Source organism: Xenopus laevis, chromosome 1L, assembly GCF_017654675.1.
Source record: "Xenopus laevis strain J_2021 chromosome 1L, Xenopus_laevis_v10.1, whole genome shotgun sequence".
Lineage (NCBI taxonomy): Eukaryota > Metazoa > Chordata > Amphibia > Anura > Pipidae > Xenopus > Xenopus laevis.
In genome coordinates this window covers 65,122,089-65,194,177 of record NC_054371.1, presented here as the reverse complement: position 1 = coordinate 65,194,177, position 72,089 = coordinate 65,122,089, and positions in this window count along the sequence as shown.

The window sequence follows — 72,089 nt, the reverse complement described above, 5'->3', positions numbered from 1 at the left end:
TATGTAATGAGGATTAGATGTTAGAAAACCATAGTTCTGTCTTTTACTTCTCAAGTACCTCAACTTGGTTTGTAGTCCAAGCAATTCCTAAAGAATCTGGTCATACACAAGTCCATATAAGCTGCTGACTCTGTCCCTCCAGATCAAGTCAATAGCTTATAGTATAGGCCGAAATCTGGCTAAAATAATTACTAAATGTTATTGCTATCACAAGGTTTGTAGCATGGCTGGAACTACATGATGCGTCTTCATCAGATCTGACGCGATAGGAGGAAAAGGATGCGACAAGGCGGATGCAGCGAAAATAAGGTAAGTGATAGAAATGTCGGACCTTGTTGCTACATGCATCCAACACGACAACACTATCGGATGAAGACACAACGTGCATCGTTCACACTCGACAGTCGTGTCATGTCAGATGCATGCAGTAAGGTTTGACATTTCTTTTACTTAACTTATTTTCGTCGCATCTGTTTCCTCTCACCGCATCGGATCTGATGAAGACGCATTACGTAGTTCCAGCCCTATATATAGAATTTAAAGTCGGATGGTGTAATTTGTTAATGTGTCTACATCTGACAGTCGATGTATATCAATGGGAAAAAAGTAGAACACCATCAGTTTTTATCTGGTCAGATGCCGTGTTCCCATCTGAAATTTGTGTCAGATGGATAATTTCCCATGTAGTTTACACATCAGATTTTTGTATCAGTCCCTTTATATTTTGACCCATGTGACTTGAAGGATGCAGTCTTTAAATAAGACACCATCTACAAAATCTCGAGTGGAGTTAAAGCCTAGCTCTTTCAGTACCTATTACCTATCTATCCCTAGCTTAGTCATGATTTCCCTAAAACAATCTCTCAACTAGAAGCCATTGTGACTGTGCAAAAGAAATAGGAACCAGTATGTGTTACTGGACATCAAAGGTGGCTGTAACCTGTAAATAAAGTGCAGCATATGGTTTTCATATGTCCAGTCTGTGATAAGAATTGAAACCAGATGCGTCATAGTGACCTAATTTGTACAAAATAGCAACTCTCTGAACAAAGTGCTGTATACTTCAGTAAAACATTTGATCATTCATCAGAGGCAATGCGGCAGTGGATGATCCAAGTGCATAACAAACAAGAAGATCAATTAAAGGAATGCAAAGCGCAGCCCAAGGGAAATTTCTGCAATAGCACAATATGAATTCTCACAGGTGTGAAGCTGAATTGTGTTTTTGCATACAGTTTATTAAAATTTGTTTACAACTCTGGTTCAAGGTCTGTGCGCCCCCAATGTGCCCACTGCTCCCACCAAAACAAATGCACTATCAATTCTTTCTTACATAGCGGATATACTTCCAGAGCATATGCTGCAAAGAAGCGGTTGTATATTCTACTTAGTGTATTTATTTATGTCTCGCACTGTATCATTATCTAGCTTTACTATCAACTGGAGCATTGGAGTGAATATAAAAGTTTTGTTTTGCAGTGCAACCATGTGCAAAAAGCCCATTTTAACAGTGCAGAGCTCCCATCTGGCTTGTGGTTTTCTTACATGCTCATTTGTAGATCTCACATCAGGCATCTGAGGCAACAAGCAATTCTCTTCACTTCTGACTGCTGTGTTATGCCATTTATCCTTCAAAGTAAAGGGAACAATAAACAATTATACATCGTTCCATTTCTTAACAAAATTGACCCCGGAATAAGGAGCAGTTTCTGGAGTTTTGTCATCTGCAGGAAGAACTATTAAATGAATGGTACACAGGGCTCATTTTGGCAGCACCTTCACATTTCTAGGCAACTATCCCCTGAGAAGCACTATGAAAGTATATATATTTTCTGGAGCTTTGGAACCATAATTTCAGATACCTGTAGCAACCAATAGTATAATTGCTTTTAAACATGGGACCAATATATTTGACTTTCTTGATAATGGGGTTTAGCACATTTTCTTACATAATCCTATAAAAGTCAGATGCAAGTTACTGTACTTCAGTTTGCCCAGTAAATTAACATTTATATGGATTTAAGACTGTTCTGTATTTCAATAATGAGCATGGGTTTCTGCAGCTAGGCTAACGTAGTGTCTTCTATTACATAACCCCATGTCTAATTTTTAGCAGCTAATACTGTATATGTTTAGTCATTTCCCGTTCCTTCCATTGCAAACTAAATAAGTAAGCAACATTGTAATAATTAGTAATGCTCAATTATGGATTAAAATACACTCATAAAAGAGATAGTTCACTTTTAGTATATGATACAATGACCCAGCTTTTTAATCAGTGTTAAATGTTTATTTTGCACATATACGGTATAAACATATACTATGGGAAAATGATCCCCCACTTTCTGTTTATAATGTTCTTGTATAGCATAATCATGTTCCCTCTCAAGCCCCTTTGATAGTCTGCCTATAGTCTAGGGATGCAACGAATCCAGGATTCGGTTCAGGATTCGGTTCAGAATTCGGCCTTTTTCAGCAGGATTCGGATTCGGCCAAATCCTTCTGCCCGGCCGAACTGAATCCGAATCCTAATTTGCATATGCAAATTAGAGGCAGGGAGGGAATTCTCGTGACTTTTTGTCATAAAACAAGGAAGTAAAAATTGTTTTCCCCTTTCCACCCCTAATTTGCATATGCAAATTAGGATTCGGATTAGGTATTCGGCCAAATCTTGCCAGATTCGGTGCTTAGTGAATTTGCCCCCATGTTACAATGACAGTTACAGTTATACAAATTGTTATCTACAAAAATCCCCACATCCTTCTCAATTTAAGGAAAACCCAACAAATTAACATTTTGTGTATAATGCTTTTAGGTTATTTCTACAAAATGCGTAACCTTACACTTATCAACACTGAACCTCATTTTCCAGTTTTCCCTTTTTATCAAAAAACATCGGCAAAGTGGCAGCATCCCACGTGAAACTTATATTTCTGCACAAGTTAGTATCATCGGAAAAATAGAAACAGTACTTTCAATGCTCACCTTCAGGTCATAAAAAAACAAGTTAAAAAGCTAAAGGGCCAAGGACAGAACCCTGCGGTACTTCACTGGTCCGATTAGAAAATGTTCCATCTACCACGACTCTTTGTAATCTATCCTGTAGCCAGTTCTCAATCAAGTTCTCAAGGACAAAAATTATGTTCTAGGCCAAAACTCTTTAAAGGGTTGATTCGCCTTAGAGTTAACTTTAAGTATGTTATAGAACAGCCAATTCTAAGCAACGTTTTCAATTGGCCTTCATTTTTAATTTTTTATCGTTTTTGGATTATTTGCCTTCTTCTACTGGCTCTTTTCAGCTTTCAAATGGGTTTCACTGACTCCATCTTAAAATAAATGCTCTGTAAGGCTACAAATGTATTGCTATTGCTGCTTTTCTCATTTTTCTATCCAGGCCCTCTCCTATTCGTTTTCCAGTCTCTCATTCAAACTACCTAGTTGCTAGCTTGGCCTAGTTGAACCCTAGCAACCATCTAGCTTTTAGTTGAGTTAGTAAGGATACTTAGCAAGCAATACAGCATAATTTGCAAATGCACATATTTGGTCTTGGTAAATATAAAAACACCCTCTTCATTCTATGTCAACAGCCAAAGTGAGGAGCCAATTGTTCTGACAATGATGAGGTATCAGCAAAGTGGTGAAAACAGGCCAACCTCATTATTATGTGCTCTAACTGAGCATGCTACCGCTACATTAACATTTGAGACATGAAGTCTTGTATAGCCAATTAATAATTAGTTTTGCATGGAAAAAAGCTAAAAGGAGTCCCTAGCTGTCCCTACATCAATAAATCATGACTTTCCAATTATCATTACATTTGGAACATCGGGAGAAAAGCTAGTTAATCAAATAGATGCACCAAATCCAATATTGTCGAATTAAGTCAAACACCAACATTTTCACAAAAGATATGCCTGCATACTGAATTGAATCAGATCAGAATTGGCAAATTTAAGTGATTCTGTGGGTTCAGATTTGGTTTCATTGAACACTGCAGATTTGGTCAAATTTCAACCCTGCAAAAAGTATTAGAATATGGCTGAATCCTGAATCAAACCCCGGATTGGTTGCATTACAATGTTAATAGTAGGCAGGCAAGCATGATCTAGAAAATCTACAGATTCATTGGGTAATGAAGCTGTACATCCGTCAGGAGCCTAAAGACCCATCTATAAATCTGTGCCACCCAGTAGATGATTTGTCTGCTTCCCCTGCTGCAGTGATTTCCAATTGTATTCATGTTTTAGAGCAATTATCCAATATGCCATCTATTTATTATAGATTTATATTTATTTATTTATATATTTCCAGAAAAATTTAATGTTTAAGTGTGTTCTATGCTGAGGCTGTGTGAACTAATTGAGGCTTCCCTTGGGTCTTAATAATGTAACAAGTACAGCGCTTCCTTATTTTGAAAGGGTATAAATGTAACTGCATAGTAGCATATGTGATGCCCTACAAGTAACAAGCAATGAAGAATGTAATAGAAAACCAAATCACCAATTATATATTTTAAAGGCATGACACATAAACGTGAAATGAATGTTATAATGAAGGCACTGAAATAGGGCTTACACTGAATATAGTTCATTACATACTAATGTAAAGTGTGTATCATCCATTATAGATGTTTAGTTATTGTTACCTTCCCTATAATACTGGAATATGCAGAGAGACACAAGCTGGAGATGAATGTAGTTCAGCAACAGTTGGAAAGTAACACATTAGGGGGCAAATTTACTGACCTGCAAAAATCCGCCGGCGCTGGCTTCGCGCACATTGCAACACTTCGCCAGGTGTAAATTTGCCTGGACAACGCTAATTCACGAAGATCCAAAGTTGCGCACAGGGTACCGAATGCGCCAGCGAAAATACGATCAGCAGTACAAAGTTACGCTAGCGTTAGCTAATTTGCATACGGCGTGCAGTTAAAATACAATGGATGTATATGCTGCAGCAAATACATTACATTACACAAGGCCAGGGAACCTTAATAAAATTATATAGAGTTGTTATAATGCCCTACACATGTGCCCAGTGTATAGTTTAGGTGCCATATGTTATCAAATGTAGGGGGGAAGGAGGGTACCCCAAAAAGACACCAGCATTTTTTTTCAACTTTTTTTTGACAATCTCCTATCTACTGTATTGCACTTTGCCTGGTCTGAGCTGGCGAAGTAAACTCTGGCGTTCAGTAAAATCAAAAACTTATTGAATTTCCGGAGTAATGCTCTTTGTGTGAGTGTGAGTGTGAAGTTGAGCCATCTCCTTCGCTAGCGAAATCACGCCCGTTAGTAAATCGGCGAAGTGCCGAAATTACGTCACGCTGGCAATTTTCACCAGCGTTAGCCACTTTGCCCTCTATTAAATTTGCCCCTAGGGTTCATTTATAACTCTGACTGAAGTTGCAACTGCTCAAAATTGGAACGGTCATTGTACGAATTTACAAAATTCCCAAGGCACTGCTTTGGCTCTAGTGCATCAGTCCCATCTCCTGTTTTAAATACATTGTTGCAGTTGGTGTAATAGATTCATAAAAATATGCATAAACAATTGCAACAATTTCATCATGCAACTCCCCCCCCTGCTGGAATAATGGAAAAAACGTTGTATTCTGGGTAAAAATGCATGGCTAATTGCATCTGCAACTGAACTTTGCACACTGCACTTTTGTAAGTAAATGACCCTTATTACCTAAGAATGCCCCAAAATGATTACTGTATGTCTATAAATCATAGCCCAGTGTCGGATTGGCATAGTCTGCTAATGTCATGAAAATGCTTGAAATGAAATGAATTTGTACAAAATAAAAAGAACAGAATGTACTGAAAATATGTACCTTAACAGCAGAAAAAGAAAACACAAACTTCCTCCAAGAATCTGTGTTCAGACTATTTTTACAACAATAGATGTAGTCTGTCTTTCTCTAGACAATGGATAGTTTACTGTTATATTTCCTTGGGGAATTGATTTTTTTGCACACAGAGGTTGGTCGCGGTGTTAAATTTGTGACCTACAAGAAGTTTACAAAAATTACAGATATATAGTAAGTTTCTCAGCAGGGAATATTTTTACAGCACCTATTTCTGTAGCCGCTGCCCTTCTTGTTCAATCACTAAATGAAACAGTAATTTCTCAAACTGTGTCACCAAGGGACCCATCTGTCTCAAATAAACGGTCCCCCAAGGGGGGGAGGAATCATTTAGTAATTTGTATATGCACCAGCAAAGATTTTTGCATCATTGCAGATAGAGTACAATAGGCTATTAAATATAGTGGCCTAATTAAAGACACATAGGTTTATTAGCAACTGGGGAGCAATGTCGTTTTTTAGATTTTCAGTCTAGCCGTGTATGTACAAGAAGAACATAGCCATGAGCATATTAAAAAGAAGTGCTCCAGCAATCTGCACTTATAAACAGAGCGGGGTTTATGGTTGGTCTGAGGGGGCCCTTGGGGCCAAGCAAAGATGGATAAAAGTTCAAAAAGGCAAATTATATTGTGTCAGTTGTTGGATATATTCAGTATCTATGTCTAGAAGGAGGCAGATTAGACATTCCTGATTTGTAAACATTTCCCAGCACTGTACATAGAGCTGGTTAACTTGCAGATTTTACTGCTAAAATGCACAGGCCGTCACCTGCTACCTGACTGCACACAGAAGGTCACAAGCTGTGCCATGTTTATTGAGAAAAACACCCTGCCAACATTGGCAGCTATTTATAGTGGTACACGTCGCTGAATATTTGCAGACGAACGACTTTGATAAACAGTTACTAAAAGCTGGATAAAACAACGACACAAGACTGAGCATTTTAAATATATATATTTTACACACATGGGGATTTTTCTTTTCATTTCCGTACAAAGAGCCTACTGAGATGAGAGGCACAAATAAATGGCAGCTGCATGAAATAGGAGGATATGTGGGGTTTTGTTTCACTGCAAAAGCTTTAATGGCACTGCCGTTCTCACTTGTTCTCTCATGTCACTTTTGTAAAGAGAGAAGAAAATTGACACTTTTCTGTAGTAGTTTATCCAGACAAATATTGGGTAAAATTGGTGCTTTATATTTCTGATCAAAAGATAAGCAGTGAGGGTCAGTTACTGTCAGGCTCACAGTAAGGTACAGGAGAGGGAAAAGTACCCACAGATGACCATACCCATAGCCTTCATCCTTAACCCATGCACATTAGTATTGCTAATTTGGGGAGATTTGTAAATTTTAGGGTTCTCTAACCCTAAGAATGCAGGTGTGGCACAGTGCATAGCATTGTTCTGACACAACTAAATGGTATCTGATTAAGCCCTGCTTATCATCTAATAAAAATTAGATGATTCTGCACACTTCATGGATTTCCTCCCACAGCTAAAAAAATAATAATACATTAAAGCAGATCTAAAGCCTTTTTTAAAACTATGGAACCCAGCTAGATACTTGTACTTGTTCCTAAAAAGCAAAGTAGCCCTGTGGGGTTGGTCTACAAACTGTGAGAATGGGCATTAAGAAGCATGAGGTGTCACCCATCAAACCCACTGTGGTATTCTGCTTTATGGCAAACAGGTCATTATTTGGGGGTCTGCAGTGGTGGAAACATAATAAGAAAGAGGATAAGAAAGGTCTCTGGAGGGAAATCAGTTTTATATTAATTTCATCAGGAACTGCCTCTGAAGCTTATGGTGCTCTGGTAGAGAAATTAGATGGCAAGTTCCACTTGTGTAGGAACTAGTGATGGGCGAATAAATTCAGCAAATTTTTGCTTTTCGCCACAAGCAAATGAATTCACGAAAATGCAGCGACAATTCGCCGGCGAAGAATCCGATGCCTCAAAATTGGCGTGTGCCTAAAAACTGTTACTCTAAATTATTTTGATGCCCATTGACTTTAATGCGTTTGGACCAAATGGTATCGCGTATAAAAATTGTCGATTGCGTCAAAATAATTTTGACGCCCATTGAATTCAATGTGTTTTGCAAATTTTTTGTTGTTTCGCCACAGATTCCATCACTAGTAGGGAGATCAAGTATTATATATATATATATATATATATATATATATATATAGACAATTACAAGAGTCCTCAGCACTCAACCCATTATCAATATATTTAAGACAGAGACATTTTGTGCATACTGCTACTGAAAAATGCCTTACCCTTTAAACAAAATAGGGATTGTTTGTCCATATATTGCAATATATTTAAGCTCGCCAACTACGTCAAAGTCATCCCATATCTGGCCAGTCCTATGCTCTCTTTATATATATATATATATATATATATATATATATATATATATATATATATATATATATATATATAAATATGAAAAAGCTCGCACTCTCAGGTCTTATCACATCAAAAAAGTGTTTATTCAGAAAGTAGAATAACTGACGTTTCGGCTTGCACTCAAGCCTTTCTCAAAGTGAAACAGCACACAAACACCAACCTATTTAAATATATATATATATATATATATTTATTTATTTATTTTTTTTATTTAGATTTATAAATGCCCATTGTTACTGAGCAGGCTTGCTTGGCCCAACTTGTCATGTGTACTTAATCTTGGGTCTCATTGTAAGAATTGCTTAGAATAACTGCATCTGTTAAGCACTAAAAGTTTATTTAGAGGAGACTTCAACTTTTAGAGGGGATATAGCTATTGTAGAATGTTGTCTTAGAAATGGAAACCTTCACCTACTGGAGTCCTCAAACTTGATAAACATTTTCAGAATTGCAAAAATATATTGAGATTGCACATTGAACTCTGCAGTGGGCCATCTGACTTTATGAACAAGCATTTGCCTCCATACTTGCACCCCTTGCACCCACCTAGTCTGATCTGTCCATGACCCACAATGGAAAGTATTTCTCTTGGGTCTCCAAGCAGCCACTATCATTTCGTCTTTGACACTTTCTTCCAGTTATTATCCCAGCTTTCCATAAAATCCCCTGGTTTCTCAAAAGTTTTTGAGCATTGTAGTTCACCGACAATCAGATTTCTAATGCCTGCATCCAATGGGTGAATGCGGTATTTTACTACAAGTATACATGTTTTGGACAGCATACATGAAGTGCATAGGCAGAATGCTCTGGATGCAGACGATTTCCCATTGGGAATAAAGATTTCTTATATCAAGAGTGGAACTTTATTTGCAGATAAGAAATAATAATCGGACATGTAGTTGGTGGGAAGCATTATGAACCCGTTATTGCACATGGGATTTATGATCAAGGTCTCACTTTTTCTCTCACCTACAAGTATCCCTGATCGACAGTGGAAGAATTAGTGAAAGGCTTGAGCAAACATCTTCCAAAGAGTTCTACTGCCATCTTTTGACCACAAGCTGCCATCGCTTCCCTTAAACAGCATCAATGAAGAAAAAGAAAATTCTCTTTCTGAAACCATTACGCCCTCCATCTTGAGAGAAATCACTCTCATTTTGATTTGCATCCCTTACCCTTCTGTTCCCTGTAGGTTGCAAGAGGCATTTCCATATAACAACTCACCTAAAATGAGAGGTCTTATTCATAAGTAAATCATGTCCTGCTTAGAATTTCATGCCGGCATAATTTCTCTCTCTTCTCTTACTGGTTCTGATTCCACACACAAGTATTTCTGCTAAAATGGAAAATATATTCAGTTATAAATGGATTAGCAAAGGATTTCTTTTACCTCAAGCACTCTGCAGTCAGGATTTGTGCTGTGTGTCTGAGCCTCTTCTATGGGGAACAAACCACGTCAGGGTTTACAGATGGTTAATGTATCAATAGGAATGTGTGTATGCGATATTATATATATATGATTTGTTGCTCATTGGGCAAAAACGATGTCATTTGGGGGGATGAGTAGAAAATTGCACCACAGGACCAGCAGTACAAGAAACTGCACATTTCTGTGAACGTGAGCATCTGAAATAACAGACAGAGCTGTATATGAAAGATAACAATCAGTTGCATTATCTAGCATGCGCATTTCTAGCTAAATGGTTCAGACCCAAGGCACTGCTGATTCCATTGCAATAGGCCTACTGGAAAACTATTTCACAGGCTCCATTTATTTCAAACATGGCAAAGGTATTTTTGAATCATCATAGCCCACGGTAATCAGCTCAAGTCTGGGAATGTTGGATCTTCTGTTATATAAATCATCTCAATAAAGGAACAGTAATGACAAAAAATTAAAGTGTTTTTAAGTAATGCTGATCTGTTTGCTTCAGAAATACTAACATATAAACAAGCTGCTGTGTAGCAATGGCAGAAATTGAAACAAAAGCTAAATGGCACAGGTTAAATAGCGGATAACATATAACAACATTATGTTCTACAGAGCTTATCTGCTATCTGCTGTGTAACCTGAGCCTTTTCTCCCCATTGAATGGCTGCCCTCATTGCTACACGGCAGGTTATTTATATACACAATAGTAGTGTTTCTAAAGCAAACACAGCCATTTTTTTCCAGTGCAGGGCAACACTGCATTATATTTTTATTACTTTAAAACACTTTTATTTTTTGATGTTACTGTTCCTTTAAGGTGTGTGCTGGGGGTCAGAATACCTTGTATATGGTATACATGAAAGGAGCTGGGCATAACAAGAGAGACAAGGGGTCTGGGGGAGTATGAAAGGTCCAGTGGGGGTCTAGAGCACACATGAATTTGATCTGATAGACGGGTCACTTCCCATGAGATCAGGCTGCTGAGGGCTCCCAAGAAAATTTGTGAGGGGTCCAGCACCATCTACTTACACACTATTAAGCAATTCCAGAGCCTCTCCACGTATAAAACATGCCAGAAGGGAGTAGTGAGAACAAAACTAATTTTGACTTGTTTTTATTCAGCATTACTCCATATTTTTTTTAATGATCTTGATTTTTTAATGATCTTATAAAATGTTTTTACTCCAGACAGTCTTACCCTATGTATCTGTCTTGTCTGGTCTCTGTATTTATTGGATGCATAACCTAAGGCACTTATATGTTTGATTTTTACAGCACATTCTCAAAATACCAGAAGTCATCCTTGGAATTAGAGGACCCTAGAATTCCATCACCTGCAGCTGGCATTCAAATGGCAACACATTCTTTAAATCTAGTCCTTATGCTCTAAACTAAAATAATATAATATAAGATAGATGATAGATAGATAGATAGATAGATAGATAGATAGATAGATAGATAGATAGATAGATAGATAGATAGATAGATAGATAGATAGATAGATAGATAGATAGATAGATAGATGGTGGATAGATGATAGACAGAAAGTTAAATCCCTATCTGATCAAAAGAGAGGGATTGCTCATATTGTTCTGTTCAGAGTAGCAGGTAACAGTGCTGAGGGTCCAGAGGCCTCACTGTTGAATTAATTGGGGGATTAGGAACCCCTAAATGAGAATTTCGGCACTGACCTTGTTGTATTGAGTAAGGACAGTTCTAAGCCCCACCTAGGAGAGTGAGTTGGGTTAATACTTCCCATGCAGTACTCAACTAGTGTAGGGACAGCAGTTCAAAGGGACCCTGGTTCACTCCATCTGCTCCTGGATGGCATTAACTGTAGGCACCTCAGTATTTGATAATGTTTCAACCAGTAGGAGAGACTCTACACTCTTTTGATGTGTTTTACCTCATTTGTGCTCCATCAAAGTAAGTATGTTGCTTTTAGTTTGTTACTGAAATGCAACACTATAAGCTACATAAGGCATCATTGTTCTACGTTTAGATGTTCATTACATTACCTGTTTAATAACCACTGGTGCCTAATCTCTTCTGTAATTCTACAGTTACATTTCGGCTACAACATCCTTCCTCCACTACTCTAGCGAGGGCCCATCTGGGTAAATGAATTGCAAGTAGCAAATGCTTTGCTGGGAACTGCCCATTACCAGGTTGTGGCATGTAGAGGTTAAAAGCTAGCATGTTAAGTCAGAGTAATTGCATACTTTGATTATGTTACATATACAGGTATGGGACCTGTTATCCAAAATGCTCAGGACCTGGAGTTTTCTTGATCTTCGGTATAATAATTTGGATCTTCATACCTTGAGTCTACTAGAAAATCATATAAACATTAAATACATCCAGTAGGCTGGTTTTTCTTCCAATAAGGTTTAATTATATCTTAGTTAAAATCAAGTACAAGCTACTGTTTTATTATTACAGAGAAAAGGGAAATCATTTCTAAAAATGTGGGTTATTTGGATAAAATGGAGTCTTTGGGAGACGGTCTTTCCATAATTGGGAGCCTTCTGGATAACAGGTTTCCAGATAACGGATCCCAAACCAGTATATAAAAACAAACAGTGTTTTCCAACATTTACACACAACCATTTTAAAAGGCATTTCCAGGGCTGTGTGCTTCTAAGCAAATGACCATACAGCAATGTGTGTGCTAACTGATCTCATTTCCCAGTAACTATGAACTGAGGGGAACTGAGCAAGTCCTGCCTTTATTGCATTTTAGGGTTGATCTCTGTTACAGTTGGTAGAGACCCACTGGAAAACATGAGATAAGTTACAGCAAGGTGAACTAAACCACGAAGTAATGTCATATTGTTTTCCATACTGAAGAACTTTTCAAAGTGTCCTGTGTCATTCCCAAAGCTTGAAGCCCAAGGTGAATTTTTTCCAGTTATTCATCTACTCGGAAAGATGATGTATGTATGTCCTTAGGTGGAACATCTCACAGAAGGCTTTGTTCTATCATTTTTAATGCCTAAATAAACTACTCTTCTGTCACATTCGCATTTAAGTTTGATACCACCCACATGCTGGTGCCCACGACGCAATAAAGCTTGGATCAGCTAGCTGCTGTTGCAAAGTCATATGTGCAGACATTATGAAAGTTGTTTTATATAAATCTGGGTAGACACTGTAAAAACACATTTTTATATATCTTTTTGAGAATGTGTTTCATTTTGGTTAATTATTGAAATTATAAACTAATTAGAATCAGTTGGGTTTGTAGCTAATTCTTCTGCCCACATGATAACTGCCCACCTATCACAACGAAAGAAAGACAACACAACCTAGATCATTAGAGAAACCTTATGCAAGAAACAATTTGGATGTATTAGAAATAATCAGTCCCTAATATTTTCTATTCTAACGAGCACTGCTATTAATTGTGATTAAAAAATACAAAATACATGGGGAAGGGACAAACTGGGACAGAAGACATTTTAGGGTTTGAAACCACAGCACTGAACTGAACATTCACAGAACAGAAAAAATGCTTGATAGGAAAGAAAAGTCCTACTATAGAAAATCCTAATGTAGAAACTCCTAGTCAATACTTCATTATTGCTACGCATGCACGTGACATATGATACAGCAATATGTAAAAATTACACTAAGTTTGCCCAGGTGCAGTAACCTTTAACAACCAATCAGCAGGTAGCAATTATAGGTCACCTGTTGAAAGCAATCTTCTTATTGGTTGTTATGGGCAAACTAAGGGGGTTATGTAATAATAGGCACTAAGTTTGCCCAGGAGCAGGAACCCACAGCAACCAGTCAGCAGGTAGCATTTACTGGTCACCTGTTTAAAAGTAATCATCTTATTGTTGCTATGGGTTACTGCCACTGGGCAAACGTAGTGCCATTTATTACACAGGGGTTGATGTCTTATAATAGTAATGGGAGAATGTATACGCCTACCTCATAATAACTAAATTGTTGGAAAACTCACACTGTATGAAATGTGCAAATTGACCGCAGATAACATGCAGTTAGCAAAGCACAAAACAAATTTACAACGATTTATTGGAACTATGGGTGATTCTGGCCCCTATGCTGCCCTGAAGTGCCTGTCTCAATACCTTTTACCGTCACCCTCTGCACAAAGGGTCCTATGTTTGCCCTTCATGCTCCTTTAATTGTCTGCCTTTATAGATTCAGGTCTTCTTAACACATATGTCTATTGCTTACAGACTGCAGGTACAGGTCACCATTAATTATATTATAGTCTTCTTCTGACATGGTTTACTTAATCTCAAAAATGGAGGTTTATTTATAAAGAATGGAGTAGCATAGGACAGTTATACACTGACTTTGGCTTGGATAACTAATGCAATATGCCATTCAAGGCAGGGCAGTTCAAATTCAAACAGGGTAGGGGGTGCACCGATTCCTAAATAAATACCCTAAAAATAGAAAGTGGAAGATCCTCGACCAATAGTAATACCCCAAAGATATAAACATTTAGGGCAGTTACTTATAGATACCTTTGGGGCAGTTTATATATTGGACATAAAAAGTATGTGAATAAAAATCTTTTGCTTATCCGGAGTGTGCTGTCCTGCCTGTAAAACTATATATATATATCTATAAATTTATAAATTTATTGGCACTGCACCCAGGCAAATTCAAGTAACTTTATCTAGAGTGCTGGCAACCCTTGGACTTGCCATATATATAGTTTTATATTTATATATTTATATTTATATTTATATATATATATATATATATATATATATATATATATATATATATATATATATATATATATATTTATTTATTTATTTATATAAAGTAATAAAAGGCTTGCAAAAAAAATGACCTATTGTACTTTACAGTATACACAATGACTTATTGAAAAAACATTTTAGCAGTTTTAATTATGTTTGACTGCCTCAAAAAAAAATGACCACAAAGTGTCTGAAATAGTTGCATGAAATTGATCCACTTAATCGATCATCTACTGAGAGTATGAATGGAAACACTTTATGCAAAAAAAAAGGCTGCAGCTTTCTGTTTTCCAGGTTTGCTCATGGGATGAATACCGAGGTGAAACACGTACAGAAATATCTTTATTCGGCTGTGTCGTGCATAAATTTAGTACAGGGAAGCAGCCACAGAAACCTGATTCTGCTCAGACGTGTTACTCTCGCTGGTTATGGGGAGATGCAGCCCAAATATGCTAATAGAATTAAATTGACCAGAACAATTTCCGTTCAAAGCAGAGAAAGCTGAGTTGATAATAATCCCCCTGGGTATTGGCAGCTTGAACAACACAGATTTTATTACATCTGCTGAATTCTTGCAGTTCCAGCTAAGGGTCACACATTAAAAATGCATTGCAGAGAACATGGGTAGTTGGTACATATGGCTGGTGGTTAGATCCTGGAACACAATTTTACTTTGCAGTCGGATTTCTCTCCCACAAGTAATCAGTGGCTTTGTGTTAATGGCTTTTATTCAACAATCAATGTTAGCAACAATAGATATCAAGAACTTAGTGGACCTAGTGCAGTCCCTGGAGTATGTAAGGCTTGCAAGCAGCACACTGTGGCTATTTAGCCATTCCCACTAACAGATGCTGTTAACGTCCCCGCAGTTACTGCCTGCTCCTCTCCTCTCACCTCCATAACCACAATCCACAGACACACACAGAAATGAAGAGGTTTATTTCTAGCAAAAAAGCAGCTTGTGATCTGATATTCAGGTTTGCCCATCTCTCCGGGTTCTGCTTGTTTTGTGTTTTTCAAGCAGCTATAGGGATTGTACTGAATCTTCACAGCAAACAGCAGTGGGTGGACAGCTGATAAGGATTACAGCCAAGGCTGAAGCAGAAGGTCATATCACCCTCTTCTGTCTCCAGTATTCGCAGAGATTAATTGTTATGCTTGCAAGAGGTTCAGTCAAGTAACTGTCTATTATTTCACAGGGGAAGCTGCTGCAAGCAAAGCACATCCGAGCGGCTTGCTGCTCCTTTGCCACCATACCCCTCATCTCTATTACCTGAGCAGACATTTTCCTGAGGCAAAGGGACTGCAAAGGGCGGAAAAACCAGTACACTCTTTTAATAAATGTACTTAACAAACCTAGCTGGGATTATGCAGTAGGTGGCATGCAGAGCAACAGAGAGAAAATGACGGCAGTTACCATTTCCCTGAGTGGAAATATAAAGTGCCTTATGTTTAAAATCTTCCTTTGTCATGCTAATGAGCTAAAGGGATATGGAATGATGAGTCAAAGCATGAAGAGATGCAAAATGCCTACAAGCTAATTCAAATCTATGCACAGCATACCTGCTACCGTATAGCTCAATTCATATTAAAGTCTGCTTATTTTCCTTAAAATATAGGTCTACTCACAAAAAGCTAATTCATTTTAAGTACTCGTGAGATTTAATAATGCTTCCCAATTGGTCAGGATACAGAGGGACACTATCATTTTGGCACTAACTGAATTCCCAGTTAAACTGGTTCCTGACTGGAAATTCTGATTAACTGACACTTTGTTATGACTTCTAACCAATAAAAATAAGTGGCCCCTTAGTGTGGCACATTCTCTTCTGCCCATTGGACGAGGCATGGTTATTTCACCTATACAAAGAAAAAACATTGCCAAGTGTGTACGTGCATGTGTGTGGACAAGTACGTGATTTGGGAATTTGTGTATTTAAACATCATTTTCTACATGTGTTTAAGTCAACATTGGTTGTATGATTGTGTTTGTGCCCTGTTATTGCAGTTTTCAATAAATTGCCCTTCCAACTGTATTTTAACCTGTCCCTCGGTTACCTTGTTATTTAAGAACTTCATGATAGTGTCACCTCACTTTTCTGGCTCCCACAAAACAAAAACTTTTTCAGGCTGCTCAAAAACTTCAGGAAGACAAGTATACTAAAGTTACATATCAGACGAGGACCCGCTAGCCCCTTTATATTTCTAGGTTCCCCAGCTGTCACAGGAGTTGCACATTCAGCAGTGTTCCTATCATATGATAAATTCATATATGCAGATCAATTACAATGATGACAGCCTTTTTGGGTAATTCCATACCTAGTGGGTGCAAGCAGCATTAGACTGAGTTAAAGTGGACTATTACATTTGTATACATTACTACAAAAAATCATTGACAAGGGGACTCCTCAATTGACCCTTCGCTTTCAGCCTACCCATTGAACCCCATTGTTACATACTGGAATGAAACAGCAGGAGCCAGAAATGGTGAAAATGGCCACAGCATTTATTAACATTTTATCCAATAAACAGGACCTTGCCAGCCTCACCTCAAGGCAATATTCAAAGCCAGAATTCCATATGGGATCACTACTATGCTCTGCTGCTCCTCACTTGAGATCAGCACTATGTCATTATATCTACCACTGAGTATTAAAATACCTCTACTTACAGAGAGGATGGTCCCAAACTCTGCTACGAGCAGGAGCTGCATCTCCAACCATTAATGAGGTTCAGCAGCCCTGCTGTTGGCCCTGAATCTGCAGTGTGTTAATGATAGGAAATCCAAGCACAAGCAGTAGTAGAGTCTGTATCAATCAACCCACTGTGCAGTCACAGGAGAGAACCTCCTTTCACCCTCTTCTCAATTTACCTGTGCAGTACTCCGGCAAGGTCCTACCGCTGCTGTGACAAATAAAACATAAAATATATTATCATATATCCACTGTTTTGATCCAGAGGAAGGCAAAAAAACCCAGTCTGAAACCAATACCAATTATGCCTCAAGAGGGAAAAAATTCCTTCCTGACCCCAATGGCGATCGGAAACATTCCCTGGATCAAGCATTTGAGATTCATTTAACATGAATAATAACATACAAACTCTCTCTCATGTTTTTACTGTATAACTGTACCAAAACCACAATATAACAGTACATGCAAGAATACATTCACATTTGCTTATTACTAGATAATATAAGAACATAAAGAGAAATTTCACAAAATATGGAAAAAAGAGGGTGGGTGGGATGTTTGGACCTGCTCAGAAGATAAGGAAGTGAACTGCTTCTTTCCCTGACATCACATCCCTGTCTTTCTCCTCCCCAAGCCTGGCATTTCCCTGCCTTAACTCTTTCCATCACACTCACTCACAGCTACATCTGATTCTGCCAATCTTTAAATATAAACCAGTGTAATTAGGCTGCTGGTCATTCAGATCCCTTGTCATGCAGCCCCTGCGTTTATAGCTCCAGAGCTTTCCAATATTAACTGTAATGTGGTTTTGTCAAATCATCAGATACAAGACTGAGCAGAACTTAGTTTTATTTCAGAGCTTCTCCAAAATGTGCTCTCCTATGTGTACAGATTCCCTATATTACTTCACTTTACTTCACTCGCGGCGCTTCGATTTCCAAAGTCGCCCGAAGTTTCCTTGTGAGGCAACTTCTGGCGACTTCGGAAATCGAAGCGCCGCAAGTGCATTGGTGTTTTCTCATTATAGCTGGGGCGACTAATCTCCCCGAATCTGCTCGTGTGGCCAGACCCTAAAGGTTTTTATTGATAAAATCCTCCTGAATTTGACATCAATTATGCTAATTGTTTTGATTAATTATTATTATTCATTTGTTATTAAAAAGAGATTTTAATAACACCACAAAACTTTCACTGCCATTCATTTTGTTCTGACAAATCTGTGCAATTTGTAAATCATAAAAGTGGCACATGGGATACCAACTGAATGGCAAAGCTAACCAAATGATGCATTGATCATGGGCTATTATGCATATAATAACAATGTTCTGTGTTAATCTTCCTATATTTTAGTTTCACTTTCTTCCCTCTGTGTGAGTTTTGCAGACCTAGTCATGTTGCCATTAATCCCAATATAAGAGCTTTCCCTTGATCCAACAGTAAATATGGGGAATACAGGTATATGCTTCTCTACCGGACTAATCACTCTGCAAAAGTGATTGTATAGTAAATCATAATGTAGTGGCAGCTGGCAGTGAGGTTGTGTCTAAAAAGATATATAGCCCTACTTACAAGTAGAGCTTTTGAGAGTGTTGGCCAGTTTATTAACTTGATTCATGAATACAACAAGCTGTGCCTTAAAACAGTGGTGGCAGCGTAGGGCTATAGCATTGGTTCAGCTGCAGGTCTGACCTTCACCCTAAAGTGTGAGATTACAGACCATACATTACGAGTTGGGTTACGACCTTGCACACTAAAAGCTAATTGGCTTTTTCAGTGATGAGGAATGGACAGAGTTCGATCAATATTGAGTAGGCAAAAGATCCATAATTATATGGGCCCTATCAAGCAAAGTCTGGCAAGAGTGTTATAATTTCTCAACGTATTGGAGAAATGTAAAAGGTTTCTCATTTTTATCATCAACCCATGAGTGCATTGTCGTAAAGAATAGAGATGTCGCGAACTGTTCGCCGGCGAACTTGTTCGCGCGAACATCGGGTGTTCGCGCTCGCCGGAAGTTCGCGAACGTCGCGCGACGTTCGCCATTTTGGGTTCGCCATTGTTGGCGCTTTTTTTTGCCCTCTCACCCCAGACCAGCAGGTACATGGCAGCCAATCAGGAAGCTCTCCCCTGGACCACTCCCCTTCCCTATAAAAACCGAAGCCCTGCAGCGTTTTTTCACTCTGCCTGTGTGTGCTGAAGAGATAGTGTAGGGAGAGAGCTGCTGCCTGTTAGTGATTTCAGGGACAGTTGAAAGTTTGCTGGCTAGTAATCGTTTTGATACTGCTCTGTTATTGGAGGGACAGAAGTCTGCAGGGGTTTGAGGGACATTTAAGCTTAGGTAGCTTTGCTGGCTAGTAATCTACCTTCTACTGCAGTGCTCTGTATGTAGCTGCAGTGGGCAGCTGTCCTGCTTCTGATCTCATCTGCTGACTGCTGCAATAACAGTAGTCCTTGTAAGGACTGCTTTTATTTATTTTTTGTTGTTTTACTACTACTACTACTACTACTACTATAAGAGCCCAGTGCTATTAGTCTAGCAGTGTTGGGGAGTGGGACTGGTGTGCTAATCTGCTGCTCCTAGTAGTTCAGCAGCACCAACTTTAATTTTTTTTTTTTAATATTCATTTTTTTTTATTTTACTTTTTTTTATTTTACTACCGCTGTAGTAGTGTATAAGTTGACCTTTTAGGCATTATTTGCCCTGTAGGCATTATTTGCACACTGTTTTCTTCAACCCGCCATCGAGCTGTGTGACCTTGTTCACATTCTGTCTAAATATCCATAATATTACCGTCTCCAGAAAAAACACCGGAGTCACTTTTTTCAAGCAGCCATAATATATTTTACGTAATCCGTATCCACCGCTGTAGTAGTGTATACGTTGGCCTTGTAGGCATTATTTGCACACTGTTTTCTTCAACCCGCCATCGAGCTGTGTGACCTTGTTCCCATTCTGTCTAAATATCCATAATATTACCGTCTCCAGAAAAAACACCGGAGTCACTTTTTTCAAGCAGCATTCATATATTTTACGTAATCCGTATCCACCGCTGTAGTAGTGTATACGTTGGCCTTGTAGGCATTATTTGCACACTGTTTTCTAATCTTCAACCCGCCATCGAGCTGTGTGACCTTGTTCCCATTCTGTCTAAATATCCATAATATTACCGTCTCCAGAAAAAACACCGGAGTGACTTTTTTCAAGCAGCCATAATATATTTTACGTAATCCGTATCCACCGCTGTAGTAGTGTATACGTTGACCTTGTAGGCATTGTTTGCCCAGTTTTTTTGGCCGCAGCCACTGAAGCACAGAGGCCAGAAAAAATATGCCATATAAATGCTGAAAATAGTCATTTTTTGCCATACGTTGACTCAACGTATATGGCAAAAAATTACTATTTTCAGCATTTATATGGCATATTTTTTCTGGCAACTGTGCTTCAGTGGCTGCGACCAAAAAAACTGTGCAAACAATGCCTACAAGGTCAACGTATGGCAAAAAATGACTATTTTCAGCATTTATATGGCATATTTTTTCTGGCAACTGTGCTTCAGTGGCTGCAACCAAAAAAAATGGGCAAACAATGTCTACAAGGTCAACGTATGGCGAAAAATGACTATTTTCAGCATTTATATGGCATATTTTTTATGGCAACTGTGCTTCAGTGGCTGCGTCCAAAAAAACTGGGCAAACAATGCCTACAAGGTCAACGTATGGCAGTTGTTTAAAGAGAACAGTAGATTACTAGCCAGCAAAGCTACCTAAGCTAAAATGTCCCTCAAATCCCTGCAGACTTCTGTCCCTCCAATACAGAGCAGTATCAAGCAGATTACTAGCCAGCAAACTTACTATCATCTGTCCCTGAAATCACTAACAGCTCTCCCCCTACACTATCTCTTCCAAGCACACACAGGCAGATTTTTCAGATACATTTTTGCCCTTGATCCCCCTCTGGCATGCCACTGTCCAGGTCGTTGCACCCTTTAAACAACTTTAAAATCATTTTTCTGGCCAGAAATGTCTTTTCTAGATGTTAAAGTTCGCCTTCCCATTGAAGTCTATGGGGTTCGCGAACCGTTCGCGAACCGTTCGCGAACCGCTCGCGTTTTTGCGCAAGTTCGCGAATATGTTCGCGAACTTTTTTTCCGACGTTCGCTACATCCCTAGTAAAGAATGGCTTAAAGAATATTAGAAATATCTTAGAGATTATGTGGAGATGAAGTGTAATTTAGAAGATGGTATTTTATAGGTCTCTTGTAAATACAGGCCAGTGGTTATCAAACTGTCTTTGTGTACCTCCAGTAGAAGAGGATGTTCACCCAAGGGGCACACACAGGCATCAAGTCCTCAAGTCTATCTTTACAGTACAGTAACTTATTTCACAGCCACACTGCAGCACAGGGGGAAGCCATCAATAGCTCCAGTGATTTGTTCAGAACCCAGACATACAAGTTCAGTGCTTATGGTCTGCAAATCAGTCACATTATCAGTTTTACTCTCACTGTCTTTCTATCTGCTAAACACAATTGGTGGCATGTTCATTGATAGTTAAAGATCAAATGCAGGAATCTAAACATGTCTGTTAGTAAATCGTAGCCGATACTGGGATTTTATCGGTGATCAGTCATCAAGAGATGAAGTTAAAAAAAAATCTATAGATACCCATTCTGCAGAGCCACTAAAATTTGAATGCATTCTTCTAATATTTTTTGCTTGTCACCAGTTAAAAAGAGGGTGATTAGGTCAGTGTAGCTAAAATAGTGCACAAGCAGATCGTACAATCCACATAGTAGATCATGTAGACGGATTTGCTCTGACTAGAATTTGAGTTAACTTCTGCAAGTAGATCACCCCATTGGTTGCTACCTTTTTTTAGCATATAAAATACCTTGGCTACAGGGATAATGCATATTTGACTTCTATACAGGTATGCAGCATCCATCTGTTCTAATTACTCTAAAGTAGATTGAGAATTTTATAGGAATTAGGTTTTAAATGGAGACATGTTTAAAACCACAATCCAGACAATGTATCACTATCAATCAGGGGGCCTAATTTTCAAGATGAGGGTTGCCAAATACCTCCTTTAAAACTGAACATTGAATCCACATTTTGCATGAGTAATTAAGTAACTTTTTGTAATTTATGTTTCGGACTGCTTGTATGCAACGGCGCAAAATGCAGTAGGGCTGTTATGTGATCCCTGTCTTTCATTGTCCTTTAAAGTGGAGTAAAATGTTTGTTCTGAAAGAGGATCAGAAAAAAAACATTGAGGAAGAAAAAAAGGTGGATAATGCAAACAATATATCTTGACAGTCATACATATCAATATGATAAGGATAAAAGGCAGCAAGTGTTGTTGCTTTAAATTGGATGCAATCGTTGTACATATTTAATTATTTATTAAAGGCATACCTCCCAGCTGCCCCATTTTTTAACAGGATAGTCCAGATTTTGACAGCTCAACCCAAAGTCCCAGATTGTTACTGAAATGTCCAGACTTTCTCTTTGATCTCCTGCACTGAACAGCCAGAAAAAGATACAAAGTTTCTAAAACTTACTTGGCTTTTGGCAGAGAGCCCAGAATACGTGGCAGGTGCACTTCGATTCATTTGTAACAATTTAAGATAAGCAAAGAGGCATTTGTAGCAATTTAAGATAAACAGGTCTCTTGGGGAAACTGTGACTTGCAGCTTAAAGGGCAATTCACCTTTATTAGCAAAAAACTGTAATAACACATAAAACTTTTATAACCTGCCACATTTTGCAAAATGAACATGGTAATTAGAGGGTGTGACCACAAAAATGGGTATGGTCAAAAAATTACTTGATAACTTTTTATCCCTCTTTCTATTTCCAAAATGTTGGGAGGTATGAATAAAGGTACTTGTGTCCAAACACACAGTCTGTACTTCTGCATATATATACACCAAGTGCCACTGTGCAACCCAATCTGCTCTGATGAATCTGGCACTAAAGCACCTATTGACGCAGGGGAACCACCCCACCAATAATGTGATGAAAATACCTGGCTTCCCATTGTGGGATGTGTCAACTAGTGCAGAAGATTTGCATCCAAAGAATCCTGACAATTAGAAATGATATAAACACAACAATTTTGACCACCATATACATCCACTTAATCAAAATGTGAATGCGCAGTTGTGCGTGGTTTAACACAGAAGATACAATTGTGTGGGGTCAGTAACGGAACTAGGTGGGGGCGGGCCCTTGTGCAGGCCATGCAAATTTACTTTGTGGCTGCAGCCAACTCCAGCCGGCTGCAGCACGCCCAATCTGCCAGGGGGGGCCCTGCGGGGGGGGCCCTGGCCCAGTTGCACCCCCTGCTCCCCCGGTAGTTACGCCACTGTGTGGGGTGCAGATATGCTCATGCCAACCATTATGCTGGGATTATGGGGGGAAATGCTGCATTGTGGGTAAAAGCATGGCTAATTGTTCACTGCACTTGGTATACAGTTATTAAAAATGCCTAGCTGTTACACAAAAAAGGGATTGTTTGTCCATAATGCAATATGTTCAAGCTGGCCAACTATGACAAAGTCATCCATGCTCTGGCCAGTCCTAATTTTTTTATTTACCGGTATGCAATTTTTACAACTGTCATTACATTACTCCATTAATTGACAATTATCTATAAAACAGGATTAGATTTTTTCTACCACCTGAAACAAAAATGTTTTTTTTAATTCCAAAAAAATTTGAGTGACAGTGTTTCCACCAAGTTAATTCCATCCTTGGGAATGTTTTATAGATGCAAAAATGGAGTAAATAGCAGCTCACTGTCATGACTTGTTCTAACAAATATGTGTCATTCTTAAATGGTTCATAAATGTGGTGTACAGAATGACAGTTTAAAGCACCTTCACATATAATTACATCTTACTGATGAATTTGGGGTAGCATTAATGCTAGTCCATTATTGTGCTAATTTGACTCTATGCCTCCTTTGTCTGAATATTTTTATGATGGTATTTTTTTTTTGCTGTATGAAATCTATTAATAACATCAAATTCAGAAAGATGAAATTCAGTTGGCTGAAACACTGTAATTGTAGATTTTTGATGTTAAAAAAAATATATGGGATAAGAGTGATATATTTGAGAATTGATTTGAGGTGGTTTTCCACTTTTAATCCTGTTTAACTCTTTAATTCGTTCTGCCAGCAAAACTTTATATTGCAAGAATGTCAGCCCCCTAGTTTTCCAGTGATATGTTAGCTTAATATAGTCACAAGAACCAATTACTGTTCCCCATGTCTGTGTCCAAGTGCATTATACTTGGTTTGCTAACATGGTTTATATCATATATAATAAACACAGAGTTATGTTTTATTTACAAGGTACATCAGCCAAAACTAACACTCAGCATTGCTATATATATTTCTCCATCTGTCTTTCTAGTACCAGTATCTGCAGCACAATGTGTGAATGCCCAAGGCAAGGTACATACAGGCATTTGAAATAGAACACATGTGAAAATATATACACAAAAATATCTGCTTTTGTTAATGTATTTGGCAGATGTTTGCAAACATACTGTATAATTGAATTGCATGTAGACGTGTGATTAGAAGCACAGCTAGCAGTGGTTCTTGGAGACCATTAGCACAGACGCTATAGTAATTGAATGTGTCTCTATACACTCCAGTGCAGCTACATATAACATAGTAAGTTAGGTTGAAAAAGGACAAACGTCCATCAAGTTCAACCTTTAGTCTGTATATAACCTGTCAAAGTATTTGATCAATAGGAAGGCAAAAAAAAAAAACATATGAAGCCTCTTTAATTTGCCTCATAGAGGAAAAAAACTTCGAATTTCGAATGTTTTTTTTGGCTAACATATGTATCTATTGAGGAATTACAAGGTAGAATACATAGTAACTTCTGTATCCTTCCTGCAGTCCTCCAGTTAACTAGTTCAGGTGCTATAGTAATTTGTCAATTAAAACTCAACTTTTATTAGTCTCACTAAAAAGATCACGCTACAAAAACACACCATTGGGGATCCTCCTCAATGAAGCTGGACCATGTCCACCATGTTCATAAAAATACATACAACTTAGGATGGACAAGTGGGTAAATAGTGAGCTGATATACGTTCAGCCACTATCCATACAGGTGTAGTCAATGATAGGGTGTATATGAATTACCCCCTTGCTCTTGTCTATATACAAACAAATAGTAAGACACCCAGTATAAATTCTGGTAACTAGTAGTTAGCTCCAGGATGCCATAAATGAATGGCACTACCACTTAGCAAAAGAGTAATAATTGTGCCATTTGATAACCAAACATCAAGGGTTTTTTTGGCTACTTCGACCTTCGACTACGACTTCGAATCGAACAAAAAAACGTTCGACTATTCGACCATTCAATAGTCGAAGTACTGTCTCTTTAAAAAAAAACTTCGACCCCCTAGTTTGCCACCTAAAAGCTACCGAAGTCAATGCTAGGTCCATAGGCTTAGCTATCTTTTTTTGGTCAAACAAAAATCATTCGATCGATGGATTAAAATCGATTTTTCGTTCGATCAAACGAATATCGCTAAATCCTTCGACTTTGAATATCGAAGTCGAAGGATTTAACCCTCCATATTCGACCATAAGTAAATTTGCCCCTAAATGTATTTAAAATCTTAGACAATTTATATTATTTTTAAGTACTTTTTATTAGATATGTGATATGCGTTCAAGCTGAGATATGATGGTAAGTCAATTACTATTGAAGGGAAGATGTACAAATCATAATGGGGTGCATAAGCAAGTCCCTTAGTGCTCATTCAGCAAATTCTTCCCTATACAGTGTGGGGGTGCGGACTTGTATCCAGTGGGAAAAAACCCGGTGGGCCCCGACACTCATGGGCCCTCCGCCGGGCCAGACCCCCTCTCCCCACATAATGGCATTCCACAAAAAAAAACTTCTGGCGACACGCGGCCTGTGCATGCGCATTCTTTTGCCTGCACACCGAGCGCACCTTCATGTGTGCGCGCTGTGCGGCACCTCATAGTGGGGGCATGCGGGGAGGTCGGAGGGGGGCCCTGGACAGCCCCCCAGTCCAACCCTGCTTGCATACCCTGCCGCTCCCTTTCTTGCCTGTCTGAATAATATACGGGTTCTAAGTGCCACCCCACCTGCTCCTCCTGAATAGAGTGCTGCTTAATGTATAAGCATTTATGGAAATGTGGTGTGTATTGTAAGGAGTAAATCATGTAATGGGAACTACTTTTAGGGGCAGATTTCTCAAGAGTCGAAGTGAATTCGAGGAAATTTTCGAAGTAAAAAAATTTGAAATTCAAAGTAATTTTTTGGATACTTCGACCATCGAATAGGATACTACTTCGATTCGAAGTAAAAATAGTTTGAATATTCGACAATTCGATAATCGAAGTACTTTCTCTTTAAAAAAACTTTGACTTCAATACTTCGCCAAAACCTTCTACAATCGTTTTCTAAGTCTTTACACATCAAAGTAAAATCGTTCGATCGTACGCTAAAATCGTTCGATTACAAAATTCGGTGAAAAATCCTTCGACTTCGATATTCGAAGTCGAAGTACTTAAATTCAATGGTCGAATTTCAAAGTATTTTTTACTTCGAAATTCGACCCTTGATAAATGTGCCCCTTAAAGTTTATTGATCAATTCAATTTAAAATATCAACACTGCTCGATCCAAAGGTCTCCTGTTGTCCCTGCTTTGGGTTTCTAGAAGTTTCTGTGAATCTGTGAATCTGTTATACTTGGGGATTGAAGTTTTTCAAATAACAATCCTTTCCATAATGTGGAGCATTATACCTTAAAGCTAATATAAGAACACGTAGGGGCAAATTTATTATAGGTCCCTTGAACCATTTAAAGATGTTAATAGCCTTCATGAGGGTTTTGCCTGAAATTTTGTGAATATCCAGTAGAAATGTAGACTTATCTTTCATTTAAATGGGACTCTTAAGGAAATGTATTTTTTACTACATTCAACCAATCTTACGCGTGTCATGTTACAAACAATATGGGGGTTATTTATCAAAGTCCAAATTTATCTCAATAATTTCTGCTAAAAACTCCGATCAAACCCGCTCTGGTTTTTTCCGCTTAATTATTATTACATTTTCCCGATAATTAGCTTTGCGGGGAAAAAATCAGATTTTCAAGATTTTTTCTGATATTTTATCCGATTTTCACAAATTTTTCAGATTTTTCACCTGAAAACTCCGTAAGCTTCGGGGTATTGCATGAAACCCAGCGCACATCAAAAAATCATTGGGACTTCTCCCATTGACTTATATGCAACCTGGACAGGTCTAAGGTGCCGGATTTTCAAATTTGGATTTTTCCATCCTCTGGGTTTAATAAATTTATAAACCATGAATTTTTCGGAGTTTAGTAAATACAAAGCTTAAAGACTTTATATGTGTGCCTTTATTTTGAGTGCCTGCTGCACAAGTTTTTGGGTTTATCCACTCACTTTGCTGAGGGCTCCCTTTTGCTCTTCCTCATTGTGGTGAGTTATTACTCTTTTCAGAACCTTGATCCATCTATCCTTACTAAATACAACCAATGCTTTAATAAGATCTGATAATCATTACAGCAATGAATGTACCCAAACAGAATATTTTATTCACGATTGCAAGGATATGACCTACATAAACATTATTTAAACATCAGAGGAATTGTTTAAACCTGCAGAAACAGAAATCTGCAAGTGTTTCTAACAAAGGCCATCACTGCCCCAGTGCTGATACATATGGGGAGGAATTATTTTAAAGAGGCAATGACTACTTGTTAATAAAGCTTTTTTGATTCTTATTGATTTAATTTTAACTTACTGGATATAGAAAAGCTAATTTATAAAGCAAGTGCAATATCTAAAATACAAAGTTCAGGCAAGTTCAGGGTCAAAAAAAATTCAACACAAACCCGTCTGTATCCAACAAGAGCCCACCCAGCTCTTCTATTTATAGGCCGTAGCCCAACCTGCCCCTCTCTGATGTCACAAAAGGGAATAGGGCAGGCACATGCCTTTAAAAAATGCTGCTGGAAGAAGAAGCTGGCACGGAAAGGTCAAGTGCATGGAGAGTGGTAAGAAGAGCTCAACCTGAACTCATCTGCCACCCACAAACTGTGTGCAGAAGTAGGTCTGAACCCACCTACCCAAGGGAATGGGTCTAATGGAAACTATACTTAGCAGCTTTCTTGCAATTCATTAGAGCTGTTTTAGTCAGCAAATGCATTCAGCTTAAAGGAGAACCAACCCCTTTATATTAAAATCCCCTACCCTACATAGACCCCACTCCCCCCCAGCCTAGGTGTTACCCTCAGTAAATGCCCATAACTCTTTACTCACCCCTCATTGCAGATTCAGCGCATCAGAGTTCCCGGGTGCCATCTTCTTCTCTTCAGTAATTTTTGTGAAGTAAGCGTCATATCGGCGCATGCGCAGTTGGAGCAATCTTCCAGTTTTTGACAACTGCGCATAACAGAAATTGCCAAAGTGCCAGAAGAATCGCTGAATCTACAATGAGGGGTAAGAAAAGAGTTAGGGGCATTTAATGAAGGTAAGACCTAGGCTGGGGGAGAGCGGGGACCTAAATTAATTAAGGTAAGCATGCCATTAAAACTAAAACCCTTAAACTAAGCAGGTGTTAAAACAAACTCAAATGTAAAAACTAGCACTAGATTAAACCATTCACTTTTTTGTGTGTGTCCAGGCAGCATTGCACAAAGAAAAGTTAGCCTTCGCTACTAATGGTGGGGCTGAGTAAAGTTAATAATGTGAGGTACAGTATAGGTATAGGAAAACATTTCTTTCCATTCCATTGTCATAACCACAGCATTTCTAAAAATAATTGTGGATCTGTCCCTCCTTCACGTAAATTGAAGTCTTTATATATGCAACTTGAGTCCTGTAAAAAAAAAAATCAGGCATCAAAATAAGGATGTGTATCATCTCTCAGAAAGGAATAATGACTGGAGATTTATGTGGCAATGAACTGTGGTATTATGTCACAATATGCATGGAAGCTCAATTCAATCTTCTGCAGCAGGAAAGTCATTTCTGTTGGATTGCTGCTGGAAGGGGGGCTGGCCCTTAGCAAGAATAAACACAAGCAAACGATAATGTAGTTCTCTGCTCCATGGCTTTCACAATAGCTAAAAACAATATACACCGATATGCTTGAAAACTTACTGTATTCTTAACCCAAACTATTTCAATGCACCTGATCTTTGAAAAAAGTAATACAAATAATACAAACATGGCAACATAAATTGCCTTTGCAGTGTATGCTATGGCACTGATGATATCCTATAAATGCAAACTCATTTTGCCAGCAGGGATTCATACCATGAAAATGAGAGAGACAACGGACAAAGTGAAATTGCAAATGCAGTCGCCATGTTTTTATACCCACACTGCATCATTTTTTTCATGCATAGCCGGGGTCACCAATGGTAGATGTGCCTGAATCAACTGCAGGCAATGCATGAAAACAGACACAGTTGCACTTGCGCATTGAAGCAGTATAACTGCTCTGCTGTGATCAGGCCTCTGGTTGAACCCTGGAGCTACCACATGGTTAGAAGGCAGTGGCAGGTCCAGGGTCCCCTGCATCTATAGGCAAAGTTGCACAAAATTCAGAACCAGAGGCTGGAGAAAGGCAACAATGTCAAGCACAAATATATGGAAAATGTTGCTGTTTCACAGGGAAATGTCCCCTGAGACTGACTTCAAGGCACTCAGCAACTAAAGGTGGCAATTTTTTAATAATGTTACTTTTTTAATATTATATTATAAATTATATATATTGGTTTAAGTATTTGGCGTACTGTTTGGAGAATGATTCAGTATTCTCCCAAAACCAAAAATGAAGTGGTTAATGCAACCCTGTTAAAGGGGTGGTTCACATTTAACTTAACTTTTATTATGTTAGAGAACAGCCAATTCTAAGCAACTTTTCAATTGGTTTTCATTATTTATTTTTTTATAGTTTTATAGTTATTTGCCTTTTTCTTCTGACTCTTTTCAGCTTTCAAATGGGTGTCGCTGACTCCCTCAATTATTTGGTAATTGCATTCAAGTATACACTTTCTTCCATATAATTAAGCACAAATGCCCACGACCAGTCTGATATGATGAATCATGCACAATTGCATCTGTTGATGCTGGTGGGTGGAGCTTCCTCTGCCCTAGTCGCAATTCCAGGGTTTCCACAGTGGGTTGCATTCATACCTATTAGCAACAGGCACAAGCAAAAAGATCATAGGCTAATGGCGTTTTAACACAGTGGGCAGAAGTGGCCCAATCTCAACTCTGAAAACGTTAGCTACAACTTGCATCCAATTCTTAAAAAATTGATAGGAAATCTTAGATTGGAGGACGGATCCTTTGGCACAGGGACTGATGTGTGTAATATATAACCTCTAAATTCTGCAGAAATGTGTTGGCGCTATATAAATAATTATACAAGTGAAATCACTTTATGCATCAGATGCAAGAAGAATCTCCACACTTTGCCTATCCCATAATCTTAATATATACTCTGCAGAGAATTTCTGCAAACCAGCTAAATAAGTGTAACCTTCCTTAAAATTATTTGTTATTGTCGTATTAAGAAAAAAAATAAGAATGGAGCATTATAACTAGGGTATGAGTACCAATGCATTAAAGCTGTAATCACTGTGTCTATGCTATGTACTGAAATAAAGGATACACAAAATATATGGACTAATCTCCCCTGCAAGTCCAGAGGTCAAAGTGCAGCCAACAACAATACTGAAATGCACATCACCCCCCTCTCTGCTAATATGAGAGTATTTCTTGAGCACGTTTCTTTTCCCATCCTATTTACAGCTCAAATATAATGTTTTTGTTTAACCTGACCCTAATTTCTTGTATTTGACCCTGGCAAACATTCTTCCTTCTGTCTTACTAATTAGGGACTGAAGCAGCACAACATGCTTGCATGCTCTTCTTGTAATTGGGTACCTGACCACTTGAAAACAGAGGCAATAAGAGCTGAATTACTGAGAAGGCCCAGAATATATATGGCATGTTCAGAAAGCAGCAAGAACATTTTATAGCAGATTAAGCCCATTCAGCCCAATGCTGGTTGAGGCATCTTCCATCAATCAAGATCTTGTTGATTACAACTCCCAGTTCTCCAACAACAGTTGGTGGGCAGATCATGGCCAATGGAATACTGAATAAAATTGTATAAGGCAAGCATAAAGCTGAAACAATTCTAAGAAGCACAGGGAGACCTTTTACATACCTGTCCAAATATTTTGGGAGATGTTTTCAATCATACACTGCTTATGGTAGTAACAACCTGCTCCTGAAAATATTCTGTCTAAATGAATGAATGAGAATGAGCAGCATTCTCTTATTATTTATGCCTGCCCCTGTAACTGAACAGGCTCCACCACAATTATGCTGGGATGCAGAGCATCAAGTCTTCCAGCAAATGTTTAACCTAGGTCAGGGCTCTGGGTAGTGTGAGAAATTAGGCTAAAATGTTACCAAGGGAGTGATGGCACAGTTTTAATTGAGGAAGTCATTTTAACTTGAGAAATAATGAATAAAATAATTATTTTGTCGTTTGGCTATTCAAAGTTACATATAAAACATTTTCTAAAAATCTGAAAGTCTTTTTTTTTTTAATATTCTGTTACAAATTATGATGTAATGAACACCATAGATCGGAAGTTATTGTATTTGTAATTACAAACTTGTGTTTTAATTTGCCAGAAATATAATTTTATAGCACTGCTTTGTTTTATTACTTTTTTATCATGTATTACAGGTATGGGAGCTATTATTCTGAATGCTTGGGACCTGGAGTTTTCTAGGTAAGTGTATTTTTTTATGTGGCGTTCCATGCTACTTCAACATATAAATAAAATAAATGTTGTTTCATTTTTTCAAAATTAAAAACAGGAGAGTTTTATAGCCATCAACTGGGATTCATTATGGCTTTGTTAACATCAAGTAGAAGATGCCACTTTCTCATTATTACAGAGAAAAATCACATGCATAAATAATTAAGAATTGCTTGTTTAAATAGAACTCTATGGGAAATGGCAATGCTGTATTTCTGAATAACAGGTTTTCAAATAAAAATACCTGTACACTGTAAGCTATACATTTCTTAATATTTGGTTTATTGTGATTTCACTTGTATAATTATTTATATAGCGCCAACACATTTCTGCAGAATTTAGAGGTTATATATTACTCACATCAGTCCCTGTGCCAAAGGATCCTTCCTCCAATCTAAGATTCATATCATATTCAGACCAATTTTATCAGGAACAAGTTAATCTGTCTGTATGTTTTTGGAGTATGGGAGAAATCCATTGTACCTAGAGAAGTGATCCCCAACCAGTAGCTCGTGAGCAACATGTTGCGTGGATGTTGCTCCCAGTAGCCTCAAATCAAGAGCTTTTTTTGAATTCCAGGCTTGGAGGCAAGTTTTGGTTGTATAAAAACCAGGTGCACTGCCAAACAGAGTCTCAATTTAGGTTGATAATCCAAATGGCCAATCACAGCCCTTATTTGGCACCCCAATAACATTTTTTCATGCTTGTGTTGCTCCCCAACTCCTTTTACTGCTGAATGTTATTTGTGGGTTCAAAAGGTCGGGGATCCCTGACCTAGAGGATACTACACAGAGAGAACATACAAAACCCATGTCTGTGCACTTTGCCTTCCACTTTATATAAATTGCTGCAGGGTTCTGCACTCCATTTTAGAACTAAGAGACCTGCAAGTTGCAGTGCAATGGGGCCCTGCACTTGTGCCTAACCTATGTCCCTAAAGGCAGGCACTTCTGCCAGAGATCTTCATAAAAGACCCTAAAGAGTGTTTATAGTGATTTTAAATGACAATGTGATCTAAAGGATGGGTGTTACTTCACAGGTAATTATTGGCATAAGGTACCCATGGCATTTTTGTAGTTTTGTCATTCTGACTCTTCAAATTGTGCGGTTGATACTGCATTGCTTAACACTCGAAAGCCATGTAGAAAGGGAACCGTTTAGGAGAAGCAATTGAATATGTTTTTTCTTCTTTGCTATTTGTCAAGTTTGAATCAAATACACAGAAAAGCCTGTAAAACTGCTGTCTAAACAGATGCTAAAAAATGTTATACTAAAAAATTTGGTATAGCTTGCAGGCTTCTATATGCCCTACCTGCTATTACTGTGTATGTCAGCCAATATATTGTGTTTACATGGGGCTGAGACAAGCAAGACAAGGTAATAAAATATAATACATTTTAAACTGTTGTTTCTCAAATTATGAGGCCAGCCTCATCTGTCATCTGGTGTGATAGCAAAATAAATGAGGCGTAAGTGGAATCCTAGCCCCATAAATGTAGTCGTTTTTGCCACTTGTACAAAAGACAATGAAACAACCAATATCCACTACTGTTAGAATTGCTCCTGTATCAAGGTGTTATAAAAGAACAGGAAAAATCTTTTCTTTTGAATTTCTGATATAAACATGGTGTTCCAAGTGTTCTGCTAATGTGTTCTGTGGGGAGAGAGGGCAAATTAGTGAGACTTAGGCGCAGAATCACTAACTGGCGAAAAGTCACCAGCGACCGCTTCGCACCCACTGCTACATTTTGCCAGGTGAAAATTCGCTCAGACAATACTAATTCACTAAAATGTAGAGTTTCGTCATGGGCGCCGAACGCTGTCGACTTTTCGCAGGTGTTATTTCGGCAATGTGAGCAAATCAAAGCAAAGATGGGCTATCGTTCATTTCTGTCTATCGCAAAATTCGCTAGAGGTCTTGCAATCAGGTTAATTTGCATACAGCGGGAAATTTAAAGTTGAATGACATCTATATGTTATATGTTGCAGCAAATACATTACATTTCCACTGTTAATTACACATGTCCAGGAACCTTAATAAAGACATTAGAGTTAATATAATGCCCTACACATGAGCCCACTGTATGTTCCATATGTAAGAAAATGTATGGGGGAACCCGGTTACCCAAAAAACTATTTTTGCAGGCCTTCACTCTGAAAAAAGGTAAAGGCACCAGCGTTTTTTGAACTTTGATATTTTTTCCACTCAGAATATGATGTAAATAAGGCAAGTCTGGTGAATGAGGTAACGTTCAGTAAAATCGGAATTTTAGTGAATTTGCAGAGTAATGTCCATTCGCTAGATCGAATTGTCGCCAGGCAATAGATTGCAAATGAGCTTTAGCGCCTATCCCTTTCGCTAGCAAATTTGCGCCGTTAGTGAATTGGCCATGTCCCTGCGGGCTGAAGCGCTTTTGAATTGTCGCCAGCGTTTGCCACTTAGCCCTTTAGTAAATCTGCCCCCTAGGCTTCGAGTGTATATCACACTGGTGATATATATATAAATAATACATATTATAATATCCAACGTTATTGCCCTCCTGCTCATGTGCACCACAGCTCCACAAATCCTCAAAAGTCATTTGGACTTGCCTTTAACCTGGCAGAAGTTTCTGTATGAACCATCCAATATAAGGGAGAGCAAAAGAACTATCAAATGGTTTGTCACAATCTCATATGTCTGAACTATGAATATTTATGAGTTAGCTTTTATTATTTTTGCTGAAAATGTAAACATTTAAGGAAAGGTGATACACATTTTATTAACGCAACGTTGGCCAATTCCAAATTTTGGTTTAAATATCAAATGTCAGGGAATGCAAAATTTTAGACAAACTACCACACCACGGGGCACATTTACTATTGGTCGAATATCGAGGGTTAATTAACCCTCAATATTCGACCGTCTAAGTGAAATCCTTCGACTTCGAATATCGAAGTCGAAGGATTTACCGCAATTCGTTCGTTCGAACGATCGTAGGAAAAATCGTTCGATCGAACGATTAAATCGAAGGATTTTAATTCATCGATCGAACGGTTTTCCTTCGATAATAAAATACTAAGAAAGCTTATGGGGACCTTCCCCATAGGCTAACATTGTACCTCGGTAGGTTTTAGGTGGCGAAGTAGGTGGTCGAATTTTTTTTTAAAGAGACAGTACTTCAACTATCAAATGGTTGAATAGTCAAACGATTTTTAGTTTTCTATAGTTTTTGATCCCATGTGCTTCTTCATTTTTGTGCAACAAACTATGCTCTGGACAGGAAAGAAAATTTGCCGCAAGGTGAGGTGTTCAGAACTCAGTGGTGCCTGCCTTGAGCAGGTGATAAGCATTGGGATCCAACTGTACCTTGCCTCCCCTGATTCCCCTTCCTTGCACTGGATGTACGATGGCATGGAAGGGGCATGCAAGGTAAGGGGCATGCAGACTACATTGAGTCCAAAAACATTGCACCTCTCCCCCATTTAAAACTGAGCCTTCAAGTAACATAGATTGTTAAGAGGAATATTCTCAGCTTCTTTATTCTAAGACTCTCAGGCAAGCAACATTCTATGTAGAAAAAAAGATTAAAGATAGCAATGTGTGGGGGAGAAAGTGTCTTTTGTCAGGTCCTAATGACTTTTGGACTTTTTTATTGAAGGAAAGCGGCTGCACTATAACATGATACCTCTACTCTGAATATAGCAAATCATACAATTAGGACCTTTCACCTCTTCTTCGTAAATTGTAAAAAATAAAGCACTGAATGTAATGCAATTGTAAAGCCTGCACATTATTCATATGATATTCTAGGAATAGAAATCAGACAATCTGGTCCCTGAGGATAGCATTCCAAATGACTATCTGAAAGCAAAAGCGCTTCCATTAGAACCTGACTACATAAATAAATAGTTACACTGACAGACCTAGATGTCCTCTAAATAAATCATGCAAAGTATGTTTCCCCGAATCTCTTCCTTTCTACCTTTATTTTTGTTTCTTAATTTATACTGTCATTAGTTTCATACCAAAATGGAATCTATGTACAAAAAAAAGGAGAACTCATTTTAAAACATGCAATTTAAACATCTTTTTCAGAATACATATCTATTAAAAGCATTCCATTTTAAAAGCCTGCCCCTTTTACAGCATGTATCCATGAAAAGATGGTACATATATTATTCTGCCTATTTGGTTGTGACTACCAAATTGAGTACTGTAACAATATGGAAGTGATTAGATGGAGAGTTCCAACTTAGACCCTGCTGAATATTAAAGATTGGAGTTTCTATGTTTGGGGATTCTAAACACCTATTATGTTAGTAAACAATAAGTAGCCTCTGCAGAAGACAATTAGATTTTTTTTTATCATACAATGGGTGTTTTCACTGGACCTTATATAAGTCCTGCAGCCTCAAGGCCAAGGTAGAGAAAGAACTTAGCCCAAATCCATGAGAGACATGGGGTAAATTCCGTAACCCGCGAAAATCCCCCAGCGACGGCTTCACAGCCATCGCAACACTTCGGCAGGCGTAAATTTGCTAGGACAACGCTAATTCACTAAAGTGCCAAGTTGTGTCCAGGGCACCAAACGCTGGTGAAGTTTCGCTAGCATTACTTCGGCAATCAAAGCAAATATGCACTAGAGGTATCTAATTTGAATACGGCAGGAACCTTAATAAATAAAATAGAGTTGTTATATTGCCCTACACATGAGCCCACTGTATAGTTTATGTTCCATATGTTAGAAAATTGAGGGGGGAACCCGGTTATCAAAAAAACATTTTAAGGACTTTTGCAGTCCTTAAAAAGGAAAAGATGCCAGCATTTTTATGCACTAAAAATTGAGGAAGTCCTATGCACTCCATTGCACTTCGCCTGGTCTGTAAAATCTTCAACTTACTTTGCCAGGCGAAAATTCGCTAGGACAACACTAATTCAAGTTGCGTCGAGGGCGCCAAACGCTGGCGAATTTTGGCTTGCGTTACTTCGGCAATCAAAGCGAAGATGCGTGCACTGTGTAGTTTATGTGCCATATGTTAGAAAATGGAGGGAGGAACCCGCTTACCCAAAAAAAATGTACGACCTTTGCAGGCTATCACTCTGAAAAAAGGAAAAAAAGCCAGCGTTTTTTGGGACATACAAAAATTTAGCAAAAATTGAGGAAGTCCTATGCACTCCATCGCACTTCGTCTGGTCTGTAAAATCCGCATCTTACTGAATACTGAGTTAGGTCCATTCGCCAGAGCGAAAACTCAGCTGGCGTTAGAGGGCGAAGCAACAGTAGCGTCTATCTCCTTCGCTAGTGAAGTGACATCTGCACATGTTCTGTGACAATCTGTGACAAATTTTTGCCAGCATTAGTCACTTTGCCCTTTAGTGAATCTGCCCCATAGGGACCTTTCCAGTTAACAAGGGGATTCTAAACACCTAGGTTCTGGGTTGGATTTTAATTTCTTTGACAACATCAGATTTTTGCATTATTCTGCAGATGTCACCTGAATGTTTGAATGATTTTCAGACTCAGGATTAAGATTCACTAAAGAAGCCAAAAATCCTCTTTGGCCTCAACAGAATATTTGTCCATCAGGACCTTATTGGTTTGACAACTGACACTGACACTAAGCCTATTTCATGGATCAGTTCCCCAAGGGAATTGCTATAAACTGGGCTTTGAAATATACAAATGCAAAAATAGATAGCTTTGTAGCCTTTAAATAATAAAAACTTGCATAAAAAGGTTCACTTTGCTATTCATTAGAGGAAAGAAAGGGTATCTAGGACTCAAGATGCAACAGAATTCCTGGACCCCTTGCACAAAAAAAGCACCATTCTCTATGCTGTATAAAAGGAGCAACCAGAACAGGTATAAAGAGCATAGATATTTGTACAGGCACTGGGTTCTAGTGCATGCTTATGGACGCAATTTTGCTGAGTGCTGCAGTTGGCATTAATTCAGTACATGACTCCTGGTAACTGACTGTTATCCCTAAGGGGCTGATTTAGTTGACCTAACTGCCTTCCATGAATTGAACTTACGTATCAACATTTTTTCTTGAAAAAATCTGAGCGACAAAACGCCACAACAAAATCGAGCGCCAATTCATATCATACGATTATCAAACTTGACTTTTTACGGGTTATCAGATGAAACAGATCACGGTATCAAGAAACAACTTTAGGGACATCTGCCATTGACTTCTACATGACCTCAATAGGTTTACAATCGCATATTTTCGAATTTGGATTTTTGGCAGCTTTGGGGTATAAAGCTAAGTGGTTTTTTTCTTGCACAAAAAATTTGAGTTTTGTTGGTTGCTCTTATTCCTTTCAAATATAGCTCAACGTGTAATTATGCCTCTTTGCGTGCATTATTCTTTCAAAACAAATGTATCAACAAAATTCTGCACTCACCGACTTGTAAGTCTGCTGTAGTTGTTATAGGGCGCTTTAAGCCTTTCACAGCCGATTCCACTGTACAAAAGTCCACATACAACAAAATAGAAGCAAGCACCAGCATTGTAATAGGGAACTATTATATTTAACTATACATTGTACTCAACATTTTATTATGCTTGTTTGTGTTCATTGTTCCCCATCACCAAGGGCCATACGTATTAGAAAGGGGCCAGGGGGGCAGTAGCAAATTTGTGCATCCCCATCAAGTCACATATCCTTGAAAATATCTAAAGGCAAGGTCTCCAGATAACTGGGAGAACACAGAAGAGCTCACCAGAGGCATAATCCACCTAGTGTATTTGTTTTTAAACTTATATACAACATGGTAGCATGGATGTGCCATATGCCTTATTAGAAGTAAAGGGTTAGAAGGGGCAGGGCATTAGTTGGGAGTAAAATAAGATATGCCCTTGTGATGGAGGATTCTGTTAATACCTTTTGAATAATTTCTTGAAGCATGAAATCCAAGGCTATAGTTATCTTACAGGCAACAGTTAGTTTAGTATAGGTATGTGTATATATAGTTTTGTATATGTGAGTGTATAGACAGGTCTGTATAGGTATTTGTATATATATAAATAAAAACTGAACAGCATCTGAGTTTGCAAGCTGAGGAGTAAGAATAAAGTGGTTTCCACTCACACATATAACTGCACTATAAAAAGACTACAATGATTGTTGTATGTTGAATATTATTACATTAGTTTGAGTATATTAAATGGAAGATCATTATTTATTGCAGAATATCGACAATACTTTATATTTTTACATGGCTTTTCCTATTTGCCCACTTTTTATTCTACTTGCCTCTTCCCCTTTATTATCCTGAGTAATGTGCTCATTTTTCTAGTTATATGCTGCTTCTTCACATTCCCTGCAGTTTCATTTTGCCGGCTCATTTCTTGGCTATTTTTCTCCTGGATTTCTACTTTGCCTTCATTTACCTGACCTTTCATTACACTGGCCTTTTTTTCATCAGCTTTCCTTCTTCAATCTTCAGTTTCACTGTGTTCATTTACCTGCTCTTTTATTCCTCCATACTGTAATTACAGTTTTGCTCATTTCTGTCTGACTTTTCACCTCAATTTCATTTTGTTTCATTGATGAAACTTTTGTTTTTTTTCTCTTGACATATGTTAATATCTGTTACAGTGTTCTTTCTAAACCAGCAGAATGAGATAGCAGAATTTTAAATAATCTAAGGATAAAAGTGGGTAGAATATTTGCTCTTTTACAGATCACTGAAAAGACATTACTATGATCCTCTGGTGCCTAAGAAGTCATTACATTTAATTCAACTTAAGTTCCATTTAAGCCATCTTATATTTGAATGGAAAGTCTGCCACATAAACAAATGTTTTCCTGGAAAGAGTCTTTATCATATGTATAATCTATTAGAGGGTTGCAATCTTTACACCTGTAGAATTGTGGGAAATAATGTTGCATTACTGCTTAATAACATGGCAAACTGCACCAATTATTTGCTCTTTGTACCCCTTTAGAAAGCAAGCCTAAAGATAGAAATATGTAATAAAGTAGTTCCATACCTCCCAACTGTCCCGTTTTACTACGGAGAGTACCGATTTTAACAGCTCAACCTGTAGTCCTGGATTGTTACTGAAATTTCCTGACTTTCATCTTTGATCTTCTGCACTGAACAGCCAGAATATGATACAAAGTTTCTAAAATGTAATGGGCTTTTGGCAGAGATTGTTAACCGGTTACTTCAGTTAAAAATAGCTTAGCAGTTGAATCACAAACATGAAAAATTGTCTGATATCACTGCTGGAAATATATATATATATCTGGTGCTAATTAGCAGGGCATAAAAATGTTAAAGCGCACGTAACCCAAAAGTAAAATGTAATATAATTAAAGGAAATGTAATGTAAGTCATTTATAAATATTTTTTGACCCTTTCTGCACTCTGGGTTCTTTCTTTTGAAGCAATGTCGCAACCTTGTATGGCTCTTAACAGGCTGTTATTCAGTAATTTTTAACATTGAAAACAGGGTGCAAAGTGCAAAAATAAGTATGGCAATCTGCTTTGTTTTTCACTTTGTCTTCCATCCTAAATTGTCCACCATAGATTGCTGACCTGTTGCTACCCCCAGGAATGCAGTTTTTGCCTACATTCAGCAACTGTATTCATGAGGGGTGGGTGGGGGAGGCACGTATGAAAAGGGTTGGCCTATGCCCGCCAATGCTGTGCCCTACTCCTTGCACTGGAATTTTTATCCAGCACAAGGTACAGAGTGCAGCCATTTATGAGCGAGCACTATTGTGCTTAGTGCTCTTACACTTCTGTCCGGGTCTTCATAAATTACCCCAATGGTAGGAATTAGCAAGGGACAGCCAGATAAGGCTTTCAATAACAGTTATAATTACAAATAACTTTAATGCCATAGAAAATGTATAATTGTAAAGCTGCATAGAATTAATATTTCTTTTTTTGACCGTTTAATTTTTGCATGTGTTTACATTCCCTTAAAAATGCAAACAAGTGTTTGTGTTTACATAATGGCCAAGTTATAATGACCATGGAGGATAATGAGCAGGTGTCACATGTCAGGGCCTTGAAATCTGCATGTTGCTGATCAGTGGCTTAACTGCTGCCCATGTGCAATGATGTTGCTATGCTCCATGTGTGTACCATACTCTGCCTGCCCTACTCTGTCTGTGTGTGCCATGCTCTGTCTGTGGGATGTGAGTCTGGTGGGGAGCCTGGTGTTAGTATTTAGAAAATAGGGGTACCCCAAGGTGTTTAATCATGTGCTAGGGGTTGCTGTGCTATCCACAGGGGAGGAGGAGGCATATAGATTTAAAGGGGGTGTTCATTTGAATTAACTTTTAGTATGATGTAGAAATGGATATTCTGAGACAATTTGCAATTGGTTTTCATTATTTTTGTGGTTTTTGAGTTATTTGGCTTTTTATTAAACAGCTCTCCAGTCTGCGCTTTCAGCTGCTTAATAGGGTCCAAATTACTCTAGCAACCATGCTCTGATTTGAATAAGAGACTGGAATATGAATAGAAGACAACCTGAACAGAAAGATGACTAATAAAAAGGAGCAATAACAATAATTTGTCTTATAGAGCTTTGTTTTTAGATGGGGTCCACGACCCCCATTTAAAACTGGATAGAGTCAGAAGAAGAAGAAGGCAAATAAGTCAAAAACTATAAAAAAAAATAAATAAACAGCTATTAAAAAATTGCTTAGAACTACCCATTTTATAACTTACTAAAAGTTAACAAAGGTGAACCACCCCTTTAAAGGGCATGTAAAGTCTAAAATAGAATAAGGCTAGAAATACTGTATTTTGTATACTAAATATAAACATGAACTTACTCCACCACAAGCCTAATCAAACAAATAATTTATGCTTTCAAAGTTGGCTACAGGGGATCACCATCTTGTAACTTTGTTAAACATCTTTACAAGACTAAGACTGTGCACATGCTCAGTGTGGTCTGGGCTGCTTAGGGATCGTCATAAACAAAGCTGCTTGAGTTCTGCATGGCTGGAAAGTAAGACGGGGGCTCCCCCTGCTGTTCATAAGTATGATTGTTTCCCTGCTCAGCAGTTAGGGACCATCTGACAATTCCTATCCACAGCAGTAAATGAAGGGAGAATTTCACTGCATACAGTCAGGTTTCTTATAAAAACTGTACACATTTTTTAATTAAAGTATATTGGAGATAGGTTTCTTTTTCATTAAAGAAATTAAAAATGGGATTTTATTTTTTTACCTTTTGGCCAAAAAAAAAACCATTTGGTTTTTGGTGTGCTACCACCATTAATATGGACATGGTCTTAAAAGTTCTGGCGGTTACATGGGTGTGGTTTAAAGTGAGTGTGGTTTAAAAACAGGGAGTGGTATACACTGACTTCCATTATCGGCCCTCGACCATGTAGTCCAGAAAAATTCCGGCCCTCGCTACCACAGAAGTTGGACAGCACTGCTCTAAGCTATTCCTGAAAATGATTTACTCCGAAGATGCTTTAACACCCTGCAACTTAGAATGTCACTACCTATTTAATCTGGAATTTTAAAGAAAGCTAAACATTATTTATTTGTATCTAGTATAGGTAGTTTCTGAATTATACTGCAAGAAATGAATAGTCACCAATCTTTACATTCAGTGTACATCGAACTTACTAACAGCATTAAGTTTCCCTGTCAAGAGACTCCTTAATGATAATTTCAGAAAGCATTAAGTGCAAAATTATTTCCTCAAATCAATTTCTACAATTTTTGTATTTAAATCCCTCACCCTGACCTTGGTTAAACTTGCTGCTAGATAATATATAAAAGCTTTCTAGCAGCAGCGTGGTCTCAAAAATAAGTCCCCTAGTTCTTCCAGCAGTATTGTCATCCATATTCATGGTTAGGTACTGTATATCCAAGGTCTAACAGTTTTTTTTAAAGAAATCATTTAATTTATTATGGCTCTTGTCTTAAGTTTGGCAGTAGAGTGGGTTGCAAACTCAAATTGTTTGTATGCTTGTGCTCTAGAATACTTCTGGGCTTTGTCCCCACATTTAAGTGTGATCCCTTTTCAGATCAAATTGAGATGTTTACATTTTTGAGGTCCATTAAATTGAAATGCATTTTATGGATAAGAGTACAGGGATATGGCCAAAGGGTAGAAACACGGTAATTTCCAGTAAACGAAGAAATCAGAAGTACCTATAACCCAGCATCTTCTTGTGCTTCACTTGATACCTTCTCTAATATGGTGCACACTGATATTGAAAAAGGTTTAATGAAACATATGGTACCAAAAAAAAAAACAATCTTAATTCTAAAGAAAGAGATGCATTATGTAACTTACAAAATGATAATGATATAATAATTAAGAAGGCTGATAAGGGAGGCAGTGTTGTGGTGATGGATAAGGAAGATTACCGAAAGGAAACCCACAGACAACTTAACAACATAGAGCATTACACAAAATTAGATAATGATCCTACCGGGAGATTAGAAATGGATATTAAATTGTTCCTTGAGGATGCATGGTTGACAGGGGTAATTTCACCTGAAGTACAAGAACTCTAGTACAAAGACAATCCCTGGGTTCCAATATTTTACCCTTTGCCTAAAATACACAAGACCCTGATAAACCCCCCTGGGAGGCCTATAGTGTCAGGGGGTTAATTCATTACTACAACCTTTAGTGATAGATGTTAAGGACTTAACACCGCATTATGAAGGCATTGAATATACCAGGGAATATCCACTAAAAGAGGAATTACCTATACACGAGACTTATTATGCAAATGTCTTGAGCTGTTATTGGTTGGTTTACAACAGCGGCCATTGCAGTGGCATTATAAAAGGAGGTGTGTGTACCCATCCAAGTAAGGGTTCCCTATAAAACTCCGGTTTTTGCCACTTGTAATACAGAATTATTAAAATGTCCATGTGGAATTGACTATGTGGGTCAAACTGCAATGGTCTTTAGAGTTAGAAATTTGAATTCCACTCAGGAGGGCAAATCTTTATACTACATGTCACCCACTTCTGGACCACAGGGGCCAATCTTGGCCATGTTATTGTATGCAACTTTATCATTGGAACCCTTTTACTGCATTGTTATTATGTAAAGCTACATGTGTATGTGTAGATTAAGATATGTACTATGCATCAAAGTAATGTACTACTACCTCCTCCCCCTCTCCTCCCCTTCCCTTTCTTTTCTGTATCCCAGTCCTATACTTAACTGAAATTGATAAAAATCAGTTTACAAAAAAATATATATATATATGTACAGTATGCCAAGTTAGATGACAAATCTGAGAGAAAATTAAGGTATCACCAGGTAACAACATTAAGTTGGCACTTCTCAAAAAGGAGGCATTCTGGATGCTACTAAGCGCATCCAAAATGAGTATTGTCGAGACAGCCCTTCAGCAAAGGAAGCTGCTAACCACCATGTTGTTTTTCAGCAAGGCCCCTCCTTTCATCACAGGCAGGCTACCTACCCCCCCACTTTAGCAATCCCATCAACTGACCTAGGGGCAGACAGCTTGCCCCTAGGTCAGTCAATGTAGAGGTACAAGGGGACATTCGGTTGTTAGGATAATCCGGAACTGCTCCCCGTCAGGGTTCGGCTCTGTGTTACGGCGGCTAATGTGGCAGTTGTCTGCCCGAGGCATACCAAGTTCAAATCACGGGTGGTTGATTTCCCGGACCTTTCTTGGTTGTTTATGCCTGTACAGAGCCATTTTCTTCAAGCTGCATTCAAGATTGACTGCTACTTTGCAGTCAGGAAAAACGGCAAATTGCCTAGAAGGCCTAGAGTTTGAGCCCCGGTGGGAAGCTTTTTATGGAAGTTGCCTTTTTTTCATCACATTAATGGGTAATCTATATTTACGGTTCGCCAAAAGCTGCGTTCGCTAATCAGCTTCTCAAATGGAGTTTTTCAAGCTATCTACAGAACCCTGACTTCATTAAACAATTGACCAAGGTCAAAAAAGGGCAGGGGGGTTCTTACAGGCAACCACTGTAAGAAAAAGGGCACCCAAATTGAGTTTTGACAAGACAGCCCTTCAACAAAGGAAGCTGCCAACTGCCATGTTGTCAGCAAGGCCCCTCCTTTCATCACAGGCAGGCTACCTCACCCCCACCTTGGCAATCCCATCGACTGACCTAGAGACAGACAGCTTGCCCCTAGGTCAGTCAATACAGAGGCACAAGGGGACATTCGGTTGTTAGGGTCATCCGGAACTGCACCCTGGCAGGATTTGGCTCAGTGGCACGGTGGCCAAAGCGCTGACTGTATGCCCATGAAGTCTTGAGTTAAAATACCTAGGGTGGATGGTTTCCTGGACCGTGCCAAGTTTTTTATCCCTGTACAGAGCCATTGTTTTCAAGCTGCATTCAAATGTGGCGCTACTTTTGAGTCGGCAAACCAGCACTGGTGCATAACTGTTCTGTGGTGCATGCAGCAAATTGCCTGATTTCTAACCCCGAGAATGCCCAGGGTTCGAGCCCCGGTGGGAACCTTTTGGCAGAAGTTGCCTTTTTTTAATCACATTAATAAGTATCCGATAATTAGGCTTCTGTAAAGCGCCAAAAGCTGCCTTTGCTAATCAGTTTCTCAAATATTTTCTTTTCCAGCAATCTACAGAACTCTGTTTTCGTTAAACAATTGACCAAGGTCAACTGCAAACTGATGCAAGGCATGCCGCAAAAAGGGGCAACCACTGTAAGAAAAATGGCATCCAAATGGAGTTTTGTTGAGTCAGTCCTTCACCAAAGGAAGCTACCAACCGCCATATTGTTTTTCAGCAAGGACCCCCCTTCTATCAAAGGCAGGCTACCTCCCTGCACCTTGACCTTGGGGCAGACAGCTTGCCCCGCTTTCCATCAAAGGCAGTCTATCTTTACTCCCACCTTGGCCTGTCGACACTGCTTTTCGATGTAAAGGCACAAGGGGACATCCGGTTGTTAGCCAAAGCTGCATTTTCCTCAGGCTACATTAATGAGTAACCAACCGTAGCTTATTAGCTTCTCAAAAACCTTCGTTTTTTTAAAGCAAGGTAAGGGCAAATATGGGCAAAGTATTGGCAAGGTATGGGCAATGTAAGGGCAAAGTATAGTCAAGGTATGGGCAAGGTGCTAGATGGGGAACCCCTGGCCTGAAGTAGATACCTGGGTAGTTCAGAAGGGCAACCCCTATAAGAAAAATGGGCAGCCAAGCGGAGCCCTTTTAAGCAAAGGATACACCAAAATCCATTTTTTTCAGCATGCTTTCCATCATAGGCAGGTTACTGCCAGCCCTGCCATTGCAGTCAACCTAGGGGCAGAGAGCTATCCCTTCCATCACTCCAACTGTCCACCATCTGACTGACTTGAGCCGCTACCACCTGGAGTGATTAGTTTTCGCCACAGGCAGGAATTGTGATTTGTCCTTTTGACAGACAGTTTGCCATTCCATATTTCTCCAGTGACTTCCATTTGTCAATCCAGTATTCTTGAAGCACAGAGTTTTCATTGGTCCATCCAGTATTCTTGAAGCACCAAGTTATTAGGCGGCACTGCCAGTCAATGTAGAGGCACAAGGAAACATTGGTTGTTAGGGTCATCCGGAACTGCCCTCCCCTACAGGAATTGGCTCTGTGGTGCAGTGGCTAAGGTGCCGGTTGTTTGCCTGTAGAGTCCCGAATTCAAATCCTGGCTGGATGATTTCCCGGAACCTGCTGGGTTGCTTATGCTTGTACAGAGCCATTTTCTTCAGGCTGCATTCAAGAGTGACTGCTACTTTGGAGTCATCAAAACCAGCACCCTCATACGTCTGTTCTGTGGCGCAGATTTGCCTGGGTTCTTCGCCCATAGGGCACAGCGTTCAAGCCCCGTTGGGTACAAGTTGGCGGAAGTTGCCTTTTTTCATCACATTAATGATTAACAGATATATACAGTTCGGTAAAGAGCCAAAAGCTGCCTTCGCTAATCAGCTTCTCAAATGGGTTTTTTCAAGCTATCTACAGAACAGCTACAGCTATCTACAGGACAGACTAATGTCAAATACGAGCAGATGCAAGGCAGAAGTGAAAAAGGGCAGTGGGGGGGGTTCTTACAGGCAACTCCTGTAACAGTGGCAGAACTACCAGGGGAGCAGGGGGCCAGGGCCCGCAACCCTTCAGGGCCCCCCGGCAGCTCGTGCACTGCCGATTTCCGGCCACATCGGCCGATTTTGGAGCAGATAATCTGGTACAGAGGGGGGCGGGGGCCCGGCTGCACGTCCCGCACCAGGGCCCGCCCCCCTCCAGTTACGTTACTGCCTGTAAAACAAAGGGCATCCAATTGGAGTTTTGTCAAGCCCTTCAGCAGCGCCTGAAAGGATTCCAGGGGCGGCAAAAAGCCGCTCCTGCACCTTTAAGAGCCGAATTTCCGGTTTTTGAACCGGAAATTTGGCTGTACTATTGCGAGAGAGCGCAATTGCGCCCTCCGCAATAGTGTTTCTGCCTCCCCTCCCGACACGTAAGTTGGTGAGGGGGGGCGGCATTGCAGGAGCCGCCTCAGGCGGCTCCTAAGTCTGAATCGGCGCTGTGTATGCTACTAAGGGCATCCAAAAGGAGTTTTGTCAAGACAGCCCTTCAGCAAAGGAAGTTGCCAACTGCCATGTTGTTTTTCAGCCCCTCCGTTCAATACCAGGCAGGCTAGTTCCCCGGCACCATTGCAATCCCATCGACGGACCTAGGGGCAGACAGCTTGCCCCTCCTTCCATTAAAGGCAGGCTATTTTCACCCCCACCTTGGCCTACGACACGATGGCAAGCCAATGTAAAGGCACAAAGGGACATCCGTTTGTTAGCCAAAGCTCAGGCTACATTAACGAGTAAGCGACAGTTGCTAATCAGCTTCTCAAATACTCTTTTTTTTTTTTTTAAAGCTTGGTACAGAACATTGCGTTGCAGCGTAAACAGTGTACTTTAGAAATAAAAACTACATCATAAAAATCATGACAGAATCCATTTAATGAAAATGTTCTTTTGACTTGTTTTCTGTAAATATATGCTTTTAAGATGACTCTCACACTTTGTTTCTTTATCACAGATAATATTGCCAGGGGAATAATGAAAGACAGAGGTAATGGTAATGAACCCGCTGGCTGTGAGTAGATCTAAACATTTTTGTGAATTAAAAAAATGGTTATATACTGATTTTTCTTATATACTTCTTTGGAAAAATAGAATATCTATTAACCACTTCCATTGGGTAAAAAAGTAACACAAACATTGATACTGAATTGCACTGTTGATTTGAACTTTGGACTTTAAACCATGGTATGGTCTTTGTGGGTCAAGCCTTGCTTTGGATTCACACTGGACCTTGGGAAATTATGGGCTATAAGGTAGGACTTTGTATGCCTTAAATGTTGTGGTAGCACTAATGTTTGTAGCCTGACAAAGGGAGGGTGAACTCCCACGAAACGTTGATGCACGAGTGATCACATTAGGGGTAAGCTTCTCATCTGCAACAAATATGGTGTTTGTGCGACTCTCTTAAAAAAAATCAGGGGAATGTTATAAAAGTCGCAAAGAGCAAAACAATTTGCACCAATAAGACTAAAAATCCACATCTCGCAATGTAATATTGTTCCTTAAACTGTTACTGCATTGCGAATTTTAATTGCGCATTGCGAATTTTAATTGCGCATTGCGGATTTTAATTGCGCATTGCGAATTTTAATTGCGCATTGCGAATTTTAATTGCTGGAAGGTGTCGTAATCTTTTGGAGCAAACATAACGACTTTTTCAGTAAGAAGTTTTATTACATTGACTGCGCATTGGCGCAAACTATAAAATTTGCAAACGGTCTTTCACTGTCGGAAGTGGTCGCTAAACAGTTTCCGGGCTCGCAAAAGCTATATTAAATTCGCACAAAGCTAAATTTGTTCGCGCAAAGGCATAACTTTTCGCATTGCGAATAGTTTTTCCATTAGCGATTTTTATTACATTCCCCCGAATCTCTCTAAACTCTATATTCTGCTCTAGGCAGGTTATCCATTATCAAAATTATTTTTACTTTAACTATAATAATACTTCTGTGCATCTGGAGAAGCATTTGGGGCTGTGACCTTTCTAGAAGGCAGTCAAAATATAAACATATAAAATTTCTAAAAAATAAAAACACTGGATAGAAATGAAATGATCATTAAATAAGAATATGGTTTTATAGTCTTTTGTTAAGCCTGTTAATGATGTAAACAACCAGGAAAATGATTAAATAAGAAAATTATCATTCCACAGTTATGCACAGTCACAAGCTCTTGACATTTCCACTGGCAGCTTAAAGGGCAGGACAGGATTCAGCTCAGTGTTGTACACTAATACTATTACAGTTGAAGGGGCTTATATGGTTTTTAAAACTATGGGGGTGGTATTAGAAGCATGTAAGCAGGTTACACATTACTATAACAATATTAAGTGGCAGTAGGCTATTACTTGGAACTATGGATACTGCATACACTGATGCAGTGAACTAAATATATAGTGGGGGAAAAAATATAATAATTTGCATTTCACAATGTAATGTTCATTGTCAGACAGTTATTGCATTGCAAACTTTAATTTCACATACAGCACTTTTAAGGCATTCTTGAAGGTATTGTAGGGTTTCCACCTGTTGGGTTTTGACCTGGACAGCCCGGTATTTTGAAGGGCTGCCTGGGTCAAAACTTTCCTTATTTGGAAAACAGCGGAGGATTCCCCATGATTGACGCGGCGATCGGCCAATCGGTGTGCCGTAGCCCTGCCCCTCTATGTCACGGCCTGCCCCTATATGTGACGACCCCACTCCCGCCACATCATGGCCCCACCCCTGCCCGGTCTCCACTGGGGAAAAAGGTGGCAACCCTAAGTTAGTGTAATCTTGTTAGTGTAATCTTGATGAGCCCAAAAAGTCATGGACTACTGTCTAGGATTGTAAGGAATTGATATTGCAATGTCTGCCATTGTCTTGACACCAACATATGCCAATAACATTCAGAGGTCACTTGAGTGACATCAATTTTAGAAAACCGAAAAGGGGAACATTTTTTAGAATTTTCTCCAGTCCTGAACTCTTGGTTTTCTACATTAAACCTTTGCAACTGTTGAAATGGCCAGACAAATGTATGTTTATTTTATTCACCAAAGCACTAGAGAACATTTATTTCCAATTTTTCATTCATTCATTCAAAAAAGCACATTAGACACATTTACAGCAAGTATCAAGGCGAAACGGCAAGGTCAGGAATCTAGAGTTGCTATTAACAAACCATAACTGTGACTTGAATTAACAAGTTAAAGAGCACAAAAACACATTTTAAACTAAAATAGCTGTAGTTTTTGAATGCCGAAAGAATCGGGTCTTCTGTTCTCTTCCCTAATGCTTTTAAAGATATTTGCTGGTATAATACAATTAAAAATCACCAAGTGCTATTACATAAAACTTAACTGAATGATAAATAAGTGAATCAAATGTGTCCCAAATCCCCATTTCATAGATCATTTGAATTGCATGCATACCTTACAAAGATGCATGAGTCTGGGCACATCATACACTTCCTCAGCATGTTTGGTAGTCCTGCAAATGCAGGGGCGTAACTATAGAGGAAGCAGACCCTGCGGCTGCAGGGGGGCCCAGGAGGTATAGGGGCCCCATGAGGCCCTAATTCATATACAATTTCAATAAATATTGGAGAAACAAGTCAACCTCTAAACATTTTGGGGGCCTGAAAAATAATTTGCTGTGGGGCCCAGTAATATCTAGTTACGCCACTGTGCAAATGTATACCTATTTGTATTAGCCCCATGGTACAACACATGTAGAAGCAAAATATAGAAGCACAATATGTGACCTTCCAGTTAATTAATAAAGCAAAGCAAAATGTCAGATGCATCTGTTGAGTAGTGATGAGTGAATCTGTCCCGTTTCGCCTAATAATTTGAGAAATGGCGGAAAAAGTTACAAATTAATTTGCGAAACGCATTAATTTTGGCGGGCAACAATTTTTGACACACGAGCATTATTAGGTACAAGTACCTTTAATTAATGGTGTCTAGTGATGACACGAATTCGCCACAAGCAAATAATTAATTTGAAAAATCCACTGCATCAAAAAAAATTGTTGCGCGTCAAAATTGGCACGCACATAAAAATTGTCGTGCATCAAAATGATTCGGACGCCCATTAACTTTAATGCATTTGGACCAAATAGTTGCTCATTTAAAAAATGACTGCAATGTGTTTCGCAAATTTTCGGCAATTATGGTTGTGGTCATAAATTAGCTATAATTTGTATATTCCAAATTTGAAAATTAAACATCAAAATAATATCTACCATGGTTATACCTAGCTATGCCCAGATAAGTCTCCCCAGTCCACCCACACATTGAGACTCCCCCTCTAAAAACCAGGCCTATTGGGTAGTATGTGCATTTAAAGGGTAAGGAGAACAGTAAAGCTGGGGGGTTTAATTTCTATAACTATAACTGATTTACACTCAGATATCTCACAAACGCAACTGCCCGACAACACATATGCATTATCACAGAACATAAGGCTTTGGCTGCTGTTTAAGAGAGTTTGCAATCTTTTTATTTATGCCATTTTCTGTCCAAACAGATTTGAATCCTGCAAGATACTTTGCGAGATACACAGTGATTTGTATATTGCAGCTGTAGAGCAATTACAGTATCTTTTAAGGAGTGCAATTTAATGGCAAGATGATCTTGTTAGGTAAAATTGCAGTAGGAAATGTTGCCTTTTAAATCCACTTCAATGTGCAGAACAAGCAGCACCAGTTCGGGTCAGTGTCACAAGTGGTATTTGTGGTATTTGTATGGGCTCAAAGGGGCGCAACTTTGAGTAGCAGCTTCGTACACTGCACCCCCTTAACCAGTGCTGGATATGCTAAATAATAAAACTATATTGTACATTGCAGTCTCCTTGCAAACAATATGAAAAATGTAAATGGCTGCTCTTTAGCCATTATCTGCATTCACAGGGACTATAAGAGCATTAAAAAATGTGTGGGTTGTTGTAATACATATATATCCACTTTAACAGCCATGTTAACACCAGGCCATGTTCCACCTTGTTTCTGAAAGACATGACGTCACTGAAAGCCGCCTCTCAGCGCGTTCTAAAGTAGAATAATGTCTCTAATGCAGCAGGCGCAATATTGCTTCTACTGATGTCCTTGACAGGAAGCTTTTTAGAATCATTTGCTGCTCCTTCACGGCATACTGTCGTTGATAAAGGACATCAGCAGCTGTAAATCCTCTCATCAAACAGGCATCGACTTTTTAATTTTACAAATGTGGCTTTTTGCCTCTGTGAGCAATAGCGGGAATTTATTAGTAATCATACACCAGAGACATCATCCTGCTACATGATCGTCTCCTCTGGCTACAGCAGGATTACAAAATCATTTTGTCTTGTAAAAACTTTCCCTCTTCTATTTGTTTTTTTTTTCCAGTTTACAGCTTTATGTAGCATATCCTCCCTCAAGGTGACAGACAACATGCCCATACCCAATAGACCCAACATACGCCAGCCAAAAGAATCGTTCAGACATCAAGGACAAAACAAATCCTCATTCATATGAATATCAGTTGCTGTATATAAACATTCTGGTTACATGCAGTTTTACAGAGATTCAGGGATTTAGAGACTGAATGAAATGCTAGCTATGCTGCTTATTTGTTTCTTCCATTCTACTAAAGCATTTTTTTTTTATTCTACTAGGAGTACAATGATAAGGGACTCATTGAGTGGATAACATAAACTTGAGTCATGATAGTAAAATAGGATGGGGATGATTTCAGAGCTCATTTTAATTTTACCTATAATATTGCTCCTTTGCATCTAGTTATAGGTAAAATTTAGTGGGGTTAAAGGGATCCTGTCATCGGAAAACATGTTTTTTCCAAAACACATCAGTTAATAGTGCTACTCCAGCAGAATTCTGCACTGAAATTCATTTCTCAAAAGAGCAAACACATTTTTTTATATTCAATTTTGAAATCTGACATGGGGCTAGACATATTGTCAATTTCCCAGCTGCCCCTGGTCATGTGACTTGTGCCTGCACTTTAGGAGAGAAATGCTTTCTGGCAGGCTGCTGTTTTTCCTTCTCACTGAAGTAACTGAAGGAGTCTCAGTGGGACATGGGTTTTTACTATTGAGTGTTGTTCTTAGATCTACCAGGCAGCTGTTATCTTGTGTTAGGGAATTTTTATTGAGAAAATATACATATTTACAATAAGTTCAGACTTCATACGGAACTTCATATGGAAAAAGTCACAAGAATATTACAGCATTACAGTGATAAAAACACTCATAACAAAAAGATTTGGACCTCATTCAGTTTGATAAACAAAAAATCCCTGAGAATTTATCTTGTGTTAGGGAGCTGCTATCTGGTTACCTTCCCATTGCTCTGTTGTTTGGCTGCTGGGGGGGAAAAGGGAGGGGGTGATATCACTCCAACTTGCAGTACAGCAGTAAAGAGTGATTGAAGTTTATCAGAGCACAAGTCACATGACTTGGGGCAGCTGGGAAATTTACAATATGTCTAGCCCCATGTCAGATTTCAAAATTGAATATAAAAAAATCTGTTTGCTCTTTTGAGAAATGGATTTCAGTGCAGAATTCTGCTGGAGCAGCACTATTAACTGATTCATTTTGAAAAAGAAATGTTTTTCCCATGACAGTATCCCTTTAACTGGTTAGTGATTAAGTAAAAAGAGAAGTGGGTAACTGCACCATACTGTATGTGTAACAAGTAAAGCTCTACTATGACAATATGTAAAGTACATTTCTGTGAGATAATTTGGGGTCACAAAACGAGCCATGGGTGGTACTCTCTGCTGTATTTCCCTGCAGTACATAGTAAAGGAACCCAATAAAAACAAGTACAGTATGGGCTCCGTTATCTGGAAACCCTTTATCCAGAAAGCTCTGAATTACAGAAAGGTTGTCTCCCATAGACATTTTAAAAATGATTTCCTTTTTCTCTGTAATTAGTGATGGGCGAGTCTGTGCCGAAAAATTTGTGAAACACATTGAAGTCAATGAGAGTCAAAATAATTCTGACACGCGTCATTTTTACAGGCGCAACTATTTGGTCCAAATGCATTAAAGTCAATGGGCGTCCGAATAATTTTGACGCACACCAATTTTTATGCGCACGACAATTTTGAGTTTTTGTGATGTGGCGGATTTTTCGCCATCTAATTGTTGCCGCAGTTTCGCAAATTAACTTGCTTGTGGCAAAGCACGGAAATTCGCCACAAATTAGTGTCTGGCAAATGTATTCGGCCATCACTATCTGTAATAAAATCTGTAATCTGATTAAGATATCATAAATCCTTATTGGAGGTAAAATCAGTGTATTGGGTTTATTTAATGTTTACATGATTTTCTAGATCCGTTATCCAGAAAACCCCAGGACACGAGCATTTTGGGTAATAGGCTTTGAACACATACAGCATAATTGGGGTACTAATGAAGCATTTCTGTACAGATCCACTCATTCTTCTTAAAATCAAGAAGACCTGATTACAATTTTGAATATTTGCTCTTTCTCATTTTATTCTAAACCACCTCATGGAGCACATGTACAGGCTTGTTATTTCCTTCCAATATGCTATATCAGAATTAGTTGCAACCTGCACCAGACCACAACAATAAAGTTACATTAGAGCTGCACAACTTTAGAAATGCAGATTCACCCCAGTAGTGACTTGTTGTTAAAGGAAACCAGAGCTTAAAAACAGCAGCTGCTGTGCTTGCACCCCCTGGGGTAAATGATTATTATGTATTTTTCTAACCCTGGGCTTTAGGACATATACTGTCCCGAGGATGATATCACTGCAGGGAACAACTACAGGATCTTCCAGACAGGGCTAAGTAGAGAAAGATGAGTAGCAAATATGTACCTGTGGGTAATGTTATTGCAGGGTTTTCTAGACATGAGTGCATGGAGGTTTATGAATAGTCAGAGTAAGATCAGATCATTATGCATTAAAGTGATTTATAGGCTTTTCTTTACCCAAAAGTAAAATAAATGGAGACGAAACGCTGAAACTCTACTTAAAATCAGAGTATTTGTTTACTTAGGACTTTGACACAGGAGGTACATTGATCATCAACACTCAGATGCAAAATCAATATGCCAGAGATTGTCACAGTCCACTTCTCTCTGATTGCAATGGGAACTGTTTCTGTTCCAATAACTCCTGCTGTTCAAATAATAAGTTCCGTGTCTTAGATCCATCCTTTCTAGAATGTGCAAAAAAAATGCTGAAACAAGGGTGTACTTGTACCCTATACATTTCTGTGCCCAGACCTGCTCTCTTGTTTCTAAAGAACAAACCATTAAAGAGTCGTCAAGGTATATGGCTGCATTATCTGTCCCCTCCTCAATACAGTAAGAGTAGTTTGTAGGCTACATTTGCTAAGACAACATATGAATATTTCCCAGAATTGGAGTAAAATGTTCCTCCTTATGTAAATTACATGCACAGTATGTGTGGTTTAACATGGGCATCAAATGAGAATGGAGTATGGGTTCTTTCACACGTGCTCTAGTTAAGTTGGTGCAAAAATGTGGGTGCCTGGGCACAAATCATAAGGGTCTTCTAGACTTGTTGGTAAATTCAGGTGTTCAGCCTTCAATTGCCCCAAGTCAGGTGTTAAGTTCAGCCTTCAATTGCCCCAAGTCAGGTGTTAAGTTGAGGCTTCAATTGCCCCAAGTCAGGTGTTAAGTTCAGCCTTCGATTGCACAAGCTTTGTTCCTTGTACCTTTGCTGGCATAGCTTAAGCATCATAGGTGCTACAACATGAGGCCAAACATTAACGTGCCATGACACAAATATTTATATTTGTTTTTTGAACTTTTACTGATGTCATTTTGCTTCAAATTGTTTTAGCTTTCCACAACAGCTTCATAAATCCTGCATATCTAGCAGGCTTTAGTCGACATCACATGATTTCAGAGTTATTTAAAAGGTTGTTCAACTTTAAATTCCCTTTTAGTATGATGTAGAGATTGGTATTTTGAGACACTTTGAAATTTATTTATTTAGCTTTTTATTCTGCAGTTCTACAATTTGCGGTTTCTGCAGTCTCGTTGCTAGAGTCCAAATTTACCTAGCAACCAATTCACTGATTTGCCTGGATTACGAATAGGAGAGGGCCTGAATAGAAAGATCAGTAACAAAAAGGAGCAATAACAATACATTTCTACAGAGCATTTGTTTTTAGATGGGGTCAGTGACCTCCAGTTAAGTAAGAAAAGTAAGACTAAAAAAAAAACTATTAGAAAATTAAGATTAATTAGCCATTCTATAACATATTAAAAGTTAACTTAAAGGGGAACCGCCTCTTTCCTATGCAACTGAACATGTAGTAAAGGCTCAAAACCAAAGTTATATTGCTGATATAAGTGTTGGCTTTCAAGCCAAAAGTGGCCTTCCACATGAGTCTCCCTAACCCTTCCTCTACGCCACAGTTTAAGAACTATGGGGGAAATGTAAGGAAATATTACATTCCCCCATAAACGTCTACATGGAGTGCAGCTGAAAAAAAAGGCAATCTTGTATTTTGTGGTAAGCTTGTCTAATGCTAAAGTATTGTGCCTTGTTCTTTCCATAGCAGAAGACTCCTCCGCACGCTGTAAAAAATGGGTTAAAATATCTTGAAGAATAAGCTACTAAAATGATTATTTATTCCTCCTTGAGACTTGAGTTCTGCTTTCCGAGGACTACATGTTCTGCATTCAGTGTCTAAGATACAGTCCCATGTGTTTTCCTGGCTCAATCAAGTGTGTGAAGGACTGTCACAATAGTCCTTGATGCCAGGGAAATAAAATTTAGGGTTGAAAAATATAAACCTGAGTTGCATTTAAATATTATCCACTGGCAGTGTATGTGTGGGCAGGTTTAAAAAGGGACTTATTAAATAAATAAAATTCCTTTGCATCAACAAATCATTTAAATCTTATCATTACTCCTTGCATTGAGGGAAAAAATGGGGGTTGCTATTATATCCGGATGGATAATTGTTACTGAAATGCTGTCAAATTGTTACAGGTGGCTATATTTCTTCTATGCCGTACCGCTGGGATTTATACACAAAACTGTTTTGTTTTTAGAGAGGAGGGGGAGGAGGAGAGACACATAAGTCAAAATGATAAATTATGACAGAGAGAATCAACAGCTGAATTTTAAGATAATGGCAAGAGAGAGGTTCTTTGTGATCCTCTGAGCTTTGGAGAGGAAAGCATTGTCTCGAAATTACTGACAGAATCAAAACTTCCTAAAAAAGAACAAATGGCTTCTCCAGAGCCTGTAATTAAAAGGTTTTTTTTTTTTCTTTATAAAATAACAAAAAAAATGCCATTTCAAGTAAAATTTAAAATGCAGCACTTTCATGGGCTGTACAGAAAGGCATTATATAGAATCTTCCTAATTGCAGGGCCAGAGCCAGAGAGAAGTTTTGCTGCCTCAAAAGTGAATACCCGGCGTGGTATGAGATAAACGTTTTATAACACTTTGGAAGAAAACAATAAAGCAGATGTACAGGGTGAAAAACAGGGCGATTTGTTTTTAACTGATAATATACAGTATGTTATTTTTTATCTTTTTCCTTTTGCTGATGTTTTATAATTATATTTATTCCAGAGGTGTAAATAGAAATGCATGTACCCCAAAGCAAAAGTTATGTCTACCCAAATGTAAGATGACTAATTCACAAAGCCCTGTCTAAGAAGATGCCCAATCAGATCCCATTGGGTCCTCTATATACCTGGGTCCCCCAGCAGTTGCACTAGCAATGTATCTGAATCTGAGCTACAGTTCTGACAAGGATGCTACATGACTGACATTTCAATTAGAGGATGTAGAGATGTCATCGCTCACACCAGATCTTCGTGATCATTACAAGTAGCAGACATTAGGGCTCATTCAGGCCCGGACTGGCAATCTGTTTATTCGGGCAATTGCCCGAGGGGCCGTTTACATTTAATTCAAGTGGGCCGCTCCTGATCCTAATTTGAAACTGTACTGCAGTGTCTCTCCCACACTACTAACTCGCTGTTTCTGAAAGCCATGTGACACACCCCTTCGTAAAGACTGATTCCTACAGCCAGTGTGATACGCGCCCCCTGCATCCCAGGAGATAAAGTTGCAGATTGAAGCTGACAAGTCGCCAGGGCAGGAAGGGAAGCCCGTGTGTCGCAGCTGCACAGGAAGGGAGCCAGGCGCGTAACAATAGAGGAAGCGACTCCACGGTTTCTACTCCGCTCCTGATTGGATGAAGGCAGGAGAGAGAGGCGAGCAAACAATTTTTTGTCGTCTCACAGTGCTCCTTCCGGCCCGGGAACTGTCACGCGAAGCCGTTGGAACTTTAAAAATGCCGCACAAGAGAAAGTAGATGACACTTCACGGTTGTTGTGTCTTTTATGCATTCTTTGGCCGTGTATAGACTTCGGGTATTGTATTAAGGGGGTTGCATTTGTGGAAATAGCGTAATGTGTATGTGAGGGTTGCCCTCCGTTCTGACTTAAGGCTGGGCTCCTTGTTTTGTAGATCATGATAAACATGAAACTGCTCATTGGGGTAGTAAATAGGAAACTTTTATACATTCATGTTAATTTGTTTAATAAATTAGGGATTTTTAATTTGTTAATTCCTGCAGATAATATATTATTGACTTGTCTACAACAATGACTTGGATAAAGCAATCTGGTTAAAGTTTTTGAAATATAGTCTATTATTATGTATTGTTTACATATACTGTACATGACATTGCTCTTAAATATTTACATGGGATCAGAGACCTTATAACCTTATAATGATTCATGTACAGTATACAGAAACAACACATCATCAAAGTTTTGTTCCATGAATACTTTTGGAAGACACCAAATATCCCATCCACTTCACTGGGCTCTGCTTTTTATGCTTTATGGGGAAATTTCTGCCACACTAAATCTTAGGCATCATGCCAGCAACAACCATTAGTACCCTTCCACATTTTGCTTGAAGGCATTTATATTTATAGAAAACACTGTTTTTTAAAAGGCTGAGCAATACAGGGAATTCTTAGTATCACTCGTGTATTATAAGGGATAATGTACTCACTACTGTAAATGATAAGGATATTAGAAGTCACTGAGGGGTTCTGTGACCATATAAAGACACAAGGCTGCAGGCTGAGTTATACAGGGAACTCTTAGTATCACTCGTGTATTATAAGGGATAATGTACCCCCTACTGTAAATGATAAGGATATTAGAAGTCAATGAGGTCCATGCCTTTTTCACTTAAGTGTAATTAATGTAAAATATGTTAAAGATTCTGCAGCCTTGTGCCTTTATATGGTCACAGAATCATGAGTATAAGACCATCGCGTGTTTACATTTGGGCTGCTTTGATTTTTTTGCCTGGGCTGCTTTTTACTCCCAGTCCGGCCCTGGGCTCATTTACCATGTCTGGAGAAAGAAGTGCAAGAGGTTGCCCTTTAGTGCTTGTTCAGGCAGCACTTCTTCCCCTGGTCTGGCTGCAGTGAGTACCTTCTGATGGATATAAACAGCATGAGGTGCCGGCCAGACTTGTCCCTAACATCTGCCATAGGTTTGCCGTTCAGCCTCAGGTACCACCCAATAAATGTGTATATAGACACACACAAACACCATTTCTGTGAAAATTGTCATGATATAACTGCCATTCCTATCAGCACCCTGCAGATGATAGGCAGTAATAGCACACTGAACAAAATGTTGTGCTAATGTCAACACGATGGTACCTTAAGATGACTAAAAGCAAACATAAGAGAAGGAATAGAAATAGAGAAGTTATTAGTTCAAACAATGAAAAGGAGAGACGACAAGAACAGAACCTAATAAGTAGAAGAAGCAAAGGAAATGCTGAACTCCTAATGAGACATCAAACAGGAGGTTGGAAAACAATGAGGCTAAAAGCCTGGATGGGTATAAGCCACCTTTTCACCCCTTCTAAAGAATGATAAAAGTGTGACTATGATCACAGTAAGTCTGATACAGGCTTAAAGGAGCTGCAGAGGTTCAGATTATGTCAATTATGTTTCAGCTCAGGCGACTCATTTTGTGTGTTCCGCTTTTAGCGTTTAACCGTTTTGTAAACATAATATAGATTTTGTCCAGAGCACACAACCATGCAGAGATCTGCTGAAATGATTCCCTGCACTACAGACGATGCAGGGGTAGAGGCGGCACCCAACTGTGCAATTGCTCTATGGGAAAAAGTTGATTATAACTTTTACAAAACAATGAACTATAGCATGAATGGGGCAGGAAGGGGAGATAGAAGGTTATTTTAAAGAAGCTGTTGGTCACTGTGTTTGGGGCTATTAGGTGGGGTGTTTGAAGCAAATTTTGCACCAGAGCAACAGGCAGGATCAGACTGGGCTGGTGGGACAATGGGAAAAAAACAGGAGGGCTCCGGCCCTTGTGGCACACAGCACCCGGGGCCTCCATTTAAATGAAGAAGAGATGTAGTACATCAGTAATTGAAGGGTCAGGAAAGGAATACATTTTTGATGGATGCAACTAAAGTGAATTAAGGATTCAAGAGGGGCATAAACAAAGTGCTGACAGGGTGCAAAATGAAAAAAATTGGGAGCAAACTGGTTTTTTTTCCACTTTTGCAGCCTGTCTACGAGAATAGAGCACGAAAAGCTGTGTTTTCCCATAAACACAGTGATGCCTGTGGTCAGCAGCATTATATTAAGAGAACAGGCAGGGGCAGCATATAAGCATCTCTCCACTGACAAACAAGACTTGTCCTTACCACTTGTCCTCCAGCTCAAAGAGGAGAGCTTATATGCCAACAACACATGTCCTTACTGAATGAGCACGAGGGACATGATTTTGCACCCCTTAATGCCCTAGCACTTGTGTCTGGGTAATACATAAATCATGCTCCCACCATCAAGTCTCCCACTTCAACATGCAAAGATGTTAAATGGGCATCACGAATTCTGAATCTGCTTCAAAAACCTGGAAAAGCTGCACCTAATTGTACATGGGTCTGAAAAGTTATACTATGTATGCTATTAGGTGAGGGATGGCGCAGAGGTTATAAATATTGCTGTTTGATTTCAATCAAACTTGTATAAATCCCCAGAAGTTATTTCAAAAAGACCATTACCACATGCTGGCCTTCTGTGATCTAGAATACTTGCAGAACAAGAGCAGAAAACAAGATGAAAGATATCTGAGCAAGAGAGAGTGTTACGAATTATGTTCATTATCAGGGAGTAAATTACTGTGTCTGAAAATGTACCATAACTGTTGGGTTAAGGTAGTGCTGCTTGGAAAGTAAATGAAAGATCTAAAGAAGTTGTAAGACTACTGAACATTTACATTATTTGCTGTATATATATATATATATATACCAAAAAGTGCATAATATATTATAATATATATAATAAAAAGGAATGGAAGTAGATATTCGATATATTTCATGTGGGACTGCCCACCCAAGTGTAGCAGAGCAGTGGCCTGAAGGGGATGAATGTTTATTTTGCTGTTTTTTTATATTAACCAAACTATAGTAGAAGTGACTGTTAACTAAAGATGCGCTGAATCCAATATTTTGGATTTGGCCGAACCCCCGAATCCTTCGCGAAAGATTCGGATTAATACCAGCAAATGTATATGCAAATTAGGGGTGGGAAGGGGAAAACTATTTTTACTTCCTTGTGACAAAAAGTCACGTGATTTTCCTCCCCTAATGTTCATATGCAAATTAGGATTCAGATATGGTTCGGCCAGGCAGAAGATTCATCTGAACCCTGCTGACAAAGGCTGAATCCGGAACCGAATCCTGGATTTGGTGCATTCCTACTGTTAACACTATTTTTTTAATGCTAAGCAGGCTGACCAAGCATTAGACCACAAAGGGAATCAAAAACTTTGTAAATACTAATAAAAGAAACACTTTTATCATTGAGTACGTTCTGTCAATCACTACAAACAGTGCTAACTATAGGGAAGTTCTGTGTGTGTGTCTCTGTTCCTAGAGAGAATTATCTGTATGCACACAAAATGATCATTAACACAACATTTTCTATTTAAATGAATGCTGTTACACATTAGGGGTCGTTTTACAAACAGCCACAAGTGCAGTCTTGTCATAATGGATGCAATCACTGCATGCATTGAAGCTTTAAATTAGGTACAGTCATAGACTGAGAGAGACATGACTATCCCTTATACCCATAAACTGACTCCCCTAACCTCTACCATTTACCCCCTTACTGCTTTGGCAATGCTAAATATATTTGGTCCTGCCAATAAAGCTCATTTGATTTGTAATCCTGATGATATTCCCATTCTACCTCCCTATGATTTCATTGATGCAAAAAAAAAAAAATAGCAAGGATCAGGTGGCAGATATAAAATACAGGGTTCCCTTGCACCTTATAGCCCTGTGCACTGTGCCTTACATGCAATAGGTAAGGCATTAAGAAATAAAAAGAAATACCCTATATTTTTTAAGGCCTTTGTTTTTTTTTTTAAATTTATCCATCTGTCCCTGTTATGCTATGTCTGAAAATGTTCATTTTTCATGCTTTTCAACAAAATTCCCATGGGTATAATAACTAATTTTGTTATTTTATTTCTGGCATTAACACAAATGCAATGCAAATTGGACATCAGCTACTTGACCTCTTTCAGAAACTGTTACATCTGATTCCATTCTTCACTGGGAAAATATATCATTAGGTAGCGTAAACATTAAAATCTAAAAATGCACATAATCCCTTTTATTAGCAATGTAATTACTTAAAAAGCCATTCTTCAAGGGTTTCTAAGAGTTTGTCTAACCCCTTTACTTGAGAGCCACCATAGAATATATCGTGGAAAAACAAAATACCCAGTGGGCATATTTGTTGCACGCTAAAAAGCCATTGTAGCAAATAAATAAAGAAATATTGAGTAATTTGTCATTGAAATGTGCTTTTCCATGCTGGATATGATTTCAGGCACGGAGATATGCATATGTGCATGGTATCATTCATAATAACATAACACGTAAACACATTATGCACAATTACAGAGATGGAATTTTCATTCCATAGACAGATAAATATGAACCTCAATCATGCAATAAAAACAGGACAGACAGACTAAAGTTATTTCAAGGCCAGTGACTGATCCATTATCTATCAGTATTTCTATAATGTCTCTTGCATACTCACAGATCCTGAAAGACTGAATGAATAAATATGTATATAAAAACAGACTAGGGAGAAATGTATTGATCTACCACAGTTTTAATGAATTAAATGCAGAGGAGAGAATGTTTCTTTCCAGCAAGCTCAGTTTTCAAGCACCTCTCGTTTGATGCGTATCCCTGGTGGGCCTGGTCTATCGCACGTCCATCAGCCCTATTAACAATTGTTCCCGGGGAGAATTCCTGGCCAAAATACAATTATTTCTTCACACACCATTGCATCTTGACTATCATCTCTCTTTCACATAGGAAGCAGAAAGTGCTAAACACAGATAAGTTGCCAAGTGGGCATTTAGTTCTTGTCCTGTCAGGTGAGCAGCATGTGCCGGAGGGTTTCGCTATTCACTTCTTCATTTTTAATTCAATTTGCCATCTTGTAAATAGCAGAGCAATTTTCGAAAACTTTCAGCAAATAGAATATCTCAGCTGTTCCACGCAGGAGAAAGGGCAATTATTCCATTTAGCACAAAAGCAGTCTTGACACATCAGGATATTTGCCTGAGATATGAAAAGATATGACTTTATAGATAATGGAATAAAGAGAGACTTTTAGACTGCCCCTGCAGGGAAATGAAATAAAAACGCTGGCTTTGGCCAAAACTTGTTCCTGAGTTGGTCTCTGGAGAAAAAAAACAATTAGTGACTGCTTTAAGAGGGATATTGAAAATCTTTTGTTCTTGTTTGCGATAAGGAGATGGTGCTATACACTATTCTAACCTGAACTGATTTGTTTTTAATTAATGGAAAACAGAATATTGCTGCAGTAGCGTTGTAACCTTGTTTCAAAGAAGTGATTGTTTTTTGAACAATAATAATCAAACCTTTGGAGCTTTAGCACACAAAATTAGAGTGCTCCACCTGTTACCAATATACCTTTTCAGTTGCCAGGTGCTAAACAGTCTATAAGGACCCCCTGCTCGTGATCAGAATAAGTCATAGAAAGATCCAAGAATACTGAAGCACACTGGTCCAGTTCTTGAAATACAAAAGGGTTTTTTATTGGCTCAAAGTAGACATCAAAGTTTGGCCAAACTTTGATGTCTACTTTGAGCCAATAAAAGCACTTTGGCATTTCAACAACTGGACCACTGTGCTACATACAGTACTCTTGGATCTCCCTTTGGAGCTTTAGTTGAAGCTCTGTTAAAAACAATATGTAAGTCTAAAGACTGTGAGTGTAATGGGTTCAAAGATACAATCTGGGTGGGAGGGCCTTATATTTATCTCCCTTAAAGGACAAGGAAACTCTGAAATTGATACTTTTCACCTGTAAGGGCATAATAAAAATAGAGCTTAGGCACATCCAAATCTTCTCCCATATCCACACGTCCCCAGCAGCTCGCTACGAAACAATGTGCTTTCTGCAGCTTGTCCTTGTCACATCTGCTGAATCCACATTCCAGAGACAAAGACCAAGACTCAGATGCGCAGAAGCAATGGTTTGAATTATAACAGTCATCAACGAACAAGAGCAGGTTACAAATCAAGACATAACATCATGATGCCGACAATGCCATTTAAGGAAACAATATGGCGAACGCAAGCTGATTATGGGGCATTCTTCTCGGAGGTTGAATTAACATAAATTTTTCAGAAAAAAAATTGCGGTTTGCAAGGGGATATTGCTTCCAACTAGAGATGTCGCGAACTGTTCGCCGGCGAACTTGTTCGCGCGAACATCGGGTGTTCGCGCTCGCCGGAAGTTCGCGAACGTCGCGCGACGTTCGCCATTTTGGGTTCGCCATTGTTGGCGCTTTTTTTTGCCCTCTCACCCCAGACCAGCAGGTACATGGCAGCCAATCAGGAAGCTCTCCCCTGGACCACTCCCCTTCCCTATAAAAACCGAAGCCCTGCAGCGTTTTTTCACTCTGCCTGTGTGTGCTGAAGAGATAGTGTAGGGAGAGAGCTGCTGCCTGTTAGTGATTTCAGGGACAGTTGAAAGTTTGCTGGCTAGTAATCGTTTTGATACTGCTCTGTTATTGGAGGGACAGAAGTCTGCAGGGGTTTGAGGGACATTTAAGCTTAGGTAGCTTTGCTGGCTAGTAATCTACCTTCTACTGCAGTGCTCTGTATGTAGCTGCAGTGGGCAGCTGTCCTGCTTCTGATCTCATCTGCTGACTGCTGCAATAACAGTAGTCCTTGTAAGGACTGCTTTTATTTATTTTTTTGTTGTTTTACTACTACTACTACTACTACTATAAGAGCCCAGTGCTATTAGTCTAGCAGTGTTGGGGAGTGGGACTGGTGTGCTAATCTGCTGCTCCTAGTAGTTCAGCAGCACCAACTTTAATTTTTTTTTTTTAATATTCATTTTTTTTTTATTTTACTTTTTTTTATTTTACTACCGCTGTAGTAGTGTATAAGTTGACCTTTTAGGCATTATTTGCCCTGTAGGCATTATTTGCACACTGTTTTCTTCAACCCGCCATCTAGCTGTGTGACCTTGTTCACATTCTGTCTAAATATCCATAATATTACCGTCTCCAGAAAAAACACCGGAGTGACTTTTTTCAAGCAGCCATAATATATTTTACGTAATCCGTATCCACCGCTGTAGTAGTGTATACGTTGACCTTGTAGGCATTATTTGCACACTGTTTTCTTCAACCCGCCATCTAGCTGTGTGACCTTGTTCACATTCTGTCTAAATATCCATAATATTACCGTCTCCAGAAAAAACACCGGAGTGACTTTTTTCAAGCAGCCATAATATATTTTACGTAATCCGTATCCACCGCTGTAGTAGTGTATACGTTGACCTTGTAGGCATTATTTGCACACTGTTTTCTTCAACCCGCCATCTAGCTGTGTGACCTTGTTCACATTCTGTCTAAATATCCATAATATTACCGTCTCCAGAAAAAACACCGGAGTGACTTTTTTCAAGCAGCCATAATATATTTTACGTAATCCGTATCCACCGCTGTAGTAGTGTATACGTTGACCTTGTAGGCATTGTTTGCCCAGTTTTTTTGGCCGCAGCCACTGAAGCACAGAGGCCAGAAAAAATATGCCATATAAATGCTGAAAATAGTAATTTTTTGCCATACGTTGACTCAACGTATATGGCAAAAAATGACTATTTTCAGCATTTATATGGCATATTTTTTCTGGCAACTGTGCTTCAGTGGCTGCGACCAAAAAAATGCATATTTTCTGCATTTATATGGCATAATTTTTCTGGCCTCTGTGCTTCAGTGGCTGCAACCAAAAAAATTTATATTTTCAGCATTTATATGGCATAATTTTTCTGGCAACTGTGCTTCAGTGGCTGCGACCAAAAAAATGCATATTTTCTGCATTTATATGGCATAATTTTTCTGGCCTCTGTGCTTCAGTGGCTGCAACCAAAAAAATTTATATTTTCAGCATTTATATGGCATAATTTATCTGGCAACTGTGCTTCAGTGGCTGCGTCCAAAAAAACTGGGCAAACAATGTCTACAAGGTCAACGTATGGCGAAAATTACTATTTTCAGCATTTATATGGCATATTTTTTCTGGCAACTGTGCTTCAGTGGCTGCGTCCAAAAAAACTGGGCAAACAATGCCTACAAGGTCAACGTATGGCAGTTGTTTAAAGAGAACAGTAGATTACTAGCCAGCAAAGCTACCTAAGCTAAAATGTCCCTCAAATCCCTGCAGACTTCTGTCCCTCCAATACAGAGCAGTATCAAGCAGATTACTAGCCAGCAAGCTTACTATCATCTGTCCCTGAAATCACTAACAGCTCTCCCCCTACACTATCTCTTCCAAGCACACACAGGCAGATTTTTCAGATACATTTTTGCCCTTGATCCCCCTCTGGCATGCCACTGTCCAGGTCGTTGCACCCTTTAAACAACTTTAAAATCATTTTTCTGGCCAGAAATGTCTTTTCTAGATGTTAAAGTTCGCCTTCCCATTGAAGTCTATGGGGTTCGCGAACCGTTCGCGAACCGCTCGCATTTTTGCGCAAGTTCGCGAATATGTTCGCGAACTTTTTTTCCGACGTTCGCTACATCCCTACTTCCAACAACTCCATTTTTCCTTCTGCTACATTCTGAAGCTACTTGAACATTGGGACAGTGCAATCCCCCTGGTTGGATTTGAATTTGAGGAAGAAATGTGATAAAAGTGAATTTCATTGTTTTCTTTTATAGTTCTAGGAAACTATGATTTTTAGGTATTTTTTTCACTGCAAGCAATGTTTCTGTGTCCCTCTTGGTTGTAAATAGAAACATTTGTTCAATAGATGTGAGGTATTTAAAGCATGGCACAGTAAGAAGCATGAATTGAATATCCATCGTCCTTAGTCAGTGCAATATCCTGCACAAGACAGATGGCTGTGATAAAATGATGTTACAATGTGAATTCATGGAAAATAAACATGTACACCTATTAAACCTTCACTGGCCATATAAATGTTCTAAGTGCTGCCACCTGCATGACCCCTTTAAATGGTCCCCCTCCTTACTGCTGTCAAAAGTGTTAATTCATTCTGTTCTTGCTCCATTACCTCATAGGCTAAAGTCAGGGTGAGCTAATGCAGCCGCCACCGCGGTCAGTCACATGCGCATGTCGCATACAGATTATTTTTCAAGAATTGAAGTACACTTGTCTCCTTAATATCTCATCCTGAAATCTCTCTGATTGGTTCCCCAGCATTATAGAGCAAATCCATCCAATTCAAAAGGCTCAGCAAAATAAATAGTTATGTTTAAAGCCAAGTCACATCCCTACAAAAGGGCATTTGGTGGTATTTAAAATGTATATGCAGAGGTTACCATCATCTCATTAGGCATAAAAGCTCATCTTTTGCCCCCATCAAAGGGAAATTATACCATATCAGCAGACCTTAGGTTCACTTCATTTTTTTATATCTATGTTAATTAAAGCACAGTATTATAGGTTTATTTATTCAAAGGGGAGGGGGCTGCCATATTGTCCTTGATAACAGAGTATATACAGTAGTTATTTGGCAGTGAAACAGTGAACTACAGTGGTTTATACTCAGCATGGCCAAAAGTACCCAGACACCTTTTTTTTTTTTGCTGGTACTTTTCTGGGAAAGCTTTGTAATAAATGTAGAACATTGTGCCTAAGAGCTCTTATGTTCAGCGCACAAAAGTATTATTATTAGTAGCAGTAATAGTAGTACTAGTAGTTCATTATTGCACCAACACATTTCCACAGCCCTGGATAGATAATACATCAATCACATCAGTCCCTGTCCCAATGGAGCTAACATGGGATGGTAAGCAGTACCGGATACCAAAATAAATACACCACATACCACTTTATTGGAGAAAAAGGCTGTAGCCTGATTTATTAACTTATCAGTAAATCTTTAAATCTTAACATATATATAATCCCAGAAACATTTACGTCTTAACCAGCTGTGTCCAGGACCTGCAAAGTCCTTCAGAGAGTGATACGTGCAGCAGAACGCTACTGCAGGTCAGCTCTTCCATCTCTGCTGAACATTTAAACCAAGAGATGCAGGACCAAAGCCCTCAGGATTCTCAAGGACTCATCACATCCCAGTAATGGACTGTTTTACCTCCTCAAATCAGGGAAAAGGTTTTGCAGTTTCCTGGCCAAAACTGAGAGACTTTAAAGGAGTTTCTATTCTCAGGCTTTAGACTGCTGAACCAGGACATGCCACCTTACCCATAATTTCCCATATCCCTTCCCCTCCCCCTTCTTTTTCTCACTTACACTTATTTGATCTACGTGACACTCTACATCACCACAATCCAGTATTGCACTACTGTTTTTTTATATTGTCATATTGCACTGGGGGGTTTTTTTTATACGTTGTATACAATCTTCACTCACTGTCACATGTAAATAATATGGTTTATGTCACCTTACCCATATCTCCTACCCCTCTCCCTTTTTTCATTTGCCCCTACTTGATGTATGTGACACATAACGTCACCACAATACAATACGGCACTCTTTTTCCAAAGTCGTCCGAAGTTTCCTCGTGAGGCAACTTCAGGCGACTTCGGAAAATGAAGCTCTGCGAGTGCTCTGGTGATTTTTCATTATAGCCGGCGAAAAGGTAGGGGAAGGCAGTTCAGGGAGATTGTCGCCCCAAAGAAGAGGCGATTTGTCGCCGGGACAACTAATCTCCCCGAATCTGCCCATGTGCCCTTACCCTTAAGCTGTGAGTCTAACTTCTCCCAATTGTTTCAAAAGTATCTTATCTGAACTGTGTGGCTGATCTGGGCTCTCTGCCAAAAGCCAATTAAGTTAGAAACATTGTTTCTTTTTTTAGCTGTTCAATGCAGAGAAAATCTGGACTTTCCAGTACAAACTTGGGTCTGCGGGTTGAGCTGTCAAAAGAGCTGAGCTGTTACAAATCAAGACATAACATCATGATGCCGACAATGCCATTTAAGGAAACAATATGGCGAACGCAAGCTGATTATGGAGCATTCTTCTCGGAGGTTGAATTAACATAAATTTATCAGAAAAAAAATAGCGGTTTGCAAGGGGATATTGCTTCCAACAACTCCATTTTTCCTTCTGCTACATTCTGAAGCTACTTGAACATTGGACAGAGCAAGCTCCCTGGTTGGATTTGAATTTGAGGAAGAAATGTGATAAAAGTGAATTTCATTGTTTTCTTTTATAGTTCTAGGAAACTATGATTTTTATGTATTTTTTTCACTGCAAGCAAGCAATGTTTCTGTGTCGTTCGGACTTCGGAAAATGAAGCGCCGCGAGTGCCATCCCGCTGGTGGTTTTTCGTTATAGCCGGCGAGAAGGTAGGGGAAGGCAGTTCAGGGAGATTGTCGCCCCAAAGAACAGGCGATTTGTCGCCGGGACAACTAATCTCCCCGAATCTGCCCATGTGCCCTTACCCTCAAGCTGTGAGTCTAACTTCTCCCAATTGTTTCAAAAGTATCTTATCTGAACTGTTTTGCTGATCTGGGCTCTCTGCCAAAAGCCAATTAAACTTGGGTCTGCGGGTTGAGTTGTCAAAAGAGGGACTGTCCCTCCAAAAATGGGACAGTTGGGTGGTATGGCATGATTATTTGGTGTACTGTACTGCACTGCTGTTTTCATATTTTATATTTTTATACAATCTTCACTCACTGTCACTTATGTAAGTAAAATGGCTTATCTTGTACTACATATGCTCTGCTGCTATACTTAATTTAAAAAAACTGTATATAATTTTTTTATGGTAATCCTTTTGTACTTACAGTAGTTGTAGTATTTAACTAATGTGTTTTAATTTTGCACAGTCTAAAATAGTGGATCAGGATGCATTTCACTGCATGTTGTACTTGTATAACTATGCATGTGACAAATAAATAATCTTATCTATCTTATCAACATTCAAAGCTTCCGCCCTGCCACCAGCCAGAAGCAATTGACAAATTATACATAAATCATTTTCAAAACAGAAACTTCCTCAAGCTAGGACAAACAATTTTTCTAAAATACATCTTAAATAGTTTTGTCTTAGGGAAGGAAGGGCGGGTTGTTACCTCTCAGCTGCAGCTGTCATGAAGCTCGCCATGCTCCAGTTCTTCACGGGCGTCTCAGGACCTGATTCCCTAATGGTAAGGATACCCCCCCCATGGATCTGCTTATATAGAGGGTCATTGTTACCACCTGACTCAAGTTCTATCTTTTAACCAATCATAGCCTTAAGGTGGCCATAGATAGATACACCGATAATATCATACAAAACGATATTTGTAGCGTGTATGGTGCGAGACAAGCCAACCGATATCGGCAGAAGACTTGGATATCAGTCGGCTTGTCGGTTGGGCCAGACAGAAAATTTTGATTGGGTGCTTTGGAAGGCACCCGAACCTTGGCCATTGTTAGTGTTGAATCATCAGATACAGGTAGAAGTCTATTGTTTCTACCTGTATATCTGATCATTCAGCTCTACTAGTGTGTATTGAAACAAGCAATCTTTCTTAGAAAGATCTTTTCGTAAGTGTAACGTCTATGGCCACCTTTTCTGTATGGGTACCTTTATCACGTTACTTGCCTACTGGCAATCAGGTGCATCTGTGATCCCCTAAGCTAAATGTCAAACCTAACACTTGTGCAGTTAACCCTTAACTGCCACCCTCCCATGAATGGCTGTGAGCCTGTTTGGCTCTTTGCTGTCAATCTAATGTTGATCTCTATCACATTCTCACACAATAGGGTACATTTTCAGGAACCAAATAGCCTGTCCATAGGTTTTTGGAGTGTAGGAGGAAACACAAACACAGGGATAACACACAAAACTCAGTGGGTTGGGCCAACACACACCCAACCCCTACTCATGCACCATTAGCAACCCAAGCACTCCCACCATTACACCTCAATTTACACTCTCTTCCCTCCCACTTTTACCCCAAATAGAGCTGCTTAGGGGATTGGGAGGTCTTGAGATTTTGAAAGCTCATTGAATCTCGTACCTAGTAACCCATGCAGAAGTGGCAAATTATCCCACATGTGTACATTTGGGTTGAGGTCATTTTTCTCTGCAGTAATTTCTTCAACTCAGCAAGCCAATTCTGTATGAATCTTACTTTGTACATGGGGAATTATTAATTTAAAACAAGAAAGAGTGTTCGCCAAACCATTGCCACAATGTAGGAAGCACAACAATGTCAAGAATGGCATTGGTATATTGGTGTGTAGGCAGCCATCTCAGGACATTTTGCCTGCTCATGTGCTTTCAGAAAGCTTCACAATGGAACTGCTTTCAGAAGGGCTATTGTTTCTTCTACTCAATGTAACTGAAGGAGTTTCAGTTGGACTTGGATTTTTACTATTTTTATCTACCAGGGTGCTGTTATCTTGTGA